The sequence below is a fragment of the Monomorium pharaonis genome, chromosome 1, assembly GCF_013373865.1.
Source record: "Monomorium pharaonis isolate MP-MQ-018 chromosome 1, ASM1337386v2, whole genome shotgun sequence".
In the NCBI taxonomy this organism is placed as follows: Eukaryota; Metazoa; Arthropoda; class Insecta; order Hymenoptera; family Formicidae; genus Monomorium; species Monomorium pharaonis.
In genome coordinates, this window is record NC_050467.1 from 38,322,997 (window position 1) to 38,391,553 (window position 68,557).

Sequence of the window (68,557 nt, forward strand, 5' to 3'; positions counted from 1 at the left end):
CTACACTATAAAAAAAAAGTAAAGTTACATAAAATTTTTCAAGTTACACAAAAATATTTTTATTTTATTTTATATTGTTACAAGTATGTAAATTATTTTTACAACTAAACTTTCATATATTTACTCACTGTTATAAAATTTATACGTGAAATTATGTAAATACATATACAAAATTTATTATTTCAAAAACAGTTTGGAAATATTCGCGATTCTATTGCTCGTGTCGGGCGAGTTTTCGGTGTCGAGCTGCTGCGATCAGCTGTTGCGTGACACGCGAGATGCGCGTGTCTTGAGCACGCTCGAGCCAAAGTTTTCCGGGTAAGACACGTGAAAAGTTGTCGACTGATCGCGTTTAGCCAATGGGCTTGGACCACGATCCGCCGGTCCGCCGGAATTTTCGTGTAAGCGTTCGCCCGCAATTCAGTCGTGCGCTTCTGCCTCTCTTGAGCACTCGCATACTCAATCTTTATATCTATGCGAACAATATCTCGTATAGCTTCGCGGTGCATCCGTGCATTCTTTGTCGGTCGGACGCTAGCTGCATTACGTGCGGATTGCTTCCGATTCGAACTGATTAATTGTGATAACTCACGATTCTATCAATTATAGTGTTGGTGACGCGCGTGATAGCGATGGCTCGCGGTCGCGACACCCTTTTGCGATCCGCGAAATCTTCATCATAGGGTGAATACCATGCTCGGCAAGATTTCCGTCGCGCCGATCTATCGCATTTACGAGGGTTCAAGATCTCCGTTCGTTCGGCTATCTCGCTCTGTCCAAGTGTATGCGCACATATGACTTATTTGTGATTTATAGAGAGTTCTAGTGAATTAAAGAAGTTAACGCAGTGTATTTCTGTCTTATCAATTCATACGATTTCTATGTTCACCACCCTCTCATTGTTTTCATTGTTTTACTTTATCTAAAGTTTCAAGGTAAATTACTTCATTATCATCTAGTAGAGCGATCTTGAATTTCTCTACGACAATACGACTTGTAAATGATTAATGTTTTCTAATAATCTTTGTTGGATCTTTTTTTGTCTAATGACAATTTATTTACAATATTTTTATACTTTTTATTTTCTATTTTTTAGATATAAAATTTCTTTTTGGCTTTTACATGTTTTTGTCTTCAGGTCATATAATAATTCCTTACATTTTTTTATCCATGTTTGGACTTGGAGTTTTTTTTTTTTTTTTTTTTTTTTTTAAATAGGTTCTTTTTATCAGGCTTTGGACCTGGAGAACATTTTTATTTTTAATTTTATCTTAGGTCTTTCTTGTTTTGATGAGTGATTTTCATCATAGAAAAAGAAGCAAAAATTTTTCACTCTGATAAAGTGAAAATTTTAATATTTTATTAGAGAATCTAGTATTTTAGTGAAATATTTTTTTTCTCACAGGTTCGGTTTGTAATGAGTTGTTAATTGTAACTTGTATGAGTTGAGACTAATCACAGTTAAATTTAGAGAATATTTAATTATTTTTCTCTAAATTCAAATGTAATTAATCACTTTTTACAACTTACGACTTAACAATTATTTTACAATTATTATGATACAATATTTATCTGATCCGCATATAATTTATCTAGTTCATTATAATAAGTCGCGTTATCTAGAGTTCCAAATAGTGTCTTGCTGACTTCGCCTATAAAGTTAAATAATCTGCACTTGGTTCTACTTAACTTTTGCGATTCGGCTAAATATTGTATGTTCTCTATTTCGTTTTTTATTTCGTTCAGTGGTCTAGTCGTTTAGTCATTTGTTTTTGGGAGGGATATACTCATTTCCCTTCACTAGGGCAATAATGATTAAGTAGATCAGCATATGCTTTTTTAGATATTGCAAAATTTTTTTTTTAATTTGACAAATTATATCCTACTATAATGTTCCATTGTTCGTGGTATAGTTTTACTTTCTTTAAAGTTTCAAAGTTACTTAATTATCATCTAGTTGATTTTGAATTTCTATTTTTAATGCACAACGTATTTAAATGATTTATAATTCATTTCAATTGAAATAATTGCGTGCCATAGAAATTAATGTATTTTTTCATTTTTTAATATATGAATAAATATAAATAAATATAATTCTCTCAATTTAAATATACACCACGCTAACGATACTGAATAAAGTATCTTATCGGTGAGTCCACATCCATAAGCATGGCACATTATTGCGATTGCAATAACAAATACCCATTACGCACTTAATGAAAATTATGGGCGCGCTATCATGTTAGTTCCGGCTAAAGTTTGTCGACCTATTCTTGCCATACCTGTGGGAGAAAGGGCGATCTGTAAATTTGCCATAGCTTGGTCGACGAGACCGCAATTTTGGTCCGGACGACCGTAATTAAACGAGGGAAAACTGGATAATTGATTAGGTATAGGTAGTCTGGAATCGCTAATATTGTCGAATACCAGCACATAAATCAAACATATATAAATCAAAGATATATACATATGTATATATTTATTTATATTTTTATAAAACTAATGGCTCTTAATTTTTTATTTGTCATTGTCACAAAAACTAACGATTATTACAAAGCATTTTTAGTTTCGAGCATTTCGAAACTATTTAAAGTAGTACATGTTATCATTTAATTACACATACTTCCTCATTCTTTTTAAATTCAAATGTAATATTACATAAACGTATGTAACTTTTAATCTAAAATCTAAAAAACAACAAAATCTAATAAATCTGATAAACACTTTAATGAATATAACCGTTAGGTTTTAATTTAAAATATTAATTATTAACAAAGTTATTGCATAAAATGTAAATGAATCATATTACCACTTTCTTCTCTAATAATACTTTTTATTTAAGACTCGACGTTACTTTTTAGATAAATAAATATTTAATGTAATTCTTACGCTTTATTCGTAATCTGGATTTCTCCGATTTTATTTTTTAGGGTATTTATATCTTCCGTGACGTTGTTAATTATTTTCTTTATTTCTTGTGTTCTTTTGTTGGATCGGTCGATTAACTCCATAATTTGCTAAAATTAAAAGAGACAAGAATAAACAAATGTTTTTATATAATTAAAATATTTTTTAACTTATTAATGTGTAATTTTAATTCTTTAAGGTCACTGGGTAGTTTCCGCACATCTTTCAGAAAGTTTCTTAAAAAATATCTTGGAAATTATTATTGAAATATAACGTTGTAATCATCCGGAAATATTTGTGAAAGATTTCATTAGAATCATTTCCGGCTTTTTTAGTAAAATATTTAAAAAATATTTTGTATGTAATGTCTAAAATATTATTAAAAGTTTTCGAAATTGTTATAATATATTTAATATGACAACCAACATTGAAATGATCTTGAGTGTTATTAAAATATGTAATACAAATACTTGTTATTTAATTTTTAAAGTATAAAAAAACTTTTAAAGTATTATTAACATTACTACTTTTGATTTATTAACGTTATTAATTTTTTTTCTCGCGTTGACGTGAGCTGAGCTATAGCTTTATATACCATATCTTTCAAAAAACTTTCTGAAGAATATCTGGCAGTGTGCTGTGTGGAAAATCAGTAAAAAAACTGTAAAACTTTATATTTATAATAAAATAATAAAGGCATAAGTCGTGAGCTGGTTAGTTTTAAAAAATGTCAGAGGCGTTTACCATGAGCTGGCTATATACAAGAAAAAGTCTAGAACCGATTGTCATGATCTAGTTTTTAATTTGTTGCCAGAGACTTAAATCGTAAGCTGGGTATTTATAAGAAAAATGCCAGAGGTGATTTCCATAGCTAGGCTTGCTATTTTTAATTTATCGCCGGAGGCATAAGTTGATTATAATTATAATCCCAATAACTATTTCTGAAAAGGCAAATGTTGGCAACAGATTCTGTTCATCGAAATGCAGCAGATGTGATGTCAGTGACTCCATAAGTAGATTGAAAATTGCATTTCAAAAATTTTAGAGAGTAGCGGGCGCTAATAATAGCTCGGCACTAGCGGGGGAGAATATTCCCGCAGTATCCGTTAATTCTCGTAATAATACTCGAATGTGGTATATCAAAATTCCCCAGCGATTCATTCCTCGGATGTTATACAAGGCAAAACCGCTGTTTAGTTCTCCGGTAGGAAGGAACCGATTTATCGCGGCACAGGTTTCATCGCGCTCGAAAGAAAAGCAAGAGAGAAATTTTTCCCGCACTGTCTCCCTCTAAATATTTATCCCGCAGCGGAAGACAGGTCTTCCACCGATCTTTTAACCAGCTTCTGATCTCTCTCCGAGAGTTACGTTACTCTCGACAGCGGTATGTCTCGGGAGAAAATCTGTCGTGCGAATTTCACGCTTCCTGCTTGGGTCGTTTCGACGTTCCCACGGCGATTTCACGTTGCGAAACTTTGATGGCTGCCATGCCTACCACGGGTACGATAACTTGTCCAAGATCCATCCTTTACTACCGAAGAGTTGTATAGCGAGTTTGTTCTATCGAATTTTCAGCGGCACTCCGTACACCGCTGCGTGCTTGAGTTAAGGAGCAGCTTGCCGAAACCAGATTACGTCTTGTAGACACGGAAAGAGAAGAAAAAATTTTTTATTCTAATAAAGTGAAAATTTCAATATTTTATTAGAGAATTTAGTATTTTAGTGAAATATTCTTTCTCTTACAGGTCTGGTTAATAACGAGTTGTTAATTGTAAGTCGTATGATTTGAGACCAATCACAGTTGAATTAGAGAAAAATATTTGATTATTTTTCTTTAAATTCAAATGTGATTAATCAATGTTTACACCTTACGACTTACAATTATTTTATAATTATTGATACAATATTTTTCTGATCCGCATATAATTTATCTAGTTTGTTATAATAAGTCGCGTTATCTAGAGTTCCAAATAGTGTCTTGCTGACTTCGCCTATAAAGTTAAATAATCTGTACTTGGTTCATTTAACTTTTACGATTCGGCTAAATATTTGTATGTTCTCTATTTCGTTTTTTATTTCGTTCAGTGGTCTAGTCATTTAGTCATTCGTTTTTGGGAGGAACATATCCATTTCTTTTTACTAGGGCAATAATGATTACGTAGATTAGCATATGCTCTTTTAGGTATTGCAAAGTTTTTTTTTAATCTGACATATCATATTCTATTACAATTTTCCATTGTTCGTGGTATAGTTTTTACTTTATCTAAAGTTTTAAGGTAAATTACTTCTCTCACGGGGCCCTATGCCCTTTATTTCTTTATCCCTGTCACTCTCCTCCTCGCCTCGCTCACTCTCCTCCACTCTTCACACCACCACTTCCTCCAATTTACCTCTAAAAAATACAATTTTCTCGGTGCCTCTCAACCACGTGCAACGTCTACGGCAATTTTTTTTCGGAGTTTCTAATTTTTCTTTGGATTTTTTGTAGGATAATACGTAATAATTATTTAGACTCCCTCCTTCATCCTTTATTATAGATAAAGTTATAAATAATGATACAAATAGGATTGAAAATTGTAGGTTTATTATCTTTTTAATATGTCGGGAAATAATTTAGTTGATAAAATATTTTAACGTTCATGGAACACTTCATATCTCTTCACTGCCTACTATTGTCGAAAGGTGAAACTTTAATACAGTGGTTATGGTTCTTGCACTGGTCCAAAAACTTTATCAAATTGAAATGTTCTATTTTTATTTTAGAGCTAACTTCATCTGATTTACTAATTTTGATAGTCTGGTCGTTTATATAGTTTATATTACACAGTGGGTTTTTTCCGTCGGCCGATATATACGGTCGAACATGGCAATACACTTTTGTAAGTGATGGATTTTATCGATCAATTTTTTGGGAGGATTTTTTTTTCTAAATTTAAGTTATTTATTATGTTTGTAAGCTTTTGATTTTCAGTTTTTAAATTTAAAATTTCTTCTTTATTTTCATCCATTTTTGTCTTTTATTGGTATACTAGTGTTCTACAGTTTTCTATCCATTTCTGGATCTGGAGAACATTGTTATTAGTTTGTACCTTTGGGGTCTATTTACTTCTTATCAGCGACTTCCATCTTATAGTAGTAAGGATCGCCATTCCAAATATTCGATTAAAAAAATTTGTACTTGTACCAATATTTTTTTTTGGAGTTATTTCTAATTTTTCTTCGGATTTTTTGTAGGATAATACATAATAATTATCTGGACTTCATCCTTTATCGCCTTTGTTAGCCGTTTACAATTTTCCATTGTTCGTGGTATAGTTTTACTTTATCTAAAATTTCAAGGTAAATTACTTTATTATCATCTAGTTGAGCGATCTTGAATTCCTCTGCGACAATACACTTGTAAATGGTTTGTTTTGTTTAATAATTTTTGAGGGGGATTTTTTTTGTCTAAAGACAATTTATTTACAATATTTTTATACTTTTCATTTTCTATTTTTAGATATAAAATTTTTTTTTGGTTTTTACATGTTTTTGTCTCCAAGTCATAATAACAATTCTTTTATCCATGTTTGGACCTGAAGAAAATTTGGTCTATTTGTTTTTTTTATAATACGTTTTTTTATCCTTTTATTAGGTTTTGGACTTGAAGAAAATTTGGTCCACTTTTTTTTAAATAATAGGTTTTTTGTCCTTCTTTTATCAGGCTTTGAACTTGGGGAAAATTTGGTCCGCCTTTTTTTTAATAATAGGTTTTTTGCTCTTTTATCAGGCTTTGGACCTGAAGAAAATTTGGTCCACCTTTTTTTTTTTAAGTAGGTTTTTTATCCTTCTATCAGGCTTTGGACTTGGAGAAAATTTGATCCACTGTTTTTGTTGCTGTTGTTGTTTTATTATTTTTACATTTTTTATAAATTTTGATATCAATATTTTTGCTCAGTTTTAATCATAATTTCAATAAATTTTATTTCTTTCTTTACTTTATTAAGTATATTGTTTGCTACCTAAGATATGAATCCGTCATTTTGAATATCGCAATTTGAATTTCAGATTCGAAATTACCACCTTAAAGAAGACTTATACACAAATTTATGTTGAATATTTCACACATTTTTTCCGCACCACTTTTGGCACAAAATCTTTTAAAAGGCGCCTGTGTGAAGTTAGCACCGCATCTTCCAAAATGGTAAGCTTTATCAAGAGTACTATTTGCACCCCGAAATAGTACTCTTGATAAAGCTTTTTTAATTTTATATCTTTAGGAATTTCATCAATTTCTTCATTATTTCTTTTCTTAAAAGATTTAATTTTTACTGCTATTACGTTTGTTCTCAAAGTTTTAATTAGACTTCTATTGCTTACGAGTAACTGGAGTGACTTGCGACTTTTTATGATCTGGTATAAACAGGTACTTCTTTGGATTTTTTCCAAGAGCTTTTTTGTATTTTTTTCCTAAAATTGTTTTTTTTTTGTTCGTTTTCAAGTTTTTCTTCTAACTATTCTTGGTCTTTGTTTGTTTCTCCAGGTTGCATATTATTTTTTGTTTTTTTATCAGGCTTTGGACCTGGAGAAACTTATTTAAAAAAAGTTATGTGTCTTTTAAGTACTTGTATATTATACTTGTCTTATTTTTTCAAAAAATTTTAAAATATTAAAATTAAATTATTTAATATATTTTGATTCTTAAATAAATTTATAATTTTCTTGAGCTATATGTGAAATATAGTAATCTAGTTTTATAAAAATATTAATTAATATTACTCAAATAAATTTTAGTAACTTATCTTTGAACAATACGTACCTACTGCATAGTTGTTCGAAATTTTGTCACGAAATTATTTCAAGTTTTTTTATTATTACAACGAAACTTTCTACAGCGAATAATCGTTTTAAAAAAGCGTTTGTAATTATCAATCAAAATTCTGTAGAAAATCTCTCGTTTATTCTATTTTGTGCTTATGTATCAATTTTGATAAAAATTATGGATGAGTGGAGATCAAACACGAATTCATGAATATGAATGTTGTTTTGTAAAAGAACGTGTCGTTATACGCTACACATACGCTTGTGTCTAGCACGTTTTATAACTTTTATAGAGAATATCACGATGAAAGGGGAGAAAAAGTAATTAAGAAGATTTATTTATAAATTTCAGTATTACTGAGGAATTTTAATCAACTTTCAGCTTCGTACCTTCTGTAACTTTGTAATAATTCTTTCATCTTTGGGATAGATATATAGGCGACAGTAAATTAATGCATAAACTCGGCGGCACAATATAATTGCAAATCCATGATTTGCATTTTTTTAACCAGCCCGCCAAATGCTTGTTTTCTACCTTAGGCTTTTACAATTTCCACGGAATATTATCGCAGAAATCTTTCGAAATAATCACATTTATATTGTACTGTTTTATTATCTCGTCTTTATCTTGACTTTTTTACCGTTATCACCTATATTTATTTGCTTAATATATATTCCTTCGCGCGTATAACACGACAGAATTGCCAGAATATTATACAAGAGTAGTCGACGTAATACAATCTTATTACCACATACAGACTTTTCTCTCTGCTTCTCAACCCCCTTTTTCTCCCCATTGCGTTTCTCTTGCATAGTGCGAGCAGGGTCACAGCAAACCGACAAAAGTGCATTAATTAGCTGTAGCTCGACTGCGCTCGAGATGAAGTGGTAACCAGTCGTTCGTTTTTTTTTTATTTTGCTTCCCTCGCCTTCGCCTTCCTTCTCCTCTTCTGCTTCTTCATGTCTCTTCCTATGCTCTTGTCTGCGCATATTTTTGCCTTACGCGTAATTCATGAATTTCGTTATTCCCGTTCAGCACAAGAAATGCTCAACAAGGATTATAGTGGCGCAAAAAATAATTGTCTGTTGGAAAAGTAAACACGTTCTCGTTTTAAATTTGCGCGGTGTGTACTTTTGCGATGCGTCGTGCGATTTATCATCAGGCAATCGTCTGCGGTCTACCGATAAATCGGGTCGTCGTTCTCTGTACACGTTACCATACGCGATCGGTACGTGCATTTCGCAACATCGCGCTCGGATTGTTTCATCGTAATATCAGATTATTTGTCTACGCGAATGCAATCAGTCCAGTAAACATATCGAGGGAATGGTGATGTGGTGCAGGAAAAAAACCCGGGATAGATGAGGAGGAGGAGGAGGAAGAGGCAAGAGAGGGAGAGAATTGGTCGGTGCGACAGCAGCTGCAGCCGCTGCGTTACAGAAGCAGGCGACTGCAGCCGGATGAAAATTGCATTTTGGCGGTGTACCCGCGCTCGTCCAGTTCGCTCACTTGTAGATCTCATTTTCTACGCTGAGCTTTCTAGGCATTCTATATATGTGTATGTGTGTGTGTATGCAGATCGCACCTCTCTCTTGCTCTTTTTATATTCTGACTCTTCTTTTCTGCCACTTTTCGTTACTATCGCTGCCTCACGTCCTCTGGATCCACTAGTATTGGCTCTGAAAAATCGAACCTTCAACTAACTGGCAATTTCCTCCGCTTGTTTTGTGCGCCAAATCATCGCATCGTTTGCTATTTCAATCGATGCATGACGCAGTGCTGGATCGTAAATTGACGAAAGATCGCCTTTCATCTCGTTTACCTCGTACTTGAAACAACATTTTACGATAATAGTACCATCTAACGTACGATTTTATAAAACTTTGCTCTGGGAATGAATGGCTCGATCTTTCGCATTTCGCGTTTTACCGTCTTACCGCGTCTCGTTCATTGCCTGCAACATTCCGCTTTAGTTTTGATCCTCGCGCGACGAATTAGTTTTCGATCTGTCGTACGAAATTTCCCCAAGGAGAGTCACGACGAAGTTTCTGCTCTCTCCGGAATATCGCGTCGAGTAAGTAATTTAAAGTAGCCTGAGATTGACCCGGTCCGTGCACGAGTAATAATTGAGCGTCACCGGAAGAACATAGAGTTCTCCCGAGGTGTTCACTCCAAGGCTTCTCGCTTCCCCCCGCTTTCCTCTTCTTTTCTCTCTCTGTAGAGCTTATTGCATTTGTGGAAAGAATGGTGCGAGGTGTCCTGAGAATTATGAACGAAGGATAAAAAGGAAGGCGGTATGAAATGAGAAAGAAGAGACGAGCATACTCGGTCGATAAAACGTCATAGAATCGAGGTAAGACGCGACTTTTCTGTTTGCTTTTCATTCGCCGAGAAAAGCAGACCGTATCGTGGAAACGCATTCTTTTGCTCTATTTCATTCGTCTCTCTTTTCTCTTTTCGATTATTTTGGTACATAGTACTCTTTGGTACATAGGCTCTTTCGTTCCTGCAGTGCGATTCTGTAACTCGTTAAGAGGTATCGGTATCGTTATACAGTTGTTGCGCAGATATTTTATATGGTAAAAAAACTGCGCAATGACAGTATAACGAAACCGATACCTCTTAACGAGTTACAGAATAGGCTTACTGGGCGGTCGTCAGATTCACATCTCAGAAGGACCCTTCGCATTAATCCGTTTCTCTGAGTGGATTCAACTATATTGATTGCTTTAGAGGCGTACTTGGACAGTCAGGGGAGTTAGGGGGAGATCTGTGTGACCGCCGTCTTCTACCATGTACTTTTGGCGCGAATTTACTTGTGACAAAGGGGTGTTCGAGTGACAAAGGTTTATTGAAGACTATTTTAAAGGAATGGGAATGGGACATAAAATGTGCATTTTAAAGAGATCTGAAACTTTTATGTGAAATATTTTTCGAAATTCCCATTATTTACGGAAATAAATAAAAAAAACCACGATTTTTATGATTTTTTATTTTCATAGTTTTTACCATGAAAATAAAATTTGCGCCAATTTTTACTATTATATTTGTAATCAGCGAGCCACAATATGTAAGAATGCAGTTTCAAAGAAATCAGAGGTCCGACTTATTCAAAATTTAATCTGCATATTCTTGCAATTTGTAATGTTGGACAATATAATTTAATAAAATAGCAATTTTATCATCAAAACTTCTTATAAGTTAGTCAATTTACTAAATTATTAATTTAATATTCTTACTTTGTCTAACAAAGGAAAAATGGCTTAATGCTTTAAAAAAATTACAAAATATGTACTTACATGTGCTTTTTGACAGGTAATTTCATGGAACTTAATAACCTTAGTTATTAAGTCCTCTATTTTATTTTCTTCGGAAATGTGTCTTAATTATTTGTTCCCAATGTCTGAAAATATTTTTTAAAATTATAAATTATTATGATGTATTACATATATATATATATATATATATATATATATATATATATACATATATAAAATTTGTTTCTCCATTTAAATATCCTGTAATTAATGCAGAATTGACATTTTAATATCAGAATGCATTGAGTCATTATAGAGTTACAATTGATTATAAGTTTTCAGATTAAAAATATTTAATTCATTTGATGTGGAATTGGACAATTGGCAATTCTATATTCAGCTTGTAATTGATCTAAAATATAGACCAAAAATTATAGACCAAGAATAAAAATAAGATGCAGTTTTAACCTAGTATAACGTTTGAAATTTAAAGAACGTAGGTATAACGTTCCAGGGTCAAGTTCTATGTAAAAAATGGTTCTTTACCTCTGGCTCGTTTCGGGTACCTCATCGTCCCTTTTATTATCCTTAATGACCTGAAGTCGATATCATTATTTAGGATTTGTGGCAAAACCAGCATCGCGATACACGCCATTTTCAGGTGATGCATTGTTGCTGGATCACAGATATCGGCCGTGGACGAGATATATAAGCCATCAGAATTTTACACGGACATTATACAGTCGTATATTTACGATAATGCATTATTTGATTGCAGTTTTACGACGCTGTGCTTTTACTATTATTCAACCCGGAGCATAAAACCATGTTCGGTGTGTGCAGCTTCTGTATCTCGCAGTAAATCAAGTGCGAAGGAAATCCCTTGAATACGCTGATCCGTAATAAAAATTCTCGGGACAATCGTTTGTAGAAAGAAACATTCAGAAACGAGTCGCAGCTATACGACGGTGCCTTGCCTGAATAATATCGATAGTCTAACAATAATTTACTATGTATTGCTCTCCGAGTGTATTTTGCAAGAACCATTCGCAATATAAAGCTATTCAATTAATCGAATGGTTTTTTACGCTCGGTTTACCTCTTTATTTAAATGAGAATCCTCGCGTTGACAATTAATCGTTTTATGATTTTACTGATCTCACATAACATTGACTTTTTTCAAAAACATAAAGGAGGGAGAGGGGAAGGGAGGGGGGAGAGAGAGAGAAAGAAACCGAAGTTATTAAAAAGTTTATTGGGTATATTTATTGCACAGTATATTTATTAGTTCAAAGAGTAAAGCGGAACTATCTTGTACTCAGTACAAAAATAATGGAATAAAGCTATCATAACTCAGTTTGCATAAGACGTGGTTGCGTTGCGTACAAGGTTGCGACGTTCCACCTCTGTCTTGAGGTCTGTCACGCAGTAATGGACGGTATTTTCGTATCCAACCTAAAACTTTTTTAAATTTTATGTATTATTTTTAAAAAATACATAGAGAGGTATACCTAAAGAGTATTATAGACCTTCAAAAGTGATATATATACAGTAAATAAACTTATCGATTATTAAATTTTGTAGCCGCAGTGGTCCGGTTACGTAGTGCAATTTTGTAACATTCGTTAAATTTTTTTACATTTTTTATAGATTTTACTAGTAAATTTTTAATATGTAAATCATCATGTGTATTGCACATTTTTATTTTGCATTTTTTTTCTTTAGGATCTAAAAGATCTACAAATTTGTTACAATACATTTCGCAAAAGTGTATTTTTATTGTATTATTTAAATTTCTAATTTAAAGTTCTAATTTTTTCGGGGGCTCTACGGGTCCCTCGCGAAGACAGAATTTTCTGTCGGTATTCTCCGGCGCCTCTTGGCGGCCCTCGCCGCCCTCCGCGTCTCGCGAAAGGATCTCGCCTTCCGCGGGGACGATTTTGCATCCCCGGCCTCCATGCCGTTGCCTCTAGCGTGCCCGCCTTTCGGTTATCAGCCAGGGCACCGATTTTCCAGTTTCTTGCCATTTCTGTTACGTAATGCTATTTTGTAATATGTATTAAAATTTTTAACATTTTTTATTAATTGTACTGATAAGTTTGTAATATATAACTTATTATTTATATTATTGCTCATTTTTATCTCACATTTTTTTTCTTTAAGATCTAAAAGATCTACAATTTTGTTACAATACATTTCGCAAAAGTGTATTTATATTGTATTATTTAAATTTCTAATTTAAAGTTCTAATTTTTTGGGGGGCTCTACGGGTCCCTCGCGAAGACAGAATTTTCTATCGGTATTCTCCGGCGCCTCTTGGCGGCCCTCGCCGCCCTCCGCGTCTCGCGAAAGAATCTCGCCTTCCGCGGGGACGATTTTGCATCCCCGGCCTCCATGCCGTTGCCTCTAGCGTGCCCGCCTTTCGGTTATCAGCCAGGGCACCGATTTTCCAGTTTCTTGCCATTTCTGTTACGTAATGCTATTTTGTAATATGTATTAAAATTTTTAACATTTTTTATTAATTGTACTGATAAGTTTGTAATATATAACTTATTATTTATGTTATTGCTCATTTTTATCTCACATTTTTTTTCTTTAGGATCTAAAAGATCTACAATTTTGTTACAATACATTTCGCAAAAGTGTATTTTTATTGTATTATTTAAATTTAGTATATGATGAACCTGAAATCACATAAAAATAACTTCAATTTTTTTATGTAAATAATGTACTAAATATAGAAGATTCAGATTTTAATAAAAATTTTATTCAATTTTTATTTTTAATATTATATATTTTTATTTTATTAATATTAAGTCAAATATATTAATGATCTTATAGCTAAATTATTTTTTTCTTTACTTGTTGTCCAACTTGTAATTTACTTATAATTCATTTATAATTTAGTTATAATATTATATAAATAAAAAATATAAAGACTCACTGTTCTTGGAATCAGTCCTTCATTTTCTCTTTCTCCCTGTATTGTATATGTTTTTCCTGATCCCGTGTGGTCATATGTGAATATAATCACATTTTGTCCCTCTAGTCCTGTTTCTACTAGAGGTTCGATGTTTTCAAAAATGTCATTTTGAGTGGAATCTGGCCCAAAAACTTTATCAAATTGCCGGCATCCTCCAGCGCCTCTCGGCGGTCCTCGCCGCTCTCGGCGGTCCTCGCCGCTCTCCGCGTCTCGCGAAAGGATCTCGCCTTCCGCGGTGACGATTCCGTGGCCCCGGCCTCCATGCCGTCGCCTCTAGCGTGCCCGCCGTTCGGTTATCAGCCAGGGCACCGATTTTCTATTCGACGGCCCCAGCTTTCCTGGTTTTCGGTGCGCTCGCTCGCCCATCCAGCGGTCCTTGGCTTTCGGCCGTTGCTAGCCGGGCCGACGAAATTCCTTTGGCTCTCCCCTCCTTTCGCACTTGCCTCTGTTTCTTTTCCGAATTCCTCGCTGATCACGCGGTGAGGTGCTCGTCGCGTCAGCGGAAAGAAAGTAAAATGCTTAAGCCTAATTATTATATTGTCGTCGCAATTCCCCCGGGAGATCTCTCGATCGGCGCTCGCTTTTCCATCCGGCGCGAATTCGCTGCTTGTGACGGGAGACGAATGCTGCTCGTCGTGTCAGCGAAACTGTTACATCACAATATATATGGTTTAACTTTAGCTTTACATTTTTATTTATATTTCTTAAAAAAATATTTTAATGCCAAGAAATTGTAATAAAGGTAAAATCTGTTGTGGATATTGATTAGTATGAGTTATTAGTTTATTATTTATATATATATGTCAGACTTTCCAGTACAAGAAAGTATAGTAAAATATTGTTTTGCATTAATAAAGAATGTTTTTAATATTAACATAAAACAGGTTAGATATAATACTGTATGAAAGTAACCTGGTAGAAAAAAGCTACGTAATCAATTTGGGATATCCCTTAATTAATTATTACTCATTATGTATGTGCTACGCACTTTATAATTATTTAATTGTTACACAGAAATATCAGTTAGCAATATTAACTATTTAAAATAATTATTATTGTCAATTTTAATAATAATTATTTGTAATAATAGTATTTCAAACATATTTATCTGGAATAAATTAATATTGATTATTATATAATAATATTAAACGAGTAATAGTAGTGGTCACGCATAGAACCAATAATAAAAAATTTTAATAAAGCGACTAATGATTATTATTTTGTATTTTTTTTTCTTTTTTTCCCCCCTTTTTTTCTTCTTTCTTTCTCTTTATAAGACGTGCTTCTGCAATTTAAGTTCAGGCAATCGCGATCTTTCGTTACGGATTACAAACGTTACGTTCAGGATGCAATTTTTTTTCCCGAACACTGTTCTTTTTTTTTAGGGCATTTGGAGACGTCCGGGGAGATTTTTGAAAGTGCTGAAAATTTGTCCGGAAGAATTATGTGCGTCCGGAATTTTAAGTATTTTAATTATTTATTTTTTTTACCGTGCTTTTTTTAATGGCACAATTTATTGAGTGCTGAGTAACAATTAAATATAATAAAATTAAAATATTTAATAGATTTACAAGAGTATACCCTTCAGGCGAAGACAAACTTTTTATTGGAAAAAATAATCCGTTAGCGAAAGTGGTTTGTTTTCTGTACCTTTTGGATCTAATAGTGCTTTTGGTAAAAAATGATAAATTATGTCTCAATTTTCTTAATACGTCAGTCCATGGTTTCCGACTTATTTTCAACCCTCGAATGACTGCTTACACTTCGTGTTTTTTTACTAAATATAATTTGGAAAATTATTTTACCAATATTCTATTAAAAATGTCTCAATAATTAATCATTATCTAAATCAATATTATCAGTTAATTTTACTCTTATATTTTTTTTATTTGAACCATTTGCAAACTGCTTGTACGCATATGTAGTCTATAATATATTTTTTAAAATAAACATTTTATTCACTCGTATTGATTTTAATTATTAAATATTAAAACTAAATAAAGAAATTTTACTCAATTTCAGTTGGAAATAATTTTTGTAGATACGATGTGAAACGCTTCAAAAGCAAAGCTACAAAAATGTTATAAAGATAGAGACAAGATTGTCTATCCAGTCTGCAACAAGTGTTACTGTTGCATAATATTTTTTCAGTGAATTTAGTATTTCCAGCTTATGAAATACACGCCACTTTTTTCAGTCTTGAAATACAGTTATTAGCTAGATATTGGTACTCAGAAGCATCTGTAAGATTTTTTTCTTTTCTTAAATTATTGAAAATAATTATTGCGAAAACTAATATCTGAATCAGGACTGGTCATCCTAATTGAGATATTATTTTTCGCAAAAACTGTATATAAATTATTGGGAAAATAATACACACCTTAGCCAGGATTGATCACCCTGGCTGAGGAATTATTTCTCGCAATAAATTATTCGTATTAATTCGGAAAAGGGAGGAAACCTTACAGATGCATCACAGCATCGAGTTAGTTCAGTGCATAGTATCTAACCAGTAACTGTTTCAAAACTGATAAATGTGTCATCGCGGTTTATATACGCTACAAACAGAGAGTATTGCGGAAAATGCTATTGACAAGTTATATTATTACTTTTTTGTTAATGTATATTACATGTTTAATTATTTTGCTCGTGCAAAACTTATCATCTATTTATCGGATCGAAACGTATTGAACAAACTTAAAACGTACATGTATACAATGAATCCGCGGTGTAGAGGATGCTATGAAAAGGGAAGCCGTACGGTCAATTTATCCACCGACGTTCCCGACGTGCGAGCAATGCGAGCCTATAGTTTACTCATCGATTTTTCGCGGTACGATGAGACGATGCTCCGTCATTGTTTTACGTTCGTAAAGAGATATATATAGAAAGTAATATCCTAGCTATGGTTTAAAATAAAATCTAATTCTAATATTTATACTAATATATGTTGTTTGAATGTTTTTTATGAAAAAAAAAAAAATATTAGAATTATTTTAAATAAGATGAAGCTAATACATATAGCGGCAGAACATTTGAAATAGTAAAGTAAGATAGTAAATCTCTTAATCTTTACGTCCAAATTTAAAAAAATTAATATTTATATTTAGATAAGATGCATTTTTATTTGCAGCTCTGTTTAATAACATTAGTGATCAAATCTGATATATATGCATATATGCACATTTCTATCAATTTCTCTATTTCTTTTCCTTTTTCAATCTTCAAATGTCTAACATCGTCACTGTCTTAACTTTACGATGCTCTGCTTTGCCATAAAGCTAGTCTATCGAAAATTACGACGGAAAATCTTGCAAGAACTAAGCCATCTTAGGTTAGCCGCGGACGAATTTTCTTTTACGCGAGAAACACCAACGGTAAGTTGCGAGCACGGTAATCGAATCTAAATTTAGTTTATGACATCGATGCCTGAAGTCGCCGTTCTTTTTTTTATTTTACTAATAAAAGCATATTAAAATTGTTTTAAATTAACATTTTTTGACATTACTTTTATTTAAATTGAAATTTTTTACTTTTTTTTTAATACGCATTCTAATTTATTATTTATTTATCGCTTAAAAAGACTAATTACATAAATCGATGTTGGAATACTTTTTCAGCTTCAATATAATTCCCTTGTATACAGAGTAGGATATTTAAAATATTGTAAGCTGTTATCTTTGCAAAATACGTATCATAGCGTAAAAATGTTTTATATAAAAGTTGATCTAAAGAGAGACAATGATAAAATAAATTTTCGAAAAAACCGGTTTTTTAAAGTTATATGACAATTATTTTTAAAATAGAATTATGTGTAATATTTTTTTACATAATAATTCTTTTAATTATTTTGCATATAAAAAAAGATAGTTATTGACAAAAATTTACGAGATATTTTCTACTTTATTTTGGTATATTTCAAGATAAAATACAAATTTTTGTAACTATTAATTTCTTAACTTCTTTAATTTCTTACTTTTTTGACTATGCTTTAATGCTTTTATTCATAGAATAGTTTTCAGATCATATAACTTTTGTCTGGGATATTTTTTGCTATGACACAACTTCTAGGATTATAGTTGTAAAGCTTTAATGCCTTAACTCATACGTATACATGATGCACACACGCACACATATTAGAGAATATATAATAGAATTAATATATTTTCTTAGACAAAATACGTTTCTGATTTTTTGTAGTAATATTAAACTCAAACTCTATTTTGTTATTATTACAATTATCTTTGGGTGATTAAAGTTAGCGAAATCATCGCAAATTCAAGAAAGTTTAGTGCCAATGGCATCTTTTTTACATACGAAGATATTTATACTACGCACACTTATTTCTTTTTCATCGTATACTGTTTTGATAGCGAAAAGAACTCCGTCATGTCAGACGTATTAAATAAATGTTAGACAGTACTCGCTGTACAGTTCGTATACTTGGCAATTTCAACTTCCGGGAAATGATGCTGCATGGGAAGGCGGTCGGCGAGGAAGGATCTATCTGGGGAACATAGTCTACCACACTTTATCTCCTTCTTATAAATGAAACAGGTTATTTATTATCCAATAAAGAGACACTCCTGGCACGCGGCACCCCGCTGGGTACTTTACGGGGGTGGCAACCCCTGACGTGTAAATATCGAGGTTTCTCTGCGTCCCTCTCTGGAGACCACTGTACGACGTTCCATCTTTTACACTAGTTTTCGACAGCACATATTCCGTGCGTTGCATGAGAGAATCTCGTGTTGGAAGGAAGGAAAAAAGTCCTTGACTAATTATATCTTCATTAATTATTTTAATATTTAGATCTCAGTTTTACTTTATACAAATAATTAGCAATTAATATCTCGATGCTAAGCATTCATTATTTAAGTTGTTTAGTAGAGTATACCAATTAGTATTGATATATATCTTCTTAGAAAGGATAAAATAGAGTTCATAAAAATATTTAATAAAAAAAATTCAGAAAATCTTTTAATACAGATTTTTCTCATTGTAAAAGCAACTTTATATGATGATCATATGTATATCGCAATTTTATTTGTGTTTATATCTACTAATAATTTATTTCACATTTTTTCGTCACTTTCTCTTGTCAAAAGTTTTCACATTTTTTGTTTGTATAATTATCTATTCAATTTTACTATTTCAATTGTCCATCGCACACACGGAGAGTACGAACTAGGATTTTTATAAATTTTTTGTTTGAAAACGAATTTGCTAATGGATAATTATTTTACCACGTTACGATTTTTTAGCTATTTAAGTTCAAAAATAATAAAACATGTTCTTTGCGATACTTTCAAGTTCAACTTTATCAAAAATGTGACGTGTGATAGAGCAATTTTTCTTATGGATTTATTTTAAAAATCTGTAAGAATCATCTAGTCCAGATCTAAAAAAAGTTTAAATTTGTTGGACAGTATTATTGTCGACCAAGATGAGAAAGAAATTGTTATTATACTCTTTCTGGTCAAGCTTGAACTCTCTTGAGCGATATTCGAGATGCGTCGCACGTTTCCGAGGATAACTCGAGATCAAGTTAAGAGAAAATCAATCAGCTGTTTCGCAAACTTCGTTAAAAGTTTTCGCGTGTGTGCAAGAGGTATGCGGGTGTATATACTGCCGGATGTGTTTCCTGAAAATCACGGCTTGAAGAAAGTGGAAGAGAACGTACTTAGCGTAGCGAATTTCTTTTTGCGATGCATGTGATTAAATTGTCGCGTCTTTCATGCTTGACAGGCAAAGCGTTTGATAATCCCGGATTTTCATATCTCGCAATCTACATAGGCTATATCAGCTCGCTTCGTTGCTCGGTCTCGACGCAACATGCTCACTACCATGTGCAAAACAACCTCGGGCTAGTCGCCTCCATAAAGCTGTACAAAGTTTTAATGAAGGCCATTTTGTCGAATGGCTAAGCTGCACAACAATTTTTCATTTACGCCGCAGCATACAAAAGCGCATGCTTCTGGCACTCCATCCGGAAGATATAATCAGTACAAAACTGAAAAAATGAAAATTTAATATCTATAATCGTGTCATTATAGATATATAGATGTAAATAGAAATGTAAATTTTCTAGCTGATTTTGTAGGAATTTTAAATATTACTTAATGTTCGCCAGATGATAATGAAAGTTTTGTTTCATCATCTAATTGCAGATACGTAAATACGACCCATAATAGCTCGTCAAAGCGTTATCATTACTAGAGAGCGGTACCGCCGAATCATTGTAAATAAATCAGCAGGTAGAATCGCCCATAAACAAATGAAGCATAAATGACTTTACTCACCGCAGTCGATACGCCATCGCTGCACCTCCGTGCATAGAGAGAGATCATCCACACACGAACGCAAATCGGTCCAGAAAACATAGCTGATCACGATCGCAGGCACTAATTGTTATCTGACCCGGCAATCACCGCGGCTGGTAACTCACGGCGCCCACGTCTCGGTTTACCAGGTTCGATTTTTCGACGCGGGTTCGAATTACACGCGTTGCACACGTTACCGCGAAACGATCGAAGCTTCGGAAAAAGTATTTATAACGTCTGGCACTATCACCGACGTATCTCTCTTGTTTTTTTTACTTGCGACGATTAATGACGAAATAACCTCGCGACAGTCCCTTCGCGTCACAGTCTCGTAAGGGTGGAGCGACAACTGTCTACAAGTCTAAATTGTCTAAATATTCTGAAACACATTTACCTGTTTCTTATCTTTGTCTATTATAGTTACACTGTCAGGAGTCTCAAATTTCCTTTTACCTTCTTTCGATAACTCGATTGTCCTAGATATTATATAACTATTATTCTTGGCATCAATTATCTCAGCCTCTCACCTATAATAAATTTGTCTTTGTTTTTAAATTTTCTTAAGAAAATTCAAATAAAAATAACTGTCGATAACTTGGCGACAGTTAATTAAAGCTGCTTTTCTTTTAGGAGACACGAATGCTACATTACTCGTCTGATTTTTTACATAATGAATAATATTTTTCTGATTCGCATATAATTTATCTAGCTCGTTATTATAATAATTTGAAACTTTAGATGCTAACGCGACTTATTATAATAAATAGTGTTTTGCTGACTTTGCCTATAAAGTTAAATAATCCGCGCTTGGTTCTATTTAACTTTTGGAATTTGGCTAAATATTGTACGTTTTCTACTTTGTTTTCTACTTTGTTTAGTTGGTCGAGTTGTTTAGTTATTTTGTCATTACATTATTGATTTATACTTTTAGTACAACTCTTTTGTAACTTACTTTGTTAATATTGTCTTTCAGATGATATCTAGACACATATTACTACTCAAAATGTGTACCACATAATTTTTACGTATCTAAGCACTTGATAAGGACCGAAACCAGCGGTCGAAACGTTGTACGCTATTTATTAAATATATTTGAGGCCAGTCAGGTTAAACGTAATAATTATACCGTTTTCTTTTCAATCTTTTTTCCTATTTGATATGATTTATATAATTTTATATATAAAGCATAAACAGTTGCATTCAAGTTTAATTTGCATTTGTTAGAAGATTTCTTTACTGAAATTGGATTATATTCTTAAATCTAAAGAAATAGTTCTATCTCAGCAAAGACAATTTTGTAAAATGTTGTAAAGTTAAGTTTTCTGAGTATAAAGAGACCGATTTTGACTATATAAAAACCGCTTTTAATTTAGACCAAAAAAGAATGTTCAAAACATTACCAAAACTTAAAAGTGAATACTTTAAATTTCAAGATTCCTACATAAAAATAAGAGTCAAGATAAAAAGTAAAATTTGTTCCTGGCAATAAACAGCTTATACATACATATATATATATATATATATATATATATATATATATCATATGTATATAAGCTGCTTTTTTAATAACATAAAAAATATATATATATCAGTGTTCTTTCTTGGAGTGACTTTAGATTTTTCAACTACTTGGTACAATTAGGTACTCCTCTGGATTCTCCCCTTCGTCCAGCATTGCCCAAAAAAATTATTTGATTTTTAGTATACTTGCAAATCTCATCATTGTCAGTTGAGCATTGCTTGGAGTAGTATCATATCTTATTGCTTTTGTTTATTAATGTAATGTCTAATATATTCCGTAAGTATTAGATGTGATCTCTCATTTTTCCCGTTCGATTGCGTTTGAAAATATATCTGTTCAAAACATTAGGAAATATATCTCTAATTCTCTATGAGTGCATTCCTATGGTAAATACGTGATTTCATGCTTACAATATGTCTTAATCCTTTCTAATTGCATTTCTAGAGCAAGTACGTGGGTAATGCTCACACCGAGAACGATTTTCTATTGTAAAACGCGATAATCGTCGCGCACATGCGTGCGTCGGTAAATTCATTATTAATTCCCACCTCGACACCATGTTATATTCCGTGCAATAAACGAATCGCGTTGCCCTCGCGCACAACGTTGTAACGCGCGCGAGAGAGCGTCGCGTCGCATCGACGCTGGATAATCTGGCCGCGCGAACCGCGAGCTCGTTTTCGCATTTTCGAAAATCGTTACGCTTCATGCAAATTCCGGCGTGCGATTTTCGTGCTCGCGGGCTCGGGGTCGTGGGGTCGGGCAAACAAGCCGTCGGGCAAGAGAGAGGTGTGGATATAATCTGCGCGACACAGGAACTCGTGGATTACTCGTTATTAATTTTAATAGAATTTCCGCGCGCGCAATCGTAACGAGCTTGTGTCCATGGGCCGCAGCATAAATCGCGCGACCCTCGCCTCGGTTATATTATCGCGTCGCTCCCCGCGTTTATGATGATGATAAGCGTGTCACGCACCGTTCCGTTGTGCAAACCGTGGCAACGACGATTCGATTAGCCGGGCACGATAGCCCGCCTTTTCGATAATTTATAAGGGCGCACGCGAACATTGCCTGGTAGGACTGCGGCACCGCCCGCCGCTGCCACCGTTACCACGGGTGATCCATCAAATTTGCAAGACCTTCGCTATGTACGCTTGTATCTCCGCGGCAGGTGTGCTCGAAAAGCCTGTGCGAGCTTAATCGATCGATTCTAACTGCTAACTCTGCAATCGGTCGCGCGCGCAAACGGAATATCGCATGGAATATTAAAATACATTTGGCGTCGGGATATGGAATTGCCCGCGGCCGGATGGCATATTCCTATCTCACGACGTATTAACGTGCTTATTTTATAAAGGTTAAACTCGTCCCGTTGTGCCTCTCCTTGAAGAGTAAACTTTATCAGGTTCCCAATTGATTTTTCGACAGCGGAGACTCGACATCTAACCATTATTTGCATCAACTTTTCAATCTTTTATTACCAAATCGAATTTTAAATTTTCGTTATATTAAGTTTAATTAAATTTAAAAGTTAAATTGAATTTCTGTTATGGAATTTTGTTTTCAAGATTAACTCGATTGATTCCTTTCTGAAGAAAATTTGATTTCAAATTTATCAAAGAATCATTCGATGTTGATAAAAATTCCAATAGTTTGAAAGCATCGCGTACATTAGTCCCTCTTCTGTGTATCTTATCGATTTCGAAGTTGGGAACGGCGAGAGATTATTGCGTGTTTGCCTCGGTCACTTCGTAGCGACTGCTAAAACGTGCCGTGGAAATAAACGATCATCCTGGAGCATCCCGTAGCATCTTGAATCAGTACATCCTTAGATTCTCCCTCAACGAGAAGGGAAACATTACGGCTATTACTGATGACGGCCACTGCTTGTGCGAAGCCCCGCTTGTCGGTCCCGACGACAGCGTTTTCTATATGGAATAGGCTGTGCGGAACCAATGGATGCGGAGAGATATGTATTATGCATGTGGCTGGTTGATCCGTGACCCTTGCCTTCGCGCAGCCCTTCTTTTATTCTTACTTGCTCGCTTCCAGAGTGGCTTCGCCGTATAAGCCACCACTATTTTTTTTCGGCGAGCTACCTAAATATTTAAAGGCTTTTATCGTACATCGTTGGCGAGGTAACCCCAATATATGTGTTCGATAGTGTACTTGAAATAAATAATTTAAGAAAAATATGCTCTTCTTGGTTAATAGCAAAATTATGAAACGGCGTGTCAGCTATACCTGTTTATTATTGCCAAACTGGATTTAACTAGTGACAGTCTCGAAACTGGAGCATATGTCGCTTTGAGATCATATATGTTTTTATCTCTAAAATCTTCAATTACCAGTCTTGCTTTGTATCTAGTTGATCCATTCGTCTTTAATTTTCTTTTGAATACCCACTTCGAATCTATTATATTAGCTCTATCTCTACCCAGCGTTTCCGTTGGTTTGTCAACAAGTCTCCATACCTGATTGATGTTTGTAGATTCCTCTTTATTTATGGTTATTTTCCAATTTTCTCTATGTTTGCTCTTCATTGCTTTTTCATAAGGAATGGGATCTTTATGTAATGATGCCAAAAGACACTGACGCATTTCAACTTCTAGTTTTTGTGTCTCATCTAAGGTTTGACAATTACTTGTCTTCTCTACATATTTAACAAAGCTTGTATCTTCTATTTATCTTTGCACATGACTAGTTTTATTTTTATCTAATGACTCTACTTTCTTTTTGGCTTTACTTCTAGTCATAGGAGCATCATCATGCCTTTGTGCTGACAATGACAAGTTAATAAATTTTGGTTTATTCTGTCACAATCTCTGCTATCTAATTATTCTGATCCAGCCAAATCAATAAAATTTAAGTAAGAGGTTGATCAACTTTTTTTAAATCGTGTTCCAATAACTTTTAATCTTAACCGTTTCTTGCTTTTTATTTGGAGATTGTTCTTTGATCATGAGGACTAAATCTTCTGTGTTGCGTTCTCACCTTCTCTCCACCTGGTTCTCGTTTGTAACTGTTGCAAATATTCTTTTTGCTTTTACTGATAGAAATTTTGGCGTAACTTCTGCGTGTGTTACCATCTGGATAAGTGTTTGTCTTTGGTGTCTAAATAATTCCATTTAACTGGTCTTTTTAGCGAGTCTCTAATAACAAAATGTGCTGGAGTGAGGGGCTTAAAATCGTTGGGATCTGAAGACAGATCGGTTAACGGTCTACTATTTAAAATGTCTTCGATCTCGACCAGTAGAGTATAATACTCCTCGAAGGTATAATACGGCAAGTTCTTTATGATAATCCTAATGTGTCTCTTGACGCTCTTTATTGCGGCCTCCCAAAGGCCGCCGAAGTATGGTGATCGTGATGGTATAAAGTGCCATTTGATATTCTGTACTGCCAGTTACACCAAATACGTTAATTTGCAATTTCGTTGTGAATAAGATTTATTTTTTTTTAACAATTCTGAAAGGACAGACCGGAGGTTGAATAACGATGTATTAATTTGAATAGCTTCTTTTTTTGTGACATCATTTGTGTCCTCTAAATGTTCAGATCTGGCTAGGTTTAAATTTTCTATTAATACCTCTTGTTTTTTATTTGCAGTACTTTTGCTAATTAATCTTATCTTTGCTATCGAAGGGGATCTAGATGATCTAGAAAGATGATCTATGTAAAATATTATATATTATCATGTATATTATATATTAACAATTAGATGACAAGGTATCTGACTGGCGGGACGATAGAAATGGTAAAGAAAATTTTTCGCGGGTCATCCGAATGGATCTATATATTACAAGATTATATTCTGAATAATATTCCAAGATGTTGGAAGGTACAGTTTCCATCGGTAAGATATGCGGAAATATTATGTATCGAGTCAGAAGACAGGCAGATTGAAAGCAAAATAATGTATTATGCTCCGGCTTATTTTCAATATTGACGATAGGGACACGGGAAATTGAAAAGGGATATGCATCGCTATAACGACAGAGAAATGTGGTGATTTATCACAATTTAACTATGAGGTGTTTTCCACTATTTTCGGTCAGTCGGTTAAAAATAATACGAAAATTGTATTGCGCCGTCATCTATCATCAAGCAAACAGATTACGGTTTAATTATTATTAAGGTTTAATTATTATCATCATTGGCTTTACGAAAATTATATTAGATTGACCAAATTAGCACAGGGTATCCTTAGGGAACTAGAGGGAGAATCTGCGTTTGTGCGAATTACCGGGGAACGGCTAGATAATGGCGGGCCGCACACAAGTAAGGAAAGAGGTCCATTGGTGAGAATCGCGAGGTCATTAAAACTTTGCATTATTTAGACTTCGGGTTAAATTACAAGTCGCATTCTCCGTTGGCCTTCGCTAAGAGGGCAGAAACGCGTCACGGCATTCTCTTTAGCCGCAACAGAATAAAAGTTTGTAAAACGTTTCTTTAAAAAAAAAATTTGCCGCAGTTTTTTGCGACTTTTGTATATTACGTTACAATATTATTACTAACTTGTATTATATTAACTTTTGCGAAAATTATTACATAATTTTATAATGTTATATGTACAGTACGAGCATCTTTAATAACAGAAAGTTCCTTCGTTATCGATTCAAAAGACTCGTAATACATTATAAAAAGGATCTACCCGCAATCTAATTTAGCTTGGCCGCTCTCTGACTACGCATATTTAAGTGGATATAAAGTAACCCGAGGGATCCTCAGCTCTCATGCGGCACGAGTAGCATTTACATTCTGTATCCGGCGGTAATCATCTCAAGCCCAAGATCCTCCGTTGAAAATTTATTCCGTGTACGATACCCCTGACTCGACGGATTACGTGGTTACATCAAAGTTAGATTCGAAATCATTACGGCTATCGCCGATGAGGTCCATCCAGTTGACGAGAGAGAGGGGGGGGGAGGGGAATTCTCTTCGAGTCGCACGAGCAATGAATACGGAATCGGTGATCCGAAGGGAAAGCGATGCGAACGAATTCTCGCACGCAGCCGGAGATTGTTGACGGGTAGGCGTCGTGAAAACGCAGATAGTGAGAGGCATTTGCGAGAACGACGGGTTGAAAAATGACGAATTAATGCATGCTCCATCCATATTCATTCGCCGATTAACGCGCGGAACCTCGTTAAACTCCTCCTCGCGCTCCTCGCGAAAGATACGCGATAACGGCGGGCACGGCGGTGGAATGTCGCGCCGTGTGGAATTCGAACCGCGATATTGCACATCGCAATGCCGTGGATGTCGGGCTGTGGATCGATTTTCGTTACGGCCCGGCACTCTGCCCGCGCCTCCTGCAAAGGAACTCGGAATATTCGTGAAAGTGTTTACGTCACCTTGGACAGTTCCCGTGTCATGTCGCCGATATTACTGAGATGTACTACTGATTTACGGCACGGAAGGATTTGTTCACTTCTCAGCAGGTCAACATAATATGATTAATATAAATAAATCAATATAATTTAAATTTTTCGGTATTTTAGCAAAATTGTTGTTTCCGTATACAAATTGCTGTGAAACTTTACATTGTATTTTTTTTTTTAAGGCCAAAATTATATAATTATACGATACTTAAGATATAGATTAGAGATATATCGCAATTTATAAGAAATTTGATATAACTGAGATAACACTAACTATATATCACACCATAACATTTAATTCGATTTCGAGCTTTTCCGAACTTTCCAATATTGATTTTTCTTCTTTTAATATGTTTTCGACTTCACAGTCAAAATTATTATCTGTCTGTAATTCTCCGTCATATCCAGTTTTCAATTTCCGGTATCGTTTTCCTCTGTTGGCAGCGGATCCCACTGAGCCGCTCGCTACCCTCGCAGATTGTGCGCATTCACCCGGAAACGCGTAGTTCCCATATATCGGTAACGACTTATCTTACGCGCGATCCGAAAACGGTGTCGATTCTACATTCGTGCTTACGACTCCAGTTTTAGGAATATCCGGGAATATTTTCAAGCCAAGCTGTCGCGGCGCCGGCACAGCACGACAAAGCTCCATGTGCCGGTTTTACAGTCGCCAGATTGCGTTGGCGCTTCATCTTTACTTTATTGCAATAACTGAGCGAACTTTTTCATCCATGACACCGGAATCGTGGTGGTTAGATATCAATTTTAACGAGCGACGGATAAAACGAAAGGCAAAGAAACGGCATCGGAGGCTTAACGGAAGTCGAAGGAGATGTCCGCGAAAGACTTGGTCGAGCACTTTACGACACCGTTTTCCGCGCAACTTCTTCCTCCTTGGTGCATCGTGCGGTCCCCTTTGTCACATCCGCCTTCGACTGGACCGGTGTCCTTCGAGCGACGGAAACTCGCTCCTCGTCTTGCGACGAGGCTCCATCAGTATGCCAGGACATGCTTGCCGTGCCACCGCATCTCCATTAATCCTCCGACTCCGACTTTGGTTCAAATTACCGGTCAGAATCTCTATGCCAGACCGGACTTTCGGCGCTCTGTTATTACGAGCAGCGCCGCCGTTCGCATCCGGACCTTCCCCGTCACGTCTACGAACGCGTCGGATGGTATAAACGACGAGGCGGGCATGACACGCTGTTTGGCTATGAAATCGATGCATTTCATAGATCGCTGCTTTCCAGTCGCCGCTGCATCGCGCCGTTTATTGGCAGTGATTGATCCGATACACGATATTGCTGTTACGTCTATAGGATTAAAAATGACTGCGCTTACGTCAACATTGATGCTATTTTGCGCGGGATAACGTGCACTTTACTGATACACGATTTACCAAAAAATAAACCACCTTTCTCGAATCATTTTTATCAAAGTTCTACGATAACAATGCTCGTAATCACCCTATAATTCGGTATAATCTTGACGTTGATTGAACAGAGTTTATAAACATCTAACACTAGACTTGCTCGCAATAATTCTATCCTCAGACATATTATATAATTAATCGTTAACGGGATCAATTTATTAAAATCTGAGATTGTCAGCTTTCTTATCCATTTCTTTCAGCATCCACACGTTAATCACGAGCAAAAATTCTAACACGATGGTAATCTTTATATCTGCAGTAAAACAGATCTAACGGTTCTTAAGTCGATTGCGATAGGCTCTGTCCGAGATAAACTCGACAAGGAATGGAACAAAATGGGAATCCCATACAGGGCTGCGAGTCTTTCGAAAACGCTCATGGAAATTGTGAGAGCGACAACGATATCCCGGAACGCCGCCGCTTGCCTCTTCGAATTCATTTGTCGGTTAAAAGCGCGCTAGAAATCCTCGCAGAGCACGTTCTTAGATTGGAAAGCCATTCGATGGTACGCTAGCAACGATAATTCGACTTTTCCGTTAGCTTCGTGTGTTTGCCGGTACACTTTCCGATTCGATGCGCCTGTGAAGTGGAAAAGGCATTTACACATTATACATTTATTTAAAAACCAAAATATATTAAATAATTTAATTATAATATTTTAAAAGTTTTTTAAAAAATAGAGCAAGTACAATATGCGAGTACTGAAAAGACATATATTTTTTTTAATAAGTTTATATGTATAATAATTTTTTAATAGCTGGGTGAAACATAACAATCCTAGATTTCTAGAAAAATATAATTAAACATTATCCAAATGTATTTTAATTATGAGTAGTCATTTAAATACGTTGTGCATTAAAAATTGCGTTGTCATTTTTATTCTGGTAATCGGTACGCTACATTGTTGTGTTAAATCGACTGAACTTTATAAAATAAAATTTTAACAATGCAGAATTCCGCGCGGAATCTATATTTATAAAACGCCGAACTTTGTATAGAATTTGAAATTTCGGAAATCGATTTCCGAGCTGCATACACCTCTTCAAATTTTTATCCCGGAAGTCCATGATAAAGACATTAAATCGTTGCGCAGCGAATGCAATATATTACAATTTAATACACGTATATATCATTTTATAACGATATATTTCTTGTATCTTATTTTTTATATACAGTCCAGTATAATTTATAATTCTATGAAGAGAATTAAGGTACTGTTATCTCACAATTGTTTTTAAACATAAAACGCCGAGTTCTGTTTTTTTTTTATTATAAAAATAGGAATAAAAAAAGGACAGAAGTGTTGTCAATTTCCGTTATGAAAATTTACCGAAATGTATGAAGCGTGAAAGTCGATTTACTTGGAGCCTCGTAGAGCCATCGCGCGGGATGGGAATGTCACTGTCATACCAGAACCGCGAAATTTTCCGGACGCGCGGAAATTGCTCCGCGCCGGAGTCAAGTGGAGTTAATTTCGCTAAAGCTCGTCTAGTTGCACGTATATTGAAAAACGCTGACCTCGCAGTTTCACGAAAACAAAGAGACGGATCCCGTTGGTTCTTCCCGTCAATAATTCGATGCGACTTAATTGCGATACCGAAGTCATTTTGCGCGCGAGCGCGTTTTTCGCTGCGTCCGCTGTATTCCCCGTGAAATCGATAATTCGTTCCAAGAATATGATTCTCTCGTCGAGTCCGCAGAGCGAACCGGCTTGTTGGAACTTACATCGATCGATTTACACCCCGATGGAACGCTTTTGCAATCTCATCCGCTGCCATGGCTACCTAACGCGGCAACTTTCCTCCTCCTTTCTCGTTTCTCCGTTCCTTCCGCCATTCTTAACCACAAACAGCACCGTTGCACGTGCACTCGCAAAGACTCATTTTTCTCGATCCGACCGCGGCTTGTTCGAAAGTCTAAGATCGATGGGCGAATACACTCCGTTTCACCGTGTCTGCGAGTTTTCGCGTAAAACTTTTATCTGCTAACCCAGTGATCGAACCTTTGAGGGCTTTTCGTGTAGCGATAAACTTTTCAGATCGAATCTTTCACGACTGGTCAACAAATTACGCGTGCGTAACGCATGTGCAAATTGCTGATATTACTCGCGATATTATTCCGCCGCAAAACGATGCGATCTATCGTAAATAATTGTAAAACTATGTGCACATATAAATCCGAGTCTTCGCACTAAATTAATCTGGTGTGACTTGCGTTTGAAAAAAAATTCACAGGCGCGTTTTATTTCTGGCTTTTTAAACGGGACGTATATATCATCTATGTGTATTTTCCCTCCGTGAGGGAACACCCACACATTTCTGTCATACGAAAGAAATTTAGATCAAAAGGCGCAGCCGGCAATCGTGAATTCACAGTGGAAAGGGTAACGGCGCGCCGGGGATGGGTTGGATGTAATTGACCTCGGCAGGAACAAAGCTCGCTCATTAATCAACGGTGACGTAGAGCTGACGTCACGTCCCATGGGCTGGTGCAATGCAGGCGAGCTTGCTGGTCCATTTATTTACCATTAACGGCTCATTAGCGTACCGGCATTTTCCTGTCTGACTCCTCTGCAATTGCAGAGGACTCTTTTCTCGTGTTTCCATCCGATATACGCGTATACACTATGATTTTTCTGTCATTCTCTTTCAACTTTTATTCTCATTATCTAAACATATTTCTACGAAAATTTAAATCTAAGTTACACATATTGGGAAATTGTACACATTAAAGTGCATAATATGCATTTTACAGTTGAAAAATTTTTATTATTCGCTAATATTTTGCCAAGTAGCGAGATAAAATTATTATCAATTTACCCAAGATCCCATTAATAATTTAACGCTTGATTAATCTAACTGCACAAAACCTCCGCGTATCAAGATAACAAAAACCTTCCGAATTATTATACCGGTCGGAGCGCACGGTGAAATTTGATTAAAGAACTTCGTAATATCTCGTGCTGAAATTATTCAGCTCATTTAGTAATTAAAGCGAAACAAAGGAAAATCGGGTTACTTTCCGTAACACGAGTGAGTGTTAAGACGGTCAACGACGACAGCGTGAGACGGCGAAATTAAAAGCTGCCACAAAATATATATCTCGCCTTTTGCTCCCCTCGCCTTTCTCTCCTCTCGCTGACATGCGCTTTGAATCTCGTGTGTAAAGGCAGTTGCTGCAGGCTCCTAGACGGTGTTTGGATGGGTCTCAGGTAACTCTGACAGACCCGGAAGTTTAATTACGCGAAGACGTGACAGCCTTCTGGCGAGAAACCAGTGAGAAGGAGAGAGAGAGAGAGAGAGAGAAAGATACAACCGTCTGACGTGCTTCGGTTCATCCTTGACCATTTCGTTCCGTATACGTTTGACTTTACGTAACGCGCAATAAGCTCCAAGAGCAAGAGAGAAACGGAGTGGGGGGGATCTTCGACTCGGGTGACCGAGCAACAATATTTGCTTTTCGGCAAAATTGAAATCCTACGGTTCTCTTCTCGTCTTCGTCTCCTCCTCCCTCTCCTCGCCTTCACAGTCCTCGGTGCCCAGATACACGCGTAGATGGAATATAAAACGCTCTTTTTTCGAGCGAGGCAAGTTTCCGTGTCGTATTCGCCAAAACAGAGTTTCGTTTTTCCAAATCGACTTTTTGATACGGCGTGTACAAACTAAAACTGGAAACGTACAACGAAAATATTGTTGGTGATTTAATCGCGGAATTTCGCGTTCGGTCCAACGATTCGACGGTCCCGCGATTTGGAATTCTGTAAAGAATTATATATGTCGAAGTCGCATGATTTTCTGTTACATAAATCTGCTGATCCGAACGGAAGAGCGGCGCAATGAATCGGTCGTTTACGAAAGGCCATTACAACTGCCTAAAAATTTATTTATAGCGCGGCGGTATGTATTCGACATTAATATCGGAAATAGATTTGCATATCGTAAATGTTGTTGAGAGGGGAAGCTGCGTAACAAAATATAATAAATTTCAACTCGCGATTACAATTGCGCATTATTTTATCGAACACTCGCGCACGTGGCGACGTGCAGAGATATTCCGGACGTCGCGTCGGTTCGTCAAAGTATCGATTTATAAGACAGTTTCGAGAGAATCTTTTCAACACGCTCTTTGCAACACACGCGGTCCATTCGCATCCACTCGTGCCATTGAAAATTCCCGCCGTATACTTCTCAAGACGACGCTATCGCGCGACGTTCATCGCGACAGAAAGGAAAGCGCCGCCGCCGCTCGGATTGGCCACCCTCTCGTTCATCTTATCGCCCGGCAATAGGGATAAAATGGGTATCGAGCGAATAAAAACCCTTACTCCTTCGAAGGCATAGTGGCCGACAAATAACGCGCGTATTCAATACACGTAGGAACGTTACGGTAATAAAAAAAAAAGAAAGTGGCAAAAAGAGCTTAGCACGCGCGGGCGCGAAACATACGTGTGTTACGACAGCCACGCTTTTTCTTTTCGCGTCACTGATTCTTCCTTTCCAACTTCGCAACACTGGTAACTTGTCCCTACGTGAATCTAATACGTCGCGATCCACGGAGGTTTCACGCGGGATAGATAAAAAATAAGCGCCGGGACGCGGTCGCGATTTAATATCGCGGCGCTTCATCCCGGCGCTCGTGCGCCCCTCCCAGGAGAGTTTTATCGTAGCGACGATGCATCACACCGGCCATGCATGCGGCGGGATGGAAAGTGCGGGGGTAGTCGTTAATTTAACCGGCCGATTGTATTCGTACGTAAATCCGCTTTACACGAAGATAATGGATCGACGGGGCATAGTTGGTCAAGGATTTTGCGCGAGCTCGCGCGTAAATAATGCGGGCGCGTACATCGAAAATGATTTAATCAGGCTTCATCTTCGATGACGTTAATGGTCGACGCGAATATACGGGATCAATCGAGATTATAATATTCGACATTGGAACGCCATTCCTCCACTCGGCCGACGGCTATTATCTTTCATAATAATACGCAAGTCGGATTTCACGATGTTAGCTGTCGAATGCATACCATTAGGCGTCACACGTCAACGTTTAAAAGATCTCAGGCTGAGATCAAGCGTCATTAGGCACGAGGAAGGCGTGACCTTCGTATCCCGGGACGTTCAGCGAATACAGATCACGTAGCTGTACTCGGTGCAGCGGGACATGCATCCGTTCTACGTTAGCGAACCGTCACGACGCGCCCAGGATAATGTCCGGATTCGTATTCCCACTTGATTCTCGGATCATGCAAATCCGTCTGCCATTATCGGCAAATCCGCCCATCGAAACGATAGCCGACTTTCGCACAATATAGATCAAACCGCGCACGGCCCGGCGCACAATGTATCCAATGAATGCTTTCGCTTTCTTGTTACGAAAACGTGAGATATAGAACCGTAAAAGTCAATCGAGCGAACTTAAACTACGGGAAAGGAATGGCTGTCGCTGACCACGGAATCGCTGCGTACGTCTCTAGCACTTTTAATGGTACGAGAGGACGTTACGATGAAAGAAAAATTTTGCACGTACCAGCGCACACATTTTCGCACTTATTGTGCGCAATGCCCGGGCAACCATATTAGACGAGAGAAGTATCGAAACGTACCGCTATGAGAAAGACGCGGTGTGAAAGCGTGCGGTCGATAGTGGCGATGAAATCTCATGCTCGCAGGTAATGCACGTGTATACCTCTTTTTATTGAGAAACATTAACGGATTGCGATCTTCCCGGCCGTTTAAATAAGCGACTCCCGCATGAGGTGGATGCGACTTTACGACGCGACGAGACGGCTAACCTGAGATACGGGGGGGAATTGGCATTTGTAGACGGTGCCAAGTCTGCTGTAGAAGGCGCGCGTAAACGAGCGCGGGAAATACGAGGAAACGGATTAAGAGACGCGCAGCTACGGGCGGAGAGATTAGATTGATAGTAATGGAGGGAGACGCGGGTGGAAAGAGAACGGAAAGGCGAAAGGAAGACGGAAACGAGAAGAGAAAGAGTGCGGTATATCTTTGTCGGAAATAAAGCGCGAAAGGCGCCAACGCATCAATTACGACGATCACTCGGAAAAATAGATGCTATCTTACGACAGATTTATATCGACAGATTATTAACAGTTATTTGTTTCTCTTGCAATCTAAAAAAAAAACCGATCAATTTAGTTCACTTCAATCGACAAAACATGCCTTACCTTGCGATATCGCGAGATAGCGAGATAACGAGAAAAAAAAAGGAACTTATCTAAAATATGTAGTTTTTTTAATTGTTTAATGAACGCCGCCGCAGAGTTTTCGCTAATAACCGTGGAACGAGCGATGCGGAGATTTCTTTTTATCGCATCCGTCTTCTTGGGGAGCTGTTTATAACACGCTTAACGGCAATGAATTTTCTCTCTTAAACCCACGGGCGTTTTCACGGCGTGGCGAATGCTTAAAAGCCGCGCGTTACTCCCTTGTGGCTCGCAAATTTTTACATAGATTACCTCAAACCGCTCCCCTGCGCGATGAAGTGTAAGTGACCTTCAAACGAGCGCTTGTAACAAGTGCTTCGAATAGTTTCACTTTCATGTGCCTTTTTAATGCGACCAGTTCGAATATTTTGTAAAAAAAAAAAATTGCCGTACATGTTTTTATATTATACATATTTACTTTATCTTTATGACTATCCCTTTTCAAAGAATTAATTACATAAATGTCACTGCATTAAGATCGCAGGAATTAAGTCGACGAATGTATATAATTAATAATATTTTGCAACTGCAGCATTGAACGATTGACTTGAGCTAAGGTCTACGTTAGTGACATTTTCGAGCGGCTTTGTAACTCTCGTTCAAGCAACTCTTAGGTTAGATGATGGATTTTTTTTACGTGCTTTTTAAATACTTCCACAATCATTATTCAATGGTTCGTTAATGCATGTCGTTTTATAAGAAATTGTTAGGAAAAACATTTTATTTAAAAACTGCATTATCGAGTGAAATAACGCTTCTGTTGCTTCGATCTTCGTAGATATCCTTGCTTCTAACCAACGATTTATAATCCGTAAATTGTTAAGTCCCTTAATAAAGATATTTCCAAAGATATAAATCTTGTTTCAGTATGCACTTTTTTCCTTATATTTGATAAATTTAATTATGTGAAAAAAGATTAAAAACTTTTGACAATTGTCGAAGAAAACTTTTGCATCAATAATGCATTTTATTTTTTTTTAATGATCTCGATATAATTGTTTATTAGATACTTTTCTAGTTATATAATTATATGATTTAAATGGATCATCTTGTTAAAAGCATTTTAATTTGATTTTGCAATTTTATTTCATTATAAAAGAGATGTTATTGGATGAAAGAGCATTACAAGAAGTTATTCTTGTGATATCTTGTTATACTTCCATTTCATTTCATTTCATGAAATAATAAAATGAAAATAGATTTCTTATATTAGTCATTCCAAGTAGTAACATAATTCTATGCAAACTTTTATACTTAGTAACTCGCGTTTTTAAGATCCGTAAATTCGTATATGAAACAGATTTGTCAAATTTATTAAATAAATACATTTTTCTATATACTTCAAATTTGTCAAAAAAAATGTCATCTTTATCGTATCTTTATTATTCTATTACCTTGGAATTTAATAATTTTTAAAAGAACTTATTTTGCGAAATGACAGTGTCATTTCGAGGTCTGATTAGTTCTTTTGTTGAAAATATTTGTTGGATCGATGTCTCTGAAATTTTCTTCGATTTCATCTTTGTTAAAGCGATAGCAGAGCCTATGGGCTCTCCTAAAACAAGGCCGTGAGAGATGAGGGGTATTATGGCTCAAGCCTATCGGATAAATGGGGATTCACGCGTCGTTAATACCGCACCACTACCCTGTATACGGGGGAGCAGATGGCATCGATTAATTGGCTAATTACTCAAACTACTAAATTCACGTTACGATTTAGTTAAATGAAGAATGTTGTATAGGCACACATCATTTTTTGTTTAATTTTTTGTCTCAATTCAACAATATAAAGATTCGGCAAAATTAAAATTTAAATATCTAAAATTAGCTAATTTAAATACAATAACAAGAAAGTTTTCAAAAAATTGACTAAAATAATTATTTTTGCATAAATATATTTGCATATTTTATTCCAAGCGATTATTTCTGAATACAAGAGCTTAAGGTCAATTACAGATTATGCTTAGTTATATTTCGTGAAAAGTTAGAAATGTTAAAAATAGTAGAAAGTCAGATTGATGATCTTGTTTGTGACAGCGCATGGCATGTTATGGTATACGCAAAGCCACCGTGCACCATGTTATCATTCGTATAGTAGAACTCGAGTCGGCAGGTAAGCATCAGTTGCTCTGTCGTCACATTATCTATCAGATTACAGCAGATACTAGAAACGCCAAGCATGTTTATTTGTCACAAATAAATAGGTCATTAGTCCATGCGACATTATGCTTCTAATTAACATATTTTTTCATAGTTTACTTATAGAAAATGATATTTATATTTGATACAATAATTTTGTTAGTAATCAATATTTTTAACAAAATTTAACGATTACATTTATTAATATGTTATTAAATCGATTCTAGACAAAGTTATGAAGTATTTATTATCACAATTTGTTTGAATCTATGTAAACAATGTGCTTATTTATATACTTATAGGATTAATTTTTGTATTTTCTGTATATATGTAATTAATTGTACATTCATCACGTAATTACATATTATACGATATTAATGAATACGTTATATACAATATAACGTAGTTCAATGGAATCATAATACGATCGAAATGTTTTAATTTAAATATTTTTTTACACCGAACGCTTGCATACTATAAACTTACCATTTAAAAATATTGAATAACCCAGTCTTTCATTTACGCGGAATTTATTGGAAAATATAAAATCGATTAAATTCATTTAAGGGTAATATTAATAAAATTTTACGTAAACGTTTAAAAAAGTGTCTTTTATTCTTGTTGATTTAATTTAATATTTTGTTTATACGATTATATCATTACGATTATATATATTTATGTCACTAAAGCTTATTTTTGTTTTATTAAATGAATTTAAATAATTAAAATTTATAATCATCACTGCTTGACATTTCTGCATATGAAACGTAAAATTACAATAAATTACAAGTCTCCAAGTCTTTCAATAGAAATTCCAAGAGTTTTGAGACATGCTTTAATTATTCTGCAAGGTAATAAAAACGTGACAAGGTGTAAAGCTCTATAGAATAACAGACTTATACTTCATTACTTTAGCTACGTGGAGTTCAATGGTCTTTACAATTGGTGTGCATTATATAATTGTTTACTAATACGCGTAGACAATACATATCAGTTTTTTGTTTACAAATTAACATTGATATTAATTATATTTCATATACAGTTATGTCTGCAATAAATTTATGGCGGTTTGAAAACAGCTTGTTCAGTGAAATTATAAATTTAATTGTTCTAGTATCAACGATGTTAATACGCGAAACAATGTATTTTCGCGTGACAAACGAGGCACGTTTCTCTTTCTCATCGCAAACACATTATTCGGCAAATTGCACGGATGATTCAGCACGCATGACAATTTCTTCGATGATTGATAAATCGATCCGAACCAAAAAGACTTTTTGTATGTGCTAGTCTAAATAACAATTACCTAATTACGTTGCAAATCATACATTTGCATGGTGTATACTTATATTTATTATTAGTTGAAAACTGCTTAATATTTTAGTATGTTTATTATAACGGGTTAACGGTAACCGATAGTTTACACGGAAATTTGAGTCTAAATAGAAAAATTTGTGTTTTTACATGGCTTGCACGTTGAAATGTACCCAGCGTTTGCGTACACATAAATACGTAATGGACGTCTACTACGTTACTTGCGAAGGCATTTAAACGGTTACCCGCACGTTGCGCGTGCGGGTTCTACCCGATAGCAATTTACATGACCGTAAGCAAATACTCCGAATGTATTGACTCCCGAATATTATTTGCAGTTAACGGTGTCTAACGCTGACGCGATTCTGTTGTCGACGTATTCGTGTGTGGGTTTGTATAACCGCGTAGCCAAATGATTAATTACTTAACGCGTTATGCCGACAAAAATAATGCGTGCAAATAAAAGCGGCCATTTAGCGATGAATTTTCATTAGCAAAGCCATATCATGGATACGTATACACTTCATATTTGCACATTCATCGACTCCTGCTGCGTGTTTTACGTTCTTACTGAATAAATAAAAAACTTTCATTATTTTACATGATATATTTTTATGAATATACAATGTATGGTGCTAAATATTGCGTCAAAAATTATTAAATGCCTTGATTTTACGATGGCGTGAAAAGATATACACGGTACTATTTTCGAAAATGGTCCTCGTAAGCATAATAAATTTATTTTTCCCCTCCACAAATAGTTAACGTTTATTAGTCTCATGTTACAAACGTTAAATATTGCAGGTAAATCACTTTCTGACAGAGCCGCATTAATTTGCGATAATTATTAATTATCAATATATTTCATAAAACCAATCAAAGAATATTATCGGAATTTACGTGCGTGTTTATTTTCGAGGCGCGAGTAAATACGAACGTGTTTGCTGAATTTTATGGCGCGGTAGGTTCGCGAACGCGAACGAACCAGTACTACATAGCGTACTCGATTTTGCTGCGGTCGTCATTGAATTAATGCCAACGGCGCAAGTAGACACGAAGAACGGATGCAATCAATGTCGCGGTCGTTAATGTACCATCTAAACTAACTGCGCCTGCAAGCGCCGACCACAGTAGTCGGAAGTAATTCCTTTCGAGAATTTGCGAAGGGGAAGGGTTGTCCGCTTAGACTTACATTAGCGTGGCTTACGTATGGAGTTAACGTTGATTGCGTTCACGCACGACGTTTACTTAACGGTGCTTTCGTCAACTAGGGAGATACTTTACGTGAGACAATAAAGCCTAGACTCCATTAACGCGTTGAGCTGCGGCAACGCATGCGGCAATGTGTGTCGACGAATCAGAATCTTCAACGCAGGCTGCCGCAAGTCGCCTGCGGCAGCGTGCGTTGAAATTGAAAAATTTTGATTTTGACGCAGCGGAGAGACATATTCGGTAATGTTCGGTAATATTCGGAACATTTCGGAAGTCGTGAACCACGATCATGATGATTATGTATACCATGGTTATGTAGGCTTATAACCTCAATCGCATTATTTTTGTTATTACACATGAATAATGCAATGTCAAACATGAATTCTGGAAATGAAAGTTGTGAGGATTTAAATGAATTGATAATTCATTATGTAAAATCTTGCTCCGAGATATGGGATATAAAAAATAAACATTATAAAGACAATAATGTGAAAAACAAAAAGTGGGCAGAAATTGCACGAGAACTAAATGTACCTGGTAATTATATTTATCAATTTTAAAATATAAATTATCAGCTTTAAAATAAATTAATATTTATTTTAATTTCAAAATTATTATAATATTATTTTAACATTTTATGTATTATTTTACTTTACATTATAGATGATTTTGTTAAATCTCGTTGGCGGTCTATCCGTGATAGATACATAAAAGAAAAAAAGAAACTTTTAACAAAAAGTGGACAAGCAGCAACTAAATCTACAACATGGTCGCTTATGCCTCATCTAGAATTTTTAACAGAAACTGTGGAAGCAAGACAGTAAGTTTATTCACGTTTTAATTTAATCTTATTTATTAATTAGCTGTATAATTTCAGAACAATTTCTAATTTACAAGATGATAATGTCCAAATAACTCAAGTTTTTACACCATCACAGTATATAATACCAATACAGTCAACTGTATCATCAATACAGTCAACATCGTCATCGACACAAAACTGCGAAGTGGAAATAAGTACGTTTTGTTTTTTAATGGTGAATATTATAGATTCTTATGAAATAAAACATTTAATTACTATTACAAAATTGAAAAATTTTGATTTTGAAATCACAATTAAATGGGACATAGAACAAAAATTGGTTGTCCTGAATTACCCAAAAATTATAAAGACAATAACACAAAAGTGTACAAAAATAGCTCAAGAAACGTTCCAATGTTGTAATAGTAATAATTATTTTTTAGGTGATTATATGAAGAGTTCTTCATCACAACAAAATAGGGAACTGTTAACTCCTATTTTGACGAATAATACGCCTTATATCTCGTCAAACTCTCCTAGTCCTGTGCTTCGAAATTTAAATTCTCCATGCTCTTCAACAGCTAGTAGTTCGTATTCATCATTAATGTCTCGGCCTCCTTCAACGTCACCATGTCCTTCGAATTCAAGTCGAGCTAAAAAACGTTAGTTACTGCGATTTCTTATCATTTATCATATATCACTTATCATTTATATGTACTTTTATTGTACATGTTTAATTTTTAATATTTTAATTACTTTAAAAGTATCATTATTTAAACATGTTTCTAATTATTTTATTAATTATTAAAGTATTTATTAACTAAAGTTTTTTATTTTCCAGGCAAAAGTGAATCATTAGATCCTGTGGACGAAGCAATTTTAAATATCACCAGTGAAAAAACGAAAAGGGACAGTCTAAGTAATTTTACATCAGATGATTTATTCTATCTATCCATAAGTCGCGATACTCAACAGTTAAATATTAGAGACAAAATGCGCTTAAAACAGACCGTTTTGAATACTTTGTCAGAAATATTAAGTAATAATTCAATTATTGAATAATATATACATTATAAAAAGTTTTTCCTTTATCTCATTATCATTTTTTTATGTGTATTAAAAATCTTATGTCACGTATGTTCAACATTGTTTAGCATGGTACTTGCGGTTCTTTATACTTGTACAATTTCTACACTTACCATTTTTTGTTTGTATCATAAACAACGTTCTTCAAAATTTGCTATTTTTCTCCACTGCCAATCTACGGCACCTTCCTCCATAAAATACTTTGTATATCCCTGTCTAACTTGTTTTGCTTCATTTGAAGAGTTTCTACATGTAGTTGCAGTTAAGTTCTGCCATAAAGGTAGCTGTCCTTCCACTCTCCATATCACATTTTCTGTATTATCACAGCAATCTTCACGGTCAACCAAATCATTCGGAATGTATCTTCTACGAGCAGGTAGTATTTGAAGATCTTCATTTATAAGCCAATTATGCAAAACAACACAAGCTTTAATGATATTTTCTACAATTGGAATCGATGCAATAATTGGCTTTCGAAAGATTCGCCAACGTGATGACATCAATCCAAAAGTGTTTTCGATTAATCTCCTGGCTCTACTAAGACGGTAATTAAAAATGGTTTTATCCGCAGTCAAATTGGTACCTGGATATGGCCTCATCATATTCGTTAGAAGTGGAAATGCTGCATCTGCGACAAACACCATAGGCAAGGAAATATTTGTATTTGGAAGATTCTTTGGTGGAGGTAATGCTAAAGTTCCATCCATTAAATGCTTTCCAAAATCCGTGTTTCGAAAAATACCACCGTCGCTTTCTCTTCCAGCAGAACCAATACTCACATAAATAAATCTTAAGTTGGCATCGCACACTCCAAGTAGAACTGTGCTGAATTGACTCTTATAATTATAAAAAGCCGAGCCCGTATTTTTGAAACATTGTACTTGAATGTGCTTACCATCAATGGCTCCGACACAGTTAGGAAAATTCCACTTCTGTTCAAAATCTATAGCAACTTTGGCCCATGTTGCAGCCGTAGGTCGTGGAAGAACTCTTGGCATAAGTGCCACCCAAATAGCATGAGTCGTTTCCGTAATAATTTTTGGAACAGTAGATTTACCAATACGGTACAAATAATGCAAACTTATCATGCTGTCACCTGAAGCAAGGTACCGTATAGTCAATGAAAGACGTAATCCAGCACTCAGGGGTTCTCTTGTTACGTGCAGTTTTGTTATTTGACTTTCAACTACAGCTAGCAATTGATCAAATTGATTATGTGACATTCGATGAAAATTGAAAAATCGCTCAGGATCATTTCGCAATTCCAATATCAAATTTTCATATGCACCTTGTTCAAATCGTTCTCTAATTATTGGATGAATCCACCAACGAGCCGTTCTTCTATTTTCTTTCAATCGATTTCGCCGTTTCCTCCTTCGAAGCCATAAAAGCAGAGCAAGATTTTCATCCATTTTTTAAATAATAATTTGCACTATGCAATTTTAGAGTTATGTATGCTGCAAGAGATACACTGCGTTTCGCAATCCAGAATTTAAGGTTACGTTCGGCGGCGTCAAGTGCGTCACGGTTTTGTCCAACGCACCTATAGAGTCGAATGCAATGCGTCGCCACACAACGTTGCCGCAGCTCAACGCGTTAATGGAGTCTAGGCTTAACTTTATGTGTGTGCGCGCGCGCGCGTTCATACACACACACACACACACATACACACACAGTTACGCGATGTCTATCGTATCTCCGAATTTTGATGCGAAATCAAAGTTTTGATTGATGATTGCAACAGTTTTTTTTTTCTAAATATTTTTTTTTTTTTAGTCACGCGTATGGAAATAGATAAACATAGTTTTCGATTACAGGCTGTGTATATTTTTCGCGCGTGTGTTTTGATAGAGTAAAATCGTTCACTATGTAAAAGAAAGAAGCGTTATGTTTATTCCTAATTGATTATTTAATAATTTATGAACTGTGGTATAGCTGATTTTTATCGAGTCAACAATCTTCATGATTGAGTCCAAGAATATCTCTGAAATAATATCGGGAGCAGCAACAAATTTTTGGGAAAGCGAAATATTAATCTGTTCGAGGATTTGTACATAATATCTCCGACGAATATCGTAGAGAGTGTCTTTTCTTTGTTACAATTTTTGTAAATTTAATCAGAATTGCGTATAAAATCGAAATATTATAAATCGAACCTTAAAAATAACGAGCACATCATAGATTTTGCCAATTTCCTCTTGGACGAGTAAAGTAGATTCTCGTACGGAAACGCGTAAATCCAAATGCACTGGGAACCATTTCGATACTGCACATACAGGAAATGCTTATAACTTGTGACGTTACCGTCCAGCATCTTTTGAGTTTGACCACGTATATCCTATGATGCACACATCGTGATGTTTTACTTAAATCGGTAACATTAAATAGACATCCATCATAATCCATCTTTTTTTATTTTAGAGAAAAAAATTTTTCAGAATGTGAATTTCATATTGAATCAGCGATGTGATTATTAAAACAAGAATAGTTTGAATACCTTTTTAAATAATCCGAATATCTTTCATTAATTAAAAATTCTGAGAAACATTTTTTTCACATGATACGCAGTTATTATATTATGAGAGAGAGGGGAGGGGAGATTTTGAGGTCATCGTTTGGATTAACCGCTCACAACCGCTGTGGGAAAGTGAAGCGAAATAAATCTATACATATATGACAAAAAATTAAAGAGATTAAATTTTTCGTCATATATGTATAGATTTGTTTTGCTTTACTTTTCCGCTATCGGCGATAATCATACCGGTGTAAATAGCAAACGAAGGCAATCAATTGCCAATTGAACGGTCGTTCCCCGTGATACGTCGATGTACGGTATCGCTACCGCAGCTATCTATCGACTCACCAATTCCATCAGGTTGAACCAACCAGCCGCTGCCGCCTCATGTGCAACGATTATTTCATTCGGACGCGATACTTGGTAAAACCTCTTCAAATCATTAACTCGTTGTTGCGTATACGTTCCATAATTGCAATGTATTCTATATGTACAAATATATGCGTGAATAAGACAGCATCGATGGCACTTCAATATTATTATGTGATCATAACGATGCTATTTGTTCTGTTGTCCCTTATGTTTGTTAATTATATTTATCATATATTGGCAACATGATAATTTTTTTGTGATATAATAACTTTTTTTTTTTAATTTGTAAATATAAGAGAATTTATGACTGTGTCAAACATATTTCTTCCAAAACTTATATTTAAAAAACAGTGTGAAGTAATACATAAAGAAATTATCTATTATGAATGTATTTTTAATTTGCTGTTTAGCACATTTAATATTCTATCATGTTACCAAATATAATCAGCATAACCATTAAGTTGAAACTAAAAATAATCAGTTCATAATATCTTCCCATTTAAAATAAAAAACATCACTAAACATTTTTTTGATATAAAAAATGTATTTGCATTATTCTATGCAAGCATTAGGAGATTTTGCTCGAGATAAATAACATTGAGAATTATAGTTGACAATGTGTTACAGTTAGCAAATTGCATACATTTGTTCTAGTCAAATGCTACTGATTTGCGCCTAAATGAGTCTAACTCTTTATAAATGATATGTCATTTTTTCGCATGTGACTTTCTCGGAAACGATTTATGGCAAATCGTCCTACTGCAGGCCATCAACAGTAATCAGATAGTCAACGTTTCACTGCAATCGTACAATTCTAGGAAGTTTATTTCGCATTGTCCAAGAATCTAGATCAATACAAACATTACTCATGGTCTACAGTCAATTGCATTCATATTAAATATATCAAAATTTATTTCTTTTAAGTCCTTTGTAGTGTTTATCGATAATCAAGTAATTTATGGCAGTAAGTTAAGCACAGCACGAATTTTTTTCAAATTAATTAAATGTTAATTTATACTATTATTCTAAAAATTTGAAACATTTTTCCCGTTTTTATTTAAATTAGTTGTTTCCTTCCGTGGAATATTTTAAGTATACACGAGATAAATTTACAAAATATGAAATACAAAATTATTGTTTTTCTAGTAAACTTCACGCTACCGCATTCTTATCGCATCGTAAGAAATCACGGATCGACCGTAGCGAGGCAGCGCAATTAGTCGCGGAAAAACTTTTTTTCCCCGTTTTCGCGCAATGATGTTTAGATTAGAGTGAAATAAAACGTAATGCAGTCGCGTGATTACAACCGTGGACGGTGAGCTAGCTCGATCACGCAATAGATGCGGTGCGCTAGATGACGGGTTTTTAATAGTTGGCGGGCTGTACCTGATTGATTATCGAGAATTTCGATCATTTGCATGACTCGGGCTAGAATAAATTGGCGATCGCTGTAGCCTGACTGACGTTGATCGATGGAATATTTTATTTCGGAACGAGCCGCAGATTATACCTAGTCTTGTCGCACACACTTCCCCTTCTCTGCCCTTGCCGCCACTCTATTTCTCTCATGGTGCTGTCATCAGCCATGACGATTTTATTGGGACGAAATATCGGGCTCACGTAACGCTTCGACATATATGAGAACGTGTTTTGGATGAAAAACGAACTTCTGCATACGACGACAGTTCAAGCGGGTTCTTTCGAAATTTAAGAATCATAAGCCAGCGCGAAACTTGTATTATGTTTTCAAGCTATAAGGCAAAATATTTCTTTATTATCTCGGCAATGAATCATTTATGAAATTTATGTAGCGTCGAGATTACTTAACAAAGTTTTATCTTAAAAACGTCGTTCTTAAAAATTGATCACTAAACCCGAATTAATTCTGTGCCATCGGATGTTGGAAAAAAACTGTTAAAAACTGATGTAAAACAATTTCAATATACTTCGTGTTGCGCGGCATCTATTATCTGGTCGAATAGTCACTTTAACAAGAACTTTTGCCACTATGATCCATCACTATCAGTCTACTATACGTTATAGCAATAGCCATGGGACATGGACGCTTCTGTCCCCGGGCTTCTGGATTTCTCTATCAATCACAGGGTGAATCAATCACGGCATATCCTGCCTTCGTTAAGCGGAGGCCATTTTATTTTCTGCCTCCTTTGTTCTTTTATCGCTCCATCTCTAACTCGACAGGTACACGATAGATGCGACGCAATGTGCACACATCCATTTGATAATATAATCCGTAGAGAATAGCTTCTGAGAGATGCTACGATTTATGAATAAAACAGCCAAATGATTGGTGTAGAGACAAAAAGATGCAATTTTTATTAAATGACTTAAAAGGGTTTTTGTCCAACGCGGAACTGTACCTTTAAATAAATTAATATTTGCATTTCTCCCGCATATTTCTTTTTTTTTTATATGTAAGCAAACATTTTGTGCATTCGGTCGCTCACCCGCATTGATGGTGAGATGTGCAAATAGTGTTTCAATTGTTGACGTCACAAAAGTCTTATTATATAGCCTTTATTTTAAATAAAAGTATATTTTATTCTTTTTATTGAATAATTCTAAACGTGTGATAATCATGAAATGACTTTAATTTGTGATACAAGTATAATTTATGGAGTCTTAACAATTATATTGCTACAATAATGGAAATACCAAACATAAAAAGTGACAATTCTGTAAGTCTTTCCGGCTGCTTTGGTGTTAAAGACGTGCACGAACTTGGGACGCAGTGTTACATACCTAAGTAGCTTGTGCAGAGGCACTTCAGTAAAACATCTTGTTCGCACTAAGAGGCTGTTTAGTATGCGAGGAGAGCTTCGAACAGATTAACTTAGCTATCGTAGGGCGTTGCGAGGATCTACCAGATTGACGTTGACATGTCTAGCATCTTGGTTATAGTCGAAGTGATTTCAATGTTGTTAACGCAACAAAATATTCGATAGATAGGCGTTCCATTTAAAAAAATTGAAAAAATAAGATAAAAATGTAGAATAAAATTTTTTCATATAATGTGTTATTTCTGTATATAATAAAATTTAAAAGTTTTGATATATTTTGACATAAAATATAAAATGACAAAATATATATAATACTTCGTAAATTATTCATTTTTTTTATAAACATATCTTAATAGTTTTATGCACACAGAAAAAAAATTAATTCTAAGTAAATATTACTTGTTCTAAGTAAATGGTTTCTTTCGATATCCGCAAATCTACGGTAAACTTGCTGTATCACATTTACTTAAAACATATTCTCAATCTTAATAAGTGTAATACTTTAAACAAGAATATTCACTTCAAACAAATATTTGATTTACTTGCTATCTAGAGTCCAACGAAGAAAAGCGTATATTTGAATTAAGATATCATAATTTCTTTAAAAAAGTTTATCGGTTATTTGAATCAAATATAAATTTTACTTATCTGAAATAATTATTTACTTGGATTCCAAGTTTGGAAGAAGAAATTATATTCTTAGTTAAATTATAAGCGAAATTTACTTTTACAATTATGTCTTTCTTATTTTTCTCAATTATTTTTAAAGACTGATATTTCAGTCTATTATTTGTATGTCGATGGCGAAATCTTACTTTCTTTCACGCTCTTGGCGAGCCTTTTTTATTATTAAAAAAGTGCATTTTGTTTACGAAAAAATATGCCACCAGCGCTACGTAGCGATGAGTAGCGAAAAGAATAGAAAAAAACATTTTCTTAAGTTGTGAAAATAAACTTACTTGTAAAAAGAAAACTTTCTTAAATTAATATATTCAAATTAAGTAAATTCGATTTTCTTAAACACAGTTTTACAATATTCTTGAAACAAGAATAAATTCTTGTTTTAAGTAAAAAATTCTGAGATTTTCTAATACTTGTGACAAGTATACCTTAAAACTAATATTAAGAAAATATTCTTGATTGAAGAAAACTATTACTTGAACGAAATAAAATAAAATGAGTAAATACTTTTCTTGGCTGAAGAATGATATTTTTCTGTGTGTGCGTTTAATATAAAATGAGACAAATCAATTAATGCAAAAAATACTGCCTTTAAAAAAATATGTAATTTTATATTGCACATTATGTAATTTCTTTAAAGCAACTATATATTCTCATTATTCATCAGTTCATCATTTATCAGTTTATCTTATTATTTTGCATATAAATATATTAAGGTACGCTTGTCAAAAAATAAATAGTTTATGAAATAATTTACTTCATGTCAAAATATGCCAATGTTCAAATTTCATTATCTCGAAAATGACGCATTATATGAAACATTGTTCTATGCTTTCGATTTACATTTTCATGTAGTCAGTCTCTTCTTGGTTCTGTCACCAGTAACAGGACACTTTGTATAACTTTAGATAAATTTAAATCCGTAATAAATTTGTAATAAATAATTAAATTCACATAAAATTAATAATAACATTAATCCTAGACTAACCAAGTAGCAAACAAAGTAACGTCTAACTAAATTATTTTACGCGAGTACGATAATATGGCTTTCACACGAGAGTAACACGTGTACCGTAACATGAATTTCGGTGCATTGTTTAACATCCAAGTGTATATGTGTTATATTTGAAGTAACGTGCTTTCGGAAGTGTATGGTTTCGCACACGTCTGCCATCGTACTTGAGATATAAACTTAAAGACATATGTAGAAGACATTTCAAAGTTGTACGACACGATTCAAAGTTCTCGATAGTTTCTACGATCGTAGAATACACGTATTTCCGAGAAATACAATTGTAAAGTTATATATTTCTTTCTTTATTGAATTTATACATTTCCAATACATTATCTAGTAAAATTTTACAAGTAAAAGTTTAATAAATGTGTAGATACGTTTTCTCTGTCATTGTATTAGTTACAAACGCCAAAACATTTGTGGAATATTGCTGTTTCATACACTCAAATGTCTCGTAAAACTCAAAGAATGTGTTCAAAAAATATTGAAAGAAATATACTTTTAATTTAAAATGCCATACCTCAAATTAAAAAAATATGTTTTAAAAAAATATTAAAAGAAATATGCTTTTAATTTTTTAAATGTCATACCTCACAAAAATTCTTGATAAAAAAACTAATTCCTAGATATATGCACATCTCTTGACAAAGTTTACCTCCAGTAACGTTTACCGCAAAGATCGTATATTCAGCATAACATGGAGTTGTTACCAAGGATCGTGTCTATATGCAAACGGAATTGCATAAAATGAAAGCGCAGCTTGCAGTTCGGTAGCTTGATGCAAAGCACGCGAATATTCCTTACTGCCGGATACAATAACTCAACCAACATTTAATGCAGGTATGGTGCGTATGTATGAGGGTGTACATGCCAGAAATGTATTCACATTTTACCTCCTAATTTTGATAGCGTGAAACGTCAGGTAAACACGATCATGCGCATTTTTACGTAGAAAAAAAAAACACCCGGAAATTTATTAATATAAATGGTATGTAAATTTATAAAATCTCGCATGTAATTATTACGATTTATATTACATGTGTTTTTATCGGCTCGACTTTCAATATTTTCACAAATGTAAATTTTTGAAAGTTATGGAAATTTGAGTCGTTTATTAATGTTATTTTTATTATTCGTAAATGGCTTTTTATTATTTCAGTTATATGCGAATATTATTGCTATCACTATTGTGGTATATCTATATAACTAATTTCTTTAATTTATAAAGAATATGACGATTTTTAGAGGGGATTATTTTTAGAATGTAAGCACAAGTTTGAGAGTTCTTGCTAATTTATCGTTTACACGGCAAATCGAGCCAGCAATGTTCCACAGTGCGGGATTCTGCGGACGCACTGTGGTTCGTCTGTAGGGAGGGTAGAACGGAAGTAAATGGAGCTTCATGCTGTGCCAAGGTTATTGGATTGTGGATGGTGTGAGGAAAGGGTTGTACCGAGTCAAGGCGCTTAGTATATATTTGAATTCTTTCGAGATAAATTCTTTAGAGGCGGTAGAGTGGCGACGTTCGGGCGGAATTCGTTGTCGTGTTTTACGCTCGTAGGTTTTAATTGTTCTATCGACGAACAGCGAAATTAAAAGAATAACGAAACGAATATTCAGCGACTGGTTCATCTGACGGTAGTTTCAAGCGACTGTGGCGTTCGCGTAAACATCACTTCGATGTTCTGGTCCCCAGTGTACATCTAATTAATTTGCGGATCGCGGTAAATATGGGAAAACGAAAACAGCGCATTTCCATGAGTGATTTCTATTTGCGAAGAAACACAACGAGTCGCAAAGTGAAAGGAAACATTGTTTGTGGATCAACGTTTGCACACTCGTTCCATGTATACAACGGAAATCAGGTCAATTCAATTACTTTTTTTTCTCCCGATATCTACGATAAAAAAATGCGATGGTACGATTCAATTCAATCGCAAATCGATGAAATTTTTTTCATATCGGTAGTCTTCAATTGTCGAGAAATAAATTACCAAAATTTTAAAATTTCTCTCGATACACAACACAACCGATGCAATACGTATGAACGAAGAGTTTGTTTTATATGCATGAATAAAAACAAACTCTTACGTTACTTGTTCGTTTATTTTCGTTTGAATAATAAAAATTCACTTATTACGGCCGGAATCTTTGCCACTACTTCCGTGATAAATCACGTGAAACTCGTGATGGAAGTCAGCAATTTGTGACTTACGATTGGCTGGCAGCAGGAGTGCTACCGTGGTAAATAGGTATACTTTTACTCCCTGCTGCGTGCTTTTAAGCACAGCAGCGGCGTCAATCTCGGAAGAAACAGTAGTAGCAGCGGCAAACCCACCATTTAAACTTTCACGTCGAAAATAAAAATGTAACGCTGCCAGATGGCTGACCGCCAAGATATTATTGCCGAATGGAAAGGTCCTATTTATCTTTCAACTGTCTTTCACTTATGTCGTCCCTTACGAGCTTTCGTCTCTTTTTTTCTGTATCGCAAGTAGTAAATAAATTTTGAAACGCGACATCTTCCAGTCATTTTGCAAGGAAAATCTGTCTCGCCTCGGGATGTAATTTCTCTAATAGAATAATAACTTATATCGCAAACAAGCGAATCATGAGGATCTTATTCGTTCCGCTTCAAAACTTTCTACAGCGCTTTTTTTGAGGGTTTTCCTATGCGGTATCTCGGTACTAACACCTCGTTACAAGCGTTCGTGGTCAAAGTTCGCTGATAAAGTTTATAGTTACTACGGCAAGAAAGAAGAAACACAAGCGCGCAGGACGAGGCAGGAAGGTACGGGAATAAGAACGCCGAGCAGGTAGTATCCGGATGGGTGGTGAGAAAGCGGGAGGGGGGAGGGAGGAAACGCGGGATGAAATCGAGGCGGTGCAAGAGAGATCGCGGAAGAAAAGCGGAGTATCCCCGCACCTGCATAATATATCGGGGAGGGCTTGACTCCGGCAGCACAAACTACTTGGTAACTACTTAGACGGGAACGCAGTCCTGACGAAACTCTCGGCAGACTACTTAGAAACTTATTTCGCGGCACGTCTTTAAAATGATATACCTACGTACCTCGGCTGTAGTACGAAACGGTGCAGCCTACGAAAGGGCCATTGAGGACACGAGGCTGGCCATGCCGGTGCCCTTCCTCATCCGCTCTGGCCTTACCACTCTTTCCTTGAGAATAAATTAGTTTTTTATGGTCGGGGAAGACCATGCTAGAAAGACGTAGTAGAGCGAGCGAAATAATACCCCCCGTCACCGCTCTGTCCTTTTTACTATCTCGCGGCCGTTTCGCAAACTTATTATAATCTTTTATAATTACCCCCTGAGATTATATGGCGTCTGAATAAAAATATAAATATTCGTGAAAGTTTTTGTCAAAGTGCAAAGGAAACGTGATGACGAGTGCAAAACTTGGTCTTTTTTAAATGTAAAAGCAACTGCTCCAGTAAAATATAGATTTTCTATATCTCTCTCTGATATTATGCTTGCCAGGATGAGTATCTATCAAATTAAAAATTGCTTACTTATTCGTCAATGTCTATTTCTCGAGATTGTTCACTTCTTGAACTTTTTTTCAATCTCATCCTGTCGGACCCTGGCGTGAAATCCACGAGTTGTGCAGGCGAGTATTAAGCTCAAGCTTTATTGCAATAGCAGTTGGAAGCGGTATTATCCTTGACAACTTCACCGCTTCGAGAGGAGATAGCGAGAGAAACGAAGGCCAATGGAAGGGCCACAAGTGGAACTTGCACCGACGGCGATTGTGGAATTCTGTCCTTTTCTGAAGCCGTATGAAACGGTGTTCGTATTTGTGATATCACGGATTCTCAATGAGATGAACAGTTTTATTCAATTAAATAATTTTTTTTTGACACACGTTTGAATTGTGCGTGTTAAAACATTTTTTCAATAACTTTTTATAACTTTAATAATGGTTTTATAATTAGAATTTTGATAACAGTAAATGGTTTTTATATTATTTTTATCTTTGTGTTGTGAGAAATTTATTAACCAAGATATTATGAAATTTATAACGAATTTGGACTATTATCTTGAATAATGCAGCATTTAACGTATATTCTCATTGTAAACTTCAGATTGCAATCTGGAAAGTACTTGACATCGATATTCTTAGGATAGCCTCAGTTGAGAAAGGCAGAATATCAACGATCAATAGACAAGTTACGGCAAACGGAAATCCACCCGAGTGTACAGAGAACCCGATAGATTCCGCATCGGTGCATTGAAATTCAGAAGCGTTGGTCGTCGTGCGAAAGTCGCGACGGTGCAATGAAAAAGCTCTTCTCTATCTTCGCTTTCCCTCACGTGTCCAGGGACCAAAAGTCCGCCGCTCGAATCTCCGCAATACGTTTGAGATAGCGAGGGCGGGTGGAGCGGGGGGCGCAAAAGAGAGATATCCGTTCACTTCGCGATTGGGAACTTCTTGATGCACTACGGATACCTACATATACGCGGACTAGGAAACTGTGCTCGAATAAAGTCAAAAGGGTACCGGGGACTCTTATTTCATTGCGCTTTGCGAAGCGTGCCACACAAAGTTATGCAGTCTGCTGGAGTGTTATCGGTGATGTGTCGGCTACTAGCAGGGCCCCTCGTAAATACTCACGCGTACCCGAAAGAGAAGTAGATAACATATTCCAGACACGTTCGACGGCATCGATATCCTCGATCCATGTATCTGAGATAGTACAACTATTTACTGAGTTTGCATAATGGGAACTTTGGTGCGCGAGGTAGACAGTTCATTCTTGTTTGTTAGACGAGATTATGGTGCGTGATAGCGCGTGTCTCTTCTCTGAACGAATTTCTGTCTCCCCCCCCCCTTCTCTTCTCTTTCTCTTTGACGCAGCAAAGCCACTTTTATTGCATTTGCCGGACAGATTGAAATTTACATAAATATGCATATCATGAATTTTGTTATCGTATATTAGTTTATATCTCGGAAATTCGGTTATATATGTTTATATAATCTTACGACACATATCATGCATCATTGCATGTTTCATATGACTTCACGTTTACGTTAAACACGTCACTGACGAGGAACAAATTCGAGCGCTTCCTTAAATACAGCCGTGATATTACTCTTCCTAATGACTCAAAGCTGGTTTACAAATATCTTACAAGGAACGCGACGGGGATTCGTTGTAGAGACGGCTGAAACATGGCGCAAGAAAGATTACGGAGATTATTCGAGAGTTTCCAATTTGCAAATACGTTCAATATCACGCTGTCTCGCCCTCTATCGCAGCATACGATGCTGCGCGTTGCGATAGGTCATTTATATTCCACATTCCAATTTTGCTTCATTTGCGCAAAAGATTGAACTTTAAAAGTTTAGCTGACGCAAATGCGTTTAGGATGTACTCCAGAAAACAATGCAGGATAAAATGATAACGTGTAATAAGAGATAATCTTGATTTTTCTACGAATATAGTTTTATGAGCGTTGCATTAAAGAAATGCGTGCTTAAACATCAATTCACAATTTTTTAAATATTTATTGATAGCGTTAATTATACATTAAGTAAATTAGCTTTGCATTTTAAGCTTTTATTATTATTTTACGTGTAAATATATATAATTCTTGAAAAAAATCTTATTTTATCGAGAACAATAGAGATTACAAATATAATAAGGGAGGAAATAGTGCACGCTCGTTTCATTTGAGGGATGACTCGTAATACTTAAAGGAGCATCTTGAGAAAGGGAAGGAGAGGGCGAACTCTTAACTACAGTTGTAATAAAATTGCGAAGCAGCAGCTCGCAAAGTAGAAAGTAGGTGTAAAGAAGAAGACGAGTGGAGATTTTTCGCAGTTACGTCTAATTGTAGCGGCAGGTGAGGTGGCAGAAGTGCACAAGGGGAAAGAAGAAACTTCGTCATGATATTTTCTTGTAATTATGTTCCGGGGCCGTGTCGGAACATTCGGTGTCTCCATTGTCAGTTAACCGAGCATCAGGCTGTTGGCGCGCGCGCGCAGTTCTAAATTAACATTAAAGAGGCACGTTAAAAGCGTCGACTTCGTTAAGGCTTGTCGAGCGTTTCTTGCTGCTTTTGTCCCGGTAATAGAGTATTAAGCAACTGAGATCTGATAAGGTCATTCCTGCAGTCGTGCCGTTTTGCCGAGCTGCAGGAAAAGATCGGTTGCAGGAAAAGTCGGAGCGACCGGCGAAAAAGGGGGGAGAGGTTCTAATGTTTGAGACAGGATCGAGCTTAATTTAAATTAGATCTTATCCGCTGACACGCTATTGATCGCACGCGTATGCGCGAGAGTACCGCCGCACCCTCGGCGAATTTCTTCGCGTTTTCGCGCGCATCTCATTTCGCTCGGCGAAACGAACCAACAAAGTTCCTGGCGCCAACTTTTGCGTAGCGCGAGTTTTACGAAGAAGAGCTCAGAAGTTTTTCACCCCGTGAGCGGCAGAGCGGATTTTCTTAACGCTTAATTACTTCTGGACTCCGCGAACATACGGCGTATTTCGTTCGATAAATCAGTCAAGTTTTTGCCACTCTCTACGCTCCACGCTATACATGTGTACTTGAGATAATTTTAGAAGAATAGAAACGATTAGTTTCACGATATGTTTCACTAAACAGCAAAACTTTGAAGAATAATTTGTAAAGTTTAAAAGATGCGTTTAATTTTCTGCACAATTGTTTTACCAAATCGTTTGTTTCATCGATTAAATCAATTCGGATGTATCATTAAAAGAGTGATTGAATTTTGGGATCAAAAGGAATCTGTTATAGTAACGAGCGAGCTGGATGAGTGATCGTTTGAAGCGGGGAATAAATTTAAATCAAGCTTTAGCCGCAACGCTATCGATCATGACCAGCTTTCGGAATACTTAAGGCTTTGTTCGCATTTAATTTCGCCGTCAGCTTCAACTTTTTTGCGGAAAGTTTTGATCCCGCGTTGATGTGTGCCAAGTTTCTCAAGTCTTGGAATTTCTTTGCGTTTAAATAGATAGTATTTATATTTTTATCTTTATTGTTCTAATTATTCCTAAAAATTCGGAGTTATTGTTATATAGCTCAAATTTAGCATCAATATATCTATATAACAAAAATAAAATTTCTTTAATATTAAAAAATTTCCTGAAATAAACATCAATTTTATTTCTCTACATTACGAAATCAAAAATAACAATCGTATTGATGAACAGTCGGAATATGTTTATTATATTCTATTGTTCCAAATTCTTTTAAAGCACATGACTAAAAAGACAAGTCACAGAGAACTGTCATCACTTTTAAATGATCAACCTTAAACGAGAGGAAAAAGGAACTTGTCTGAATCGAGTTACCCTACTGGGGAATGAAGGATCACGAGAGAAAAGATAAGAAGGGGGTTGGAATCTCACTCTCTACGGGGTTAGAAACGAGACGAAACATCGATAGCTTCCGAGAAGCCGAGTTGCGAGGATCTGAATCAGCTAGGAAAAGTGTTTAGGGTCACAGGATGCGCCCGACTGCACCGGCAAATGAGATCGACTGAAAACTCCTCGAGAACCATCCAAACCAATCCTCCCGGTGGAATGTATCACTTCGGTGTAGACGCGCACGATTAATGGGTTTCTCTTGGAAAAGGATCTCGTTTACGTCGGAGAAAAGTACGATAGAACCGACAGGCCAGGCTGCTACCGACTTGGCTTAGGAAAATGTGTGTGTGTGTGTGTTTTTTTTTTTTATTGTAGTACAAAGATTTTTGTTGTGAGGAGAAATCTTTCTTTTTTTCTTTCCGAAGAAACGTGTAATCATGAGATTTTTTCTTTGAAATTGTTATGAAAAATGACAGAAATTGGTATAGATATATAAAAAGAAAGAACAGTTATATTTATAAAAAATATTAAAATATTTATTTATTACGTTATATATTCATCAATTACAACTAAGTTTAACTTAGAGAGACTTTTGATACGATTATAAAATCTAATTTTACAAAATTGTTACGTTCCTATAAAGTATATCGGTTTAATTTATTGATTTGGAAAAAAATTAAATTATCAAACTGTCGCGAGAGGCAATAATTCATGATTTATTTGAAAAAGTCAGTGTAAAATTTGAAATCCTTTTCCAAGTCGGCAATGGAATCTCTCAGTCTTTGTGTGCACTGTGCGGTGAAAGTAGTCGGTTCCGAGCACTCGCTAAATTTATTTAACGATTGACGAATCAATTTACTGTAACTTTTTCGTTGCCTAATGGCCTTTACTTAACCCAACGCACAATTTACAATCCAAGTTTCTATTGGACTTCTGGCAACGTGTCCAAGTTATGTTTGTTAGGCATAACGAGCGGTCGCCTTGAAGTTTGTCCGAAGGTCCCACGAAGTCGTTAAATTATAACGGAGGTACTTCCACATTTCCGAATAACCGAGAATTTCGCTTTATGGATGATGCTAAATGTAGAGAGAAATTCGGACATCGATTATTGAATGTCGATTAGGAAGCTATATGTGCGCACATATGCCGTAAACTATGACGACAAAATTATTCTAGCAGTAAATTTTTACGTTTCTCTCTAATGGAATATATATTTATTTCAGTAGTTAAATTAATTATTAATGTCATATTGACAAAATTATTAAATTTTTATATTAATTTTTTTTCAAAATATTACCGTTATCCAATATGTTTATATATATGTATATATGCATATACATAAATGTAAATTATTATTTAGCTCTTTTTTACGTTGAAATTGCACTAATAAACATAATGACATTTCTGCATAATATCAGAGTTCGCGTTGCTTATTATTAATTGTTAAACATATATATTTAATTTTAATTAATTAGAGATGTTTGAGTGCAATTAACAATTCAAAATATGCACGTACTATGCAAGTTAGTCTTGTTTAGTACATCATATTGATAATTATTAATTATAATTACTTTGGAAATATCTCCAAATTTCCGTAGTTTTCATTAATTAAATAATAAATGTGTAACAAAGATAGATGTTGAAGGAAGTTTTAATTTATTTTTGACTAGGTTTTAAATTAATTTTTTAAATTAATTTTCTTTATTAATATTCTTTATTAAATTAAATTAAATTTTTTACTTCTACGTCCTTTACTTAAACAACCATTTTATATTTGCATATTAACTGAACCTTGATGTTATTTTGCGAGAGGTCGGATAAAAGGGAAATGATCAACAAGAAATGGTTTGGTTTGTTCAAAGAGCAATAAAAAAAGCAACTCTACGAAAAAGGTACTTGGTGTACACATAACTGAATTCACTAAACTAGAAAGAGCGTGAGCGAGGGATGCGGGGATCAGTGAATAAGAGTATCGGTGAACATGATGAAGGAGCGTGCTGCGGAACTAGAGAAGAGTCAAGCTGTAGCCATTGCCCGTTCAAGAGACGAAGATGGATCGCATCACGTTGAATCCCGGTAGAACCTATCCACCTTCGACCTGCTAGCTTCCGCGAATGTAGTCTTTTCTTTTTCTCCTCGATCGAGCTTTGAAAAAGTCCGTGATTCGATTGTAAAAATCTTGCGCTTCGCATATATATCGTCCAAGCAAACTTTACAACTTTACAACTCTATGTTAACTAGAAGTCATCGTTCGAGTTTATTCAAGTTTTGTCTTCTTATTTTACTATTTATATTAGTCTTGAATTATTACTAGCAAAATATAATTCCAAAATAAATGGGGTCGGCCGAAATATTTAAATAATAAAATCTGAAAAAAGAAAGTTTAAACGGTTAGTTGCCTGACTCATTGAAGAATGCAAATTTCGAGAGCGTTTTAATTAGCCGTCTCCCCTTTTCGTCGGTACGGGGCAAACCATTTCGTGACAGGATCTGAGATCTAAGTCGAAATTGAATTTCACCAAAGAATGAGAAGAGTTCTTCGCGGAATCGAATCAGGAAAGATCGTCCTGACATCTCGTTAGATGGAAAATTCCATCGGATATCAAGGGAGGACGAAAATGTTCGGTATGGAAGTTATATCATCTCGCTCTCTAGTTACACGGAGGTAATACGATTTAATTCAGAGTAACTAGGACCCTAGATGCTAGACGAAAGTACTCTGAGATTCTCTTCATTCGCTTGATAGAATCTCCGAAAGCAGCCGCTTTCTCGATAAATCGCCATAGTTCGAAAGCGTGTAAAGTCGTGAGAGCCGTAGGTGAAAAGTTCACGTTTTCATACATACATAGTTCCTTTCAAGGAGGTAATAAATAATTTACCTTCATCCAGCTTCCTCGAATTTAATAGTCCTCGATAACAAGCGATCGATGAGTTATTCTTCTCTTCCTTTTCTTGCTCTTCTCTCTTCTTCGCTTTCTCTCTCATTTATTCTTTTGCACGTTTACTATCTTTCTCTCGCTACAATTTCTATCACACATCGGAATTATGCATGAAGGAGAAAAGAAAGGTTTCATGAGACGAGAAAGGACTAGCTCCTGTATCTTACGGAGTATGTTGCCTGAAGGATGGGAAGATTCGAAGAAGCGGATGCAAGTATCGCAAAAAAATACCCTATTACGAAGGCACCGTTAGACATGCTTGAGACCTCTTTTTCCTACGGAGAATGAAGAGTGCGATAAAACGACGTTCAAAAAGAATGGCGGATAACAGAGACGAACTGAGTCATGTACGTTCTATGACAGCTACATCGGGACAGAAGGTTCTTGCGAGAAAATCAGTTTTCGTTGTTCCTTCTTAGATTGTCCATTGTTGTTGGTAATGACAGTTGTATAATATTTATAATGCTTATTTAATTAATGATAATTAACTACGCTGCTTCATAATGATAGTATTGAAATTTTCATATACTGAAAACAATAATAGCATGAATAAAATGTTAATTTATTATTATTACTTTGCTACGCTGACAAAATCGATGATCATACGTGATTCATAACGACAAATGAACACAGCTTGTTTCAAAAGTGCTAACTTACTTCCGGTATTTTGGAATAATTGTTATGGGCTAAAAGGAAATTAAGGTTTCAAAGTGAGTATCTATTCTACATATATATATCAGCAGCAAATTAAGTATTAAGAAATTAAGCAAATTAAGTATTGAAATATAACGCAATGAATTTTATAACTATCGTTGGTTGTGTGTTAGATGAGATGATAGATTTAAACATGATCTGTTATATCAGATTATTTTCTATTCCATTGAATATAATTCTCGTTTTTGTCTGTAGGGAAAACCTATAGAGAAAATAGTCTATGTCGTAGATAGTTTTTTACACAGCGATATAAATTGCAACGTTTTGCATTTAATGAGATTGCATGAAATGAGCGCATGTCGATGCGCATATCTCTTGAACCACTTTTCCTTCGAATCCAATTAAGCTTTAAGGGTTTTCGACGTTTCCATCAGAAATTATATCACGATAATTCTTTTCAGTACTTAAGAATATATGTCACATTCCATGGTATTATTATTAATAATTAAAAAAATTTATAGATTTTTCTATTATTATTTCAGGAAGTCTTTCTAAAATTTGAACGCATAATATTAGTTTAAAAATTATTTAATTTTTTGTTTGTTTTTGATTTTTACATCGTGTTTTGTAATAGCTAGTTCAAAATTCGTGTATTTGTGATTAAATTTTTTTTATTAATTTGAAAAGAAATGAATAAACTTTAAAAGTCTTTAGTTTTAAACTTTAATAATTTTTGCTGGTATTGTAGAACTAAAATATTCTTTATTTAATTTGTGCAACTAAATAGCTGCAAGATTACATTTACACGCAAATTACATTTACTCACGTAAAAGCTAATTTTTAATTACTTTATTATATTATTTTGTATTTATAAAAAGTTTTATATATATATAATTAAATGGCATCATTAAAATAACAAATTTCACTAACTTTTTTGGGATATATTAACATTTAATTTTGCGTTACCACTTCACCGACTTAGACAATGGTTTAGTCGAATAGGCGACCGTTTATGAACGCGACAGCGTTCGACCGCAAGTTCTACGGCGAAAGAATAGGTGTTGTTATATGTAGGTTGGTCAACCTCGCGTCTGTTCGTATTTTCTCTGTGCGCTCCGTACAGCGAAACAATTAAAATTACTTCTGCACCATAATGACCTCGCAAATTAGCCGTGGAGAAGAGGAAGGAGGGTCAAAGGACGCGTCCAAGGTTTCTCACTCGACGAAAGTAACGGCTCGTGCCAATTCGCAACACGCTGACCTCGGGCAAAACTGCAACTTGCGTCGTCGGTGACTTCCGGACGAACGGAAGTGCCGAGTTCGCCCATCGTTACACCGCGTATACCGCAACGGTACTCAGACGCCTCTCCGCAACTGCTATTATCTCTTCTAAACGATTTGTTCCATGCAGACTAGCGCGCTAATATAATAGTCATACGAGGTTAGTCGCGGTCGAGCGACTTTGGGCCGCGCAGTCGAGTGAGATTTTATGTATTTGTGATGTATGCACGATGGAACGGATGAAAATGCGAAATCTCTGAATTAGTCATCTCGTTATTGCACGTGCTAATTACAATGTACCGACATTTTGTTGAATGCTCATTAAAACGTGCACTTTGGATATCTGATAAAATTATTATGACCCCGCGACGTTGAGGGACCAAAGACGTTGCGCGAGGTGTAGAGTATATAATATATGTACTACATCACATTGTTCCATCGGTTCTAATATATCTTTACCCGTTTTAATGTATTTGTTGAATTTATTATTCAGATAATATGTTCATTATTTTAGTTATATTTTTTTGGTAAAATTTTGGGTGTGATAAGAACCATGTGCTATCTACCAATTCTATAATAACTCCTTTTTTATGTGCTAATGGATGGTGAGAATAAAAACTGAGGTACCTTTCTGATGAGGTCGGTTTTTTTAATAGATCAAATACAACATAATTGTTCTCTATCATTAATGTGACATTCAAGAAACTAATTTTATTGTTGGCTCCAATTTCTCATGTGAATTTTAAACTTTCATGTTTATTATTGAAAATGTTGTAAGTTTCATTAATTTGTTATCGGGAGTCGCAAGTAGAATGTCGTCTACGTATGTATATATACTATATATACATACATATCGAAAAGCAAACTTTTATCGATTATTATTTATTATTAGCATTTAATACATCTATTGTGTAAAATTTTTATTTTAACTTTCAATATCTATATCTCGTTAAATAGAACTATCGCGCGTGCATTGAATAGCATCCACATAAAGGAGGTATATAAATATAATCGCTACCCGTTAAGTGCGCTTCCATGTTTCACATCCTCTTATGTATATTTCACAAGAATATTTCTCGTTGATGCAACTAGGAAACCAGGAGCTGTATAGATAATTTATATCTTAATACGCTCAAAAAAGAACCTAAAAAGTGACTATAGAAGATTTTCTTTATTTTCAGAAAGATTTCAATAATACACTAGTAATAAACTTTGGTAATATGGAACAATATGTTGTTCATCTAGATTAATACAAAAACTTGTCTTTTTTTAATACTGAGCAAATTTTTATGCAAGCATCGTTTAAAAAGTTTAACAGTTTACATATTTTATTTCATATAAGGTGTCGCGAAATTATCAATCGTTTTTGCATGATTTTAACAACCATTGATACTTTTTAAATAGAAAAATTTGATTGTAATGATAATCTGTTTACAAAATTTCTTAATTTTTATTATCAAATATTTTAATAATTATTTGATTTAAAAATGATATAATTCTAATAAAAAAATTTTATTTAAAACGATAATTCTGCGACATTCTGTACATTGTGTTGGTTATGTTCTAATCCGGGTTATCCTTGCAACGATGATACGCAAAAAATACCGTATGTTAACGTGACAGATCACAGCAGAAGTTATACATACGTTGATGCGAGGATTTCGTGCTCGGCATCGCACGCGATGTATTATATGCATATCCAAGTTTGCATTGGCGTTATTGCTCGGAGATTTGAGTATCTCATGTTTACACGAGTATACTGTATGTGTTGCAATCTGTGCAGATAAAAAAATCATTAAAGATTTAAGATGCAGAACGTGATAATAAATATTATTATATATTATTACATACAGTAGCTAATAAACAGTGGTAAATTACGCAAGAATTGTATATATAAATTGTAGATTGTTAGCAAATGATTATTTTTAAAAATGACTGAGTTTATAAATTTTATCACATTTAAAAAATAAATATGTACAGTGTTCAGGAAAAATATGCTAAACACGACGAATAACGACAAGCACGAATATTTTCTGTTTACACATTTCTATAGGCGACGTACGTGGTCGGACTTGTCCCTTATACGTGTTAGTCAACGTTGCTTTCCGTGGTTCGATAAAACTTGGCATTTTGCATAAAAAGCACGAGCGATATTTGGCGCTGAATATCAGAGAGGTGAATACCTGGCGATATACGTGCAAGAAATCTTGACTGATGCCGGAGGTGGCAATTCGAATACCAAATAGCGAGGAGTTGCGTTTGGTGTCGTGAATGAGAGAAGCGGTGAGATTCGCAGTGGAAGTAAACCAGAGCACGAGGAAACGAACAAGAGCGCAAGAAACGCGCCTTTCTCGAAATTAGGAACTTTCCACTCGGGAATATTTGCTCTGCTTATTATTTATTGATGAAGAAAAGGCGCATTGTTGCGTAAGGAGAAACTCGTTCAAACTTTCTCGTGAATTTCCATTTTTGTGATTGTCGCTTCTCGCGAGCGCGGCGAGTTGGAATTTTGCCGAAGAATATAGATCTTATTTCCATTGACTTTTTACACCTCGATTTATTTATTGTTTCAGCGCGCTTGCTGTCAGTGCGCTTGCCAATAAATGGATTCGACAACATCGAAATGTAATCACATTGTTCCTTTTATTAAGTACTTAAAAACGACTTATTAACTTTATCCTTCATTGAAATGACGTCAATGCGATACTTTTCGCATAATGATTAATCTTTTTTTCTCATTTACTACTAATAGATATTAATTAAAAACGATTAATTTGTGTCTTATCATCTTTACTAAACGAAAATTCATATTTTTTTCTGACCAAGGTCATACCGATACAGAATTTGCGATCTTGAACAAGTGAAACTGTTGTTTTCCGTGAAAGCTCTACAGGTGCAGTAACGCATACGTACCACGCGCGTCGTCGATCCCCCGGTCTGCTATATAAACAAAAGAAAGAACAGTCATAAAGAATCGGGGTCTCATGGGCACGCGGTAACGCAGGAAACAAGATACTCTGCGTTTACATAATGCATGAGAAAGAATATTTACTGCTCCATCGGCGAGTATGTACGTACCTACTACATGTTGCATCGTACACACTTTCAAAGCTGCTAGTATATACGTCATTGCAGCGCGGACTATTCGGCGCAATATCTAAAGCTAAAGTTGACGCTTTACGACGAATCTACTACTGGCTACAACTACACTCTTAACATTAGTGACGTATGCTAGGTTCTCGCGATACTAACTTTATGCAATGTAACGCAATGTAATACAAACTCTGTATTATTTCGCAACGGACAACCAATTCAACATTCTGACGATGGAAACGGGATACGACCGTGACGTATTTAGCAAATTACAGTATAACAAATTTTTAACTCAATATATATAAATTTTAATGTGACAATATTGTGATTGGTTCGATGTAACAAGTTCGATACTCGTAATACACAAGAAATAATTACAAAAATGTTACAAAATTTCTACTCTCTAAAAATAAAATTCAAAGTAACACTTTTTATTTTACGAAAATTCAAGCAGTAAATGGAGCATGCTTCACTGACTGATAAAGCTGTCATGAGATCGTGGGTTTTTCATAAATTGTCTTGCTACAAATAAGAGACAAGGGTAGAGGCATAGAGAAGATTTACGTCAATCCAGTTCTCCAACCGACACGAGAGACGAGTAATCAAATTTTCTCCTAAGATGGTGGCAAACACGTCGACGTATTTGCCGAACACTTGACAGAACCTCTCAAACTCGATGGTTTTCTACGATTATACGTCCATAATGCTCGCGCGCTAACAGCAGCCTGATTGCGTGCAAAAGGGAGAAACCGTGCGAAAATGGAAGTTTATTGCACAACATCGAACACGGAAATAACAACGTCTTTAACTTAAAATTTTTATTTACGAAGATTCTAATCATGCCATTCTATTCTCGCTAGAATGTGAGATAATTATTATATCTAGAGTGCCACTATAGGAACCTAGATCATGAGAATTCTCAATCCATTCCAATTTCGTATGAGAATGATGCATGTTTAATAACTCATTTTCATAATTTTCATTTGCATTTATACTCCCTTATTATTCTAGGCGCAAAGTTTCCCTAGCATAATGACGTTTACATGATTATTCTACGCGCCGCCATGTCAACGCATGTTGCTTCTGTGCATTGAAGCGGATTCTGCTAAAGTTTCGCGAGAATTTTGATAATTAATATTCATTATGAGAATCATGCATGAAACAGAATATGACGCATTTTCCAAAAGTTAGAAACGCGTATGACATAAAATTACGTTGATGGATAATTATCCAAGTTTTTTGTTTTTTTATATTAAAATATGTTTCAGTCAATTTCTATTTGACTTTTGTTCATGTCACTTTTCAAAGATGAAGCTATATCTATATATAATCTTCATTTTGCTAATCCTATAGCAAGTGATCTAACTTCCATTTACATAATTAGTAAAATGAAACTTGAGAAACCTTCCTACTGGCAACTTGGCTGGTAAGCTTTTAGGAAAAGTACATACGAGCGTGAAATATATCGAGAAAGGTGAATGTTTGTGCCTTCGGTCGTTTCTAATAGAACATCTTCGCCTTTTTACCCCGCTTTACATAGTAATATTATCGACGTCACTGCAAGGAAGGGTGAAATCTCTCTTTTCAAGCGTCTTTCCTCCTCGTTTTCGTTCTATCGTGGCGTCGGCTGTTTATGTTTTCGCAACGGCGCGTTCAACCGAGGACTCGCCCTCATTTACTTTGGAAATGAAGGTGTTACAACAAGGTGGGCGAAAGAAGGCGCGGCAGTGCGCTTTTATTGGTACGTCTTACAGAGCCATTTTGCATCTTCTCTCCTCGCAGTAGTCGTCACCGACTTTCTTCCTATTTACGCGTAGAATTCCACCTCTTTCTGCAGTTTTTCATTCTTTGCTCTCCCTGTTTCCTCGCCCTTTTCTTTCTTACCTTCTGTGAGAACGTACGATTCCTCCTGTTCGTTCGAGCATCGAGCAAATTACTTTCTGAGTGGCTCCGTCGAGTTGTAACTCGTCTCACTCACGTCCATTCTTTTTCCTTTTCCGCGCCCATGTCCTAGTTTCTTCGCGAATCTGGATAGATATCGACCATTATTAATCTTTAGAATTCGAGGGGCAATCCTTCCAAGTTTTCATCCTACAGTTATTAAATGAGCGTTCTTAATCGTGTCGGATACAAAAGATAGAATATTGGAAGCATTTTTTATTTCTGTCGTTTGACGAACAACATATTGCTCTGCAAATTCTCACGCGGTATTGGAACTTGCTTTCTTATTAAAGAAAATAAATAGCATCGCGTTATCATGTTTCATTATGATACACTTAAATGTGCGTAAACTTTTTTAAAGTATACAATTTCAAAAATGTATAAAAATACATACAACGTATTAAAGGATAATATAATGTTATTGCATTAACTTCATTGTGTTTTACTAAACAAGACTCGAATAATCATGTGATACGAGATATATAAATTTAGTCTTTGATGTTTGAATAAATTTGCAACGCTTATCGCGTACAGTCCTGAATTATATAATAGTAATCCGATGCATTGGCGTTTATGACGACTGTTAATAAATGTTCAAATAATTCGTCGATATATTTAATATGTCGATATATTGAAACGTTTTTTATGCGAAATTAAAGTAAACTTTTAAAATTTCATACATTTTTATTTTATTATTTTTTATATTTGCAGTGCACAAGTGCACAAATTTACGAAAACTGATGAATATAAAATCGAATTTTTTTTTACGGACACGATCTTCTGTGTCTAGTACATCGTGCAAAAGAACACGATGAATATATGGATGCGGAAGTAATACCCGATAGCGATCAACTTTCATCCATGTATCCCGTTTTTGTTACTGCCGTAATAATAATAGCCGTAGCAACAGCGAGAGCACCTCAAGGGAAGTATCGATCGTTCCTCGTGGACTTGAGAGAACATGGAAGATGCTTTCCTTGTAAAAGTTTGACGCGAGAAACGTTTACTTTTTGCTCAACAAACTTATAGCTTAGCATACACGAATGCGTTAAAGCAATACACAGATCGTCGATACGTAAAATTAGTACAATTGACATGTATGATAATATCTTAAAATAGTAATTGAGATTATGAATGCTAGCATTTAAATGATTACGATAAAAAGTGCAGCATATACATATATCCAAATGACGCACGAAAGTATTGAAAAAGTGATTATTGCATACAAATTTATCTCGGAATAATCCAAACATTAATTTGCTAAATATATGAAATACAAAAACAAATCTACAATTTATATTCAATTTAATAATGCCGTTTTTTGTTTATGTTTAAACGTATTTCATACGTTTGCGTTAAGCAAAGGCGAATATCAAATTGTCAAACTAGAACTTTTATCGACATCATCAGATAAGAGATAATGGACAATTAAATTAAACAGTAATAAATATTTCAGTTCGTCCATACTTTGAATCTTACATAATAAATTTCTTCAGATTTTTAATCTGCGCAATACTGATCTAATAACGTTTTATATAATTTTTTAAATTTTATTCAATTTAATTGTAATTACTCAAAACTAATAAATAGATGTATAAAAATAGTGTTTTGAAATTATCAAAAATTATTAACTTAAAAAATATTAACAAATTAATATGCACCATCAAATGAAATTTGTTTATATTTTGTTTATTTGATATATCAAACGATTTATCCAACATCTGAGCAATAAGTTAATAAAACCGTTTTATCAGCTATCGTTTTATTGTGCTATTTCCAGAAAATTAATTCGCATTTCTCTGCAAGTTGTTTGTCTTTTATATAAATGTTATTTTGTCGCTGGAGGAAAATACGTTGATATTTTCTAAGCTAAAAATGACCATTCTGATAGATATACCATAAGTGTTATTCTGAACTCGCATGTGGCACATAGACCACTGTCCAGGGCAGACGTCTTAATGTATTCGGCGCCTACGGTATCGACATGTACGTTGCCGATCTACAGGGTGCATTCATTTCCAAGAATTAATTGTCATGTAAAGTTCAAGTTGTTTTCATCACGGGGAATATTTATTTTGACGTTTGTTTTTTATTTTCAACATTTAATATCTTGATAAATATATTTTAAAATAGAATTTTGTAAAAATAAAATATATTTTGATAATAATTAAAAATTATTTTTTTTATATTATTGGTTTACATTTTCAAATTTTAATTTTGTTGCCGACAGTTTGTTAATGAATTGTTTGTTGAAAAAAAATTGAAATTAGACAATATAAATTAATTAAATATAAAAGAGTAAAAGAGCATGTATTATAAGCTATTTTTTTAGATAAAAATCCATTTTCTATTTAGAAGAAGAATACTATTTCTGATACAGCCTGTACAAGTTATCTTTGTCGTAAGAGCTATAAGATCAATGCAATTTATATACCTAGGTCTACATCGAGACAATTGGCATTCGGACATTGTTTCCTTGAGCAGTGCAGCGACATAAATAGCGAAGCTATCATCGAATTTA

At 35.1% G+C, this 68,557-nt stretch overlaps 2 protein-coding genes and 1 long non-coding RNA gene across 10 annotated transcripts; 1 reads left to right on the forward strand and 2 right to left on the reverse strand.

The window, feature by feature from the left end:
- Positions 1-1,251: 1,251 nt before the first annotated feature.
- Positions 1,252-10,989, reverse strand: LOC118646066. The gene is made up of 2 exons (XR_004963688.1): positions 10,328-10,989; positions 1,252-10,203 (listed from the first exon to the last, which is right to left on the reverse strand). It is a non-coding gene; the product is annotated as an uncharacterized LOC118646066 (long non-coding RNA).
- Positions 10,990-39,403: 28,414 nt separating this feature from the next.
- On the forward strand, positions 39,404-41,390 carry LOC105827837. 2 transcript variants are annotated; one of them, XM_036284931.1, is made up of 5 exons: positions 39,404-40,043; positions 40,170-40,326; positions 40,384-40,523; positions 40,752-40,970; positions 41,150-41,390. In XM_036284931.1, exons 1-5 carry the CDS (start codon positions 39,863-39,865, stop codon positions 41,368-41,370), a joined length of 918 nt encoding a protein of 305 aa, XP_036140824.1. In that variant the 5' UTR covers positions 39,404-39,862; the 3' UTR covers positions 41,371-41,390. The 2 variants fall into 2 exon arrangements, with proteins under 2 accessions (XP_036140824.1, XP_012521460.2); XM_012666006.3 differs by having other exon boundaries at positions 39,442-40,043; positions 40,384-40,970.
- LOC105827836 (protein ALP1-like) lies at positions 40,336-42,967 on the reverse strand. 7 transcript variants are annotated; one of them, XM_012666001.3, is made up of 3 exons: positions 42,683-42,963; positions 41,508-42,586; positions 40,336-40,961 (listed from the first exon to the last, which is right to left on the reverse strand). In XM_012666001.3, exons 1-2 carry the CDS (start codon positions 42,804-42,806, stop codon positions 41,523-41,525), a joined length of 1,188 nt encoding a protein of 395 aa, XP_012521455.1. In that variant the 5' UTR covers positions 42,807-42,963; the 3' UTR covers positions 40,336-40,961; positions 41,508-41,522. The 7 variants fall into 7 exon arrangements, with proteins under 7 accessions (XP_012521455.1, XP_012521457.1, XP_012521454.1 ...); XM_012666003.3 differs by having other exon boundaries at positions 41,508-42,022; positions 42,290-42,963; XM_012666000.3 differs by having other exon boundaries at positions 41,508-42,214; positions 42,290-42,963.
- Between the last annotated feature and the right edge of the window lie 25,590 nt (positions 42,968-68,557).

What these genes read in the sequence shown, in the direction of transcription:
- LOC105827837 (XM_012666006.3), top strand. Translation starts at nt 39,863, where the DNA reads ATGAATAATGCAATGTCAAACATGAATTCTGGAAATGAAAGTTGTGAG. An exon ending in ACGAGAACTAAATGTACCTG is followed by an intron (nt 40,044 to 40,169) that starts GTAATTATATTT and finishes TTTACATTATAG; the next exon opens with ATGATTTTGTTAAATCTCGT. An exon ending in TTCAAGTCGAGCTAAAAAAC is followed by an intron (nt 40,971 to 41,149) that starts GTTAGTTACTGC and finishes TTTATTTTCCAG; the next exon opens with GCAAAAGTGAATCATTAGAT.
- LOC105827836 (XM_012665999.3), bottom strand. Translation starts at nt 42,806, where the DNA reads ATGGATGAAAATCTTGCTCTGCTTTTATGGCTTCGAAGGAGGAAACGG.